Source organism: Macaca nemestrina, chromosome 3 (genome assembly GCF_043159975.1).
Source record: "Macaca nemestrina isolate mMacNem1 chromosome 3, mMacNem.hap1, whole genome shotgun sequence".
Classification (NCBI taxonomy): Eukaryota; Metazoa; Chordata; class Mammalia; order Primates; family Cercopithecidae; genus Macaca; species Macaca nemestrina.
Window position 1 is genome coordinate 13213904 of NC_092127.1, and position 72089 is coordinate 13285992.

The window sequence follows — 72089 nt, forward strand, 5'->3', positions numbered from 1 at the left end:
TTTCTTGACTATGGATCAAATTTTTCTGTCTCTTTGAATGCCTCATGATTTTTAAAATGAAAATACTGCACATTTTGAAGAATACAATGTTAAGCCTCTAGATTTTAAAAATCTTCTCTGAAAACTGTTCATTCTTGTTTTAGAAGGTAGGCTAATTACTGGCTGACCATGTTGATCTTACTTGGGTTTGAATTTCTGCTTTGCTAGTACAGATCTGGATGAAGCCCAGATACTGCTGGGGCTTGATTTTATGCTTTGCTAGGGTAGACCTACAGTAGAAATTAGAAAGGTTGGTTCTCAAACCTAATGTGAAGATTTTATGGTGTCTGGCTAATGCCGGGGATTTCTTTCTATTGAGATAGCAGAACGCCAAAGGTAAGAAGGAGGTAGATGTCAAGACATACTCCAAAGTATGTCTAGATCTGCTCTTCCCCAGCACTGCTCATTTTATAGTATTTCTATTGCACTGTTGATCTCATAGTACTTTAATCTGGTAAGCACCACGCGGTCTTTCCCTATGTGTGGACAACCCATGCCCTAACCACCCACTCGTGGCATTGTTGTGCATAAGCTTTTGGAGTCACCTCTCTGCCAATTTCCCTTCTCTTTCATGCCCTACTCTACACTGCTTAAGCTGCCCTCAACTCTGATCTCTGCCTCTTCGGTTTCTCTAAGTACCACATTCTCTCCTCAGACCGGGGTTCCTTGCACCATAGTCAGGGAACTGGCTCTCAGAAAGCTGGGCAATCATGGGAGCATATGGAGAGATTCCCTTCTGTCAGTGCGCACAGTCTTGCACTGCTGTTGGCTGCTGCCTGAAAATGTTTGCTTGACACGTTTTTCCAGTTTTAAAGTTGTTTATGGCAGGACTGCTGGTATATTACCAGTCACCCCATCTAACACATATTATTTTATTCATTTACATTTATACACTGAATTCATATAACTCATTTCATTTTTCTAGGTATGTTCATGCTAAATAACTTTTTATTTAAAAACAAACAAAATACTTTTAACAGTGTCCCATGGAGATCTTATAAGAAATTTTCAATGATTAATTATACAGTCCTAAAATAAAAATATTATAGTTTACCTCTTTTTAAAAGTCATTTTCCTTTGCATTGTGTTCTTAATAGATATATTGTTATTTCAAGGTTTATTGAAAGCCCACAATGGAAAAGATGCTACAGAGATTATGAAGAGAAATCAGATAAAGAATATTTTTAAGGAATTAATAGGCAAATAAAAATTTACTTAAAGTACCATGATACAATGTCAAAAGGAACAGGGGCATTGAGGCATCAGATAAAATGTTAGGAGTATGTGGAAGAGAGAGAATATTTCAGAGGGGAAGAATGTAAAACAAAAGTTTAAGAAGCCAACACTTGAGATAGGCCTTGAGCTAGTTGTATTTGTTTATGAATAAGTGAGGAAGGAATGAATACCTCCACATTAAGGACACAAGGATTAACAAGCAACAAGATTAGAAAACTAAGGCTATCTACAAGAAACAGTAAGAACCTCAATTTGTTTGGAGTTTAAGGTAAGCTAAGAAGAAATAAAGGAAAATTTTAAAAGTACTCTAGAGGCAAGTCTTAGATCATGAATACCAAGAAGGGGTTTGTACTTTATTCTTCAGACAGTAGAAAATCTTTGAAGATTGTGTAGGCAGAAAACGTTCTGAATGAATGAATGTTAATGTGTTATGAATGAATATATACCTTTAAATGATTCAGAATATTATCTAATCTGCCATGAAAGCTTAGCACATTTGACAGCTATTTACTCTCAGAGCAGTCTAAACTTAGTATATTTTGCAGCTATCAGTCATTAGTAGTTTTGACTTAAAATCTTAGAAGTCAAAGGAAATTCTAGCTCATTAAAAACAAAATTAAAAATTCAAAGGGGAAACCTATAAACAAAATAAATTTACTCATTTATAAACTTAACTGTTGTTCTGAAATGTGAAATAATTAGATTGATTATCATTTCTTTGCCAGAGATCAAACTTAAGAGCTGATGATATGTGCAAAGTGATTTTCCTCCGGAGGAAAGACAGCGTGGTTAAAGCAAAAAAACCTGACCTCTGATCTGGTCTCTGCTTTTAATTAGTGTGTCTCAGTACTTTTGTATGTAAATTAAATAGGCTATTTTTCAAAGTCCCTTGCAGCTCTAAAATTCTATGCAGAGAAATCTTGCTACTATCTTGGTGAAAGTTTCCAAGTCATCTTTTCTAATTACTAAAAAGTGATATGACCTAGAAAGAATTTCTCCTGTCCAAACAATATTGGTATTCTTGTCTAAAAATTTATTTGTTTGTATTGAACAAATTTTTACTGAGCACTTACTATGTGTAAAGAACCATACTGAGCTCCTGAGATGTACTGTTGACTAAGCCAGACAAGATCCTTACCTCCAAAAAAGGTGTGAGCCCAAGTCTGTATCAGAATGCAGGGGAATCATTGAAGTAGTTACACCAAACTTCATATCACAGACTTCTTTTCTGAGCAGCAGGTCAACCAGAAATGCAAATGAAAGAATGTCAGCACTGTGGACTTACTAGCACCTTCCAGCTCTGTTAGAACACTGTTTCTATCATGGGTCAGCGGTGTTGCTCTTCCTGAAAATTTGAGAAAATCAACCATAGTCTTCAAATACATGTTGTTTCCAAGAATGCCTATCTCTGTTAGCTGGAAAGAGAAGAAATTAGAAAGGAATAATTCCAACGAGTAAGCCTCTAATTTGGGCATTTATAGAGATTCAAGTTTAAAAGAGTAGGAATTTTCTTAATTAATTTCCTCTTTAGGAGCCACATTATTTTGCTCTTCCCCTACAGTATCAACCCCTACACAGACAAAGACAACAATAATGACCTATTTAGGCATTATAAAATATACAGGTAATTCAATAACAGAAATAAACAGTGGAATAATTTTGGCCAATAAAGTACAAGCAACACTTAAAAATGAAAATACTCATTTTCAACATGGATGAAGCATAAGAGATTCCATTAACATGCTATAAAAATATGACTTGATCCAAGACTTTGGGATAGCAATTTTATGAGGCTTATGAAGAAACACAAATATTCATATCTGTATTGGTTAATATGGTGGGAAGATCTAACTTTTCATTGTAGTAAAAAAATCACATAGCATGAGCTCCACCTTCTTATAAAAATGTTTAAGTATGCAGTATAATATTGTTAACTATAGCACAATGTTGTATAGCAGATCACTAGATGTTTCTTGCATCTTGCATGACTGAAACTTTATACCCATTAAACAGAAGCCTCCCATTTCCAGCTCTCTCAACCCCTAGCAAACACCATTCTATTTTCTGCTTTGATGAGTGTAAAGATACTTCATATAAGTGGAATCATGCAGTATTTGTTTTTCTTTGACATTTCATGTAGCATAATATCCCACGTTTCATCCATGTAGCATATTACAGAATTTCCTTCTTTGTTCTGGCGGAGTAATATTCATTGTATGTTTATACACATATCCTTTCATCCATTCAGCTGTTGATGGACATTTAGGTGGTTTCCACCTCTTGGCAACTGTGAATAAAATTGCAGTGAACATGGGAATGCAAATATTTCTTTGAGATCCTGATTTTAATTATTTTGAATCAATACCCAAAAGTGGAATTGCTGGATTATGTAGTAGTTCTGTATTTAATTATTTGACCACCTTCCCTACTGGTTTTCATAGTGGCTGCTCCATTTTACATTTCCTCCAACAGTGTATAAGGATTCCAATTTCTTCACATCATCACCTACACTTGTTATTTTCTGTTTTTGTTTTTATAATGGCCATCCAAACAGGTATGAGGTAATATATCATTGGGGTTTTGATTTGTATTTCCCTGATGGCTAATGATGTTGAGAATCTTTTCATATACTTGGCTATGTGTATGTCATCTTTGGAGAAATACCTGTTCAAGCCCCTTGCCATTTTTAAATTGGGTTATTAATTTTGTTTGTTATTGAGTTGTTTGAATTTCTTATATATTTTGGATATTAACTCCTCATCAGCTATATAGTGTGCAAAAATTTTACCCTATTTAGTAGGTTATCTTTTCATTCTGTTTGTTGCCTTTTTATCGCTCTGTTGTGTAGATGCTTTTTAGTTTGATGTAGCCCCACTTGCCTACTTTTGCTTTTGTTGCCTGTGCTTTTGATGTCATATTCAAAAAATTATTGCCAAGTCCAATGTCAGGAAGATGTTTCTCTGTTTTTTCCTAAAAGTTTAACAGTTATGGGTCTTATGTATAAGCCTGTAATCCATTTTGAGTTGATTTTTGTGTATGATATAAAGTTAGGGTTCAATTTCACTTTTTTGCACATGGATATCCTCTTTTCCTTACCCCATTTGTTGATAAAATTATCCTTTCTCCATCACATATTCTGTGCACCCTTACTGAAGATCAGCTGACCATATATGCATGGGTTTATTTCTGGGCTCTCGATTGTATTCCATTGATCTATATATCTGCCCTTATGCCAGCATCATATTATTTTGATTACTGTTGCTTTGTAATATAGTTTGAATTCAGCAAATTTCTAAGGCTTCCAGATTTTTTTCTTTGTCAAGATCGTTTTGGGTCTTCAAGGCCCTTGGTGCTTCCATATAAATTTTAGAATTTCTTTCTACATCTTTGGGATTTTGGTAGGGATTGTATTGAATCTGTATGTTGCTTTGGGTATTCTGGACATTTTAACAATATTGAGTTTTCCCATCCATGAACATGAAATGCCTTGCTATTTATTTGTGCCTTCTTTAATTTATTTTAGCAGTTTTATAGTTTACAATGTACAAGTCTCTCTCCTCTAGTTAATTCCTAAATATTGTGTTCTTTTAATGTTATTACAAATAAAATTATCTTATTAAATTGTTTGTTCTTAGTGTATAGATATGCAATTAATTTTTGTATGATGATTTTATGTTCTGTAACTTTACTGAATTAATTTATTAGTGGAAATATTTTTTGTATGGAATTGTCAGGGTTTTCTACATGTAAGATTATGTTATTTATGAACACAGATAATTTTACTTTTTCTTTTCCAATTTAGATGCTTCTTTTCTTTTCTTGCCTAATGACTCTGACTAGTACTTCCAGTACTATTTTGAATAGAAGTGACAAGAGTGGCCATCCTTATCTTAGAGAAAAAGCTTTCAGTTTTTCACTATTAAGTATGATGTTAGCTGTGGGCTTTTCATATGTGGTCTTTATTATGTTGAGGTAATTTCCTTTTATTCCTGGTTTGCTGAGTGCTTTTATCATGAAAGGGTATTGAATTTTGTGAAATGCTTTTCTGCATCTATTGTTATGACTATTTGATTTTTATCCTTCATTCTGTTGATGTGGTGTGTTAAATTTATTGATTCTCTGTGTTGAACCATCCTTACACGGAGATGATTCCCACTTAGTCATGGTCTATGGCCCTTTAAATGTGCTCTTGGAATCTATTTGTGAGTATTTTGTTGAGGATTTTTGAATCAAAATCTATCAGAGATATTGGCCTTTAGATTTATTTCTCCATTTCTACATGAAAGCTATTTTGAATTCCTTTTCAGATAATTTGTTTACCTCCATTTCTAAATTATCAGTTTCTGGAGATTGTTATGTGTTTTCTTTGATTGGGCCATACTTCCTATTTCTTTGTGTTTCTTATAACTTTGTGTTAGTGTCTATGCATCTGATGTATATGCTGGTGTTGTAGCAGGAGGACGGACTATTGGTAAAAGAGTTTTTGCTTAAATTTTTCATCTAGCTTTGATGCAGTTGGTTTTGTTCTTGCCTAGGGTACAAGAGCATCTTAACTGTTCCCTGGATTTTTCGCAAAGGGAATTGATCTGTGTACTGTTTTTAAATCAGTGTTTCCATGAGAGGAAAGAGGGTCTGGAGTTTCCTATTCAGCTATTTTGCTGACATCCTGAGGAGATTTCATTTTTGTTAGTCAGCATGGTTTCAAGCTTGCAATAGTATTCAAACTGAAACTAGCTTAAGCTAAAATAACTAAAAAACTAGAGCAAATACCTGAAAAGTTAGTAGCATAAAGTACATTTTAGGCAAGGCAAAGCTTAAATGATGTAGTTCAAAGCTCTTTTTGTCCATTATTCAGGCAGATTTCCTCAAACAATGAACAAAATTACCAGTTTCACAGCTTGAATGAACATTCCAGCCAAAACATCCTGGAAAAGACTGATTGTCCTGACTTGGGTCATATGCCTTTCTCTGAGCCATTGACAGTTTCCAGAAAAATGTAGTATTCTGAAGATCATGCCCATATGTGCTTCACTGCATGACTGATATTGATTTCAATAAGGTAATGGAATGCATTCCCCTCAGGAAATGGGAATCTGTTTCCATGAACTAGGAAGACATGCAGACAGCAAAAACAATAGATTTTCTCTCCCTATCCTACTCATGAAGAAAAGTTTTCGGAAACTAAGCTTAAGAAATTATTAATCATAGCTTAAACCTTAACACAAAAAATACCCAATAATAAGGGAATGGTTAATGATGATATATTCACATGATGAACTATTTTGAAACTGATAAATGTTATTTATAAATGATATATTTACATGAAAAATTTGTTATAGTGTTAAATGACAAAATAAGGACACAACTCTCTAGTACCTTATTTATTTGATCACAGCTATAAAAAGTTTGTAAAACACATAGAAACAATCTAGGAATATTACAACACAAACAGTAGATCTTTGGGGATGATAAAATAATTTTTTCCTTTTTTTGTATTTTTAAATTTTTATATAATGAGCCGAGATTTCATATTTTGAAAACAATTACAACTTTATTTGAAATAGTAACAGAAAATCTCATCTTTGCTAGCATTTATATTTGGGGGTAGGTCTTACAATGAGGACATCAGAAGCAAAGGAGAAAGTATGGGTATACTAGCTGTGTAAGAGCAGAGACTTAAATGGACAAATTGTGCTTTAACCAAGTGGATAGAGTTTTCATTTATTTTGAGGCACTTGGAACAGTTCGGATTCATGACACTGAGATGCCTTCCTTAATTTTCTCTAAAAGTCGTGCAGGGCATATTGGCACCTTGCTTAAGAATCTAAGAAGTGTTCAATGTGAAATAGCCTACAGTCAAGTTTTAATAAAGCTAGAAAAGGATGCTTTTGTTCATTAACTCAATGGGGCTCACATTTGGCCTAAAACTTCAATAAAGCCAAGAAATAAATGAGACTGTGAAACAGAACCCCATGAACACTATCTATTGGTTACGTGGTACTAAATAAAGTAGGGTTTCTTTTAACTGTACTTGTCTCTAAGAAAAGTTGGAACTGATGATTCTCAGGGTATGTGAGACCTGGAGTAATTTCAGAAAACGCTGTCCATCTGGACTCTTGTTATTTTAATTAAAAAATCTTATGTTGATCTGTTTACTTATTATAACTAGCTATTACATTTCGGATTTAATTTTTAACATTTTAATTACACCACTGCCACCGTATTGCCTCCCACATTTTCTCTGTTCTTCATAGGCAAGCTAACATGGCGAGCTGCTGTTAACAGGCCATGGGATTCCTCGCACAGTACCATCGAAGTATTAAAGAGGCAAATACTTATCAAAACATAAGCTAACTTGGTGAAGGAGTAGAATCCACAATCTTAAAACCCTAACTTAGAATGTTATTAGAGTTACAAGTTCATTTCCTTATGAGTTTTCTAATCATCGACTATGGCCATACTAGATATGGTGACTAAGTTTGAAGAATTAGATATGGTCTCTGCTTTTAGGGAGCTTAAACTGTTGTTGCAGGCATGAACATGTAAACCACTGTTATGAGGTTAAATATATAAATATTATATATATTATATATATATATGAATGTATATACACACGAGGACAGTAAGATAAAAATTTGTCAATCAAGTAGAAAAGAAAAGAATTTTTGCTCATATTTGCAGCATGAACAGCTTAGAGAATTACAGGCTGAGAGTTTTTTTGCCTTTTCTTTTCTTCTTCTTCTTTTTTTTTTTTTGTGCCAAAAGTCATGTGTTTATGAAAGTGCACTCAGGGACAGTGAAAAGTCCAGCATGCCTGCAGCCTAAGTGTGTGAGGAAGAAAGCAAGTTGTAAGCATGTTATTAAAAGCCCTGGCTACCATGCTAGGGACTGACATTATTTTGTAGACTAACAGGAGCCACTAGGGTATTAAAGCAGCCGAGTGTGGTGTGAATAGGTCTGGGCTATTGTAAGGTAAAATTTGTGACAGTACAAATGATGGATTTAAAGGGTGAGAAACTATAAACAAAGAAACTAGTCAGATGCAATAATCCACATGAGGAAAGGAAATAAATTAAGGTAATGGCAGCAGATATAAAAGAAGGGCACATAATTTAAAGACAATCCAGAGTTACAACAAACACTGTAATAACAGGTAAATATCAGATTTCTCTGCATACACCAGTGTATTAAGGACTCCATGCACATTTATCTCAGTAAATCTTCCTTAACAGTCCTGTGAGGGACATTCTGCTTACTATGTTTGTTTTAAAGATGAGGGAAGATATGAGAATTTGGTAGCTTGCTGAAGATCACATAGCTGGTCATTGTACAGCTGGGCCTGAACCTAGATCTAACTGATTCCAGAGCCTGACAAATCTCTAAGATAAGCAGTTTTCAATGTGACTATGTGATCATGCAATTCCTGGCCTCAGTGACTTAAGAATGAGCATCTGATTCTGAGTGACTGAGGAAATGAATATATAAAGGAAAGCAGGTTCTGATTAAAAAATTAGTGTTGGGTACATTTACTTTGAATATTGAAAATACATGTATGTTCCGTAGAAAGTTGAGAGTGTCATTTAGGGCCGAGTTACTCTCATGGGGATTGTTGTAGAAACCATGGCCAAAAGTACATTGCCAAGGTAGAAAGTCTACAACTAGATACCAACAGAGCTGGGGGCAGAGAATTACTTTGTTCAAGGAAGGCACAAAGGATGATGTCTTAGAGGAGGAGAAAGGAGAGGAGCTTTCAGAGGTCCAGCCAACGACCCTGGAGAATGCAGGGTTAAGGAAGCCAAAGAAGATAAGAGTTTTGAAAAAGAGACATTGAAAACGATTTCCAAAAGTATAGTTTTAGATATCAAAGAGCAATCACGTTGGAGGAGAACTGGGAAACGTTTGTTGGATTCGGCCCTCAGGAGATCACTGTTGACATTGAAGAAAGATGGTTTAGGGGAGGAAAAGGGTCTGAAGTCAGATCACTGTGAGGTGTACTGCAGAGGGCAGGCACAGAGGAAGAGCAGATTCCTCTGACAAAATTCACTCAGTCCTGGTGAACGTGTTTCTCTCTTCCCCAAATTCCACGGTGGAAATATTATAGTGTTATAGAGCGATAGCTACTCTTGCACAAGAAATACTTAACCTTCTCCTAGGGTGAAAAATGCTTTGCTCCTTTAAATCTCTATTATAAGCCTAAAAGAGCCTCTCAGTCATATAGTTAAAAGACAAAACTTTCACCTCACTCCTGATGTTTTCTTCCTATGGAGGGTATTCCATTAGTGTAACCTACTCCTACTTCTTCCTGCACTTTTCCTAAATCAAACACAACCATAGTGGACTATCTTGTCTAGTTGGTAAGTTTGGGAAGATAAATGGGGCATGTTCAGCTCAGCTGCTTTCCATTCATCTCCTTGGGGCTCAGCCTTTGGCAGAAAGAGTACAGTCACCACTGCTTTCTGCAGACAGGTCTGCCATCATTCGGGGGACCTGCAATTTTGAGGGATTACCTTAAAAGAAACAACATTTGGTGTATTTTGATGGGAATACTGCCAAATAAGATGCAATGAGCAAAGCTGAGGAGAAAAAGAAAATAACACATGGAGAGACTTTTAATTGCGGGTTTTGCAGCAGAATATTTTGAAGTCTGTCATGGCATATACTGAACCAACTTCTAAATATCATGGCAAGGGCCAGCATCTTTAAGACCCAGGGCACACGATATTCTGATCTAGATCTATGAATATAGATTATGGTGTATTTCTCTATGACAAAACATTTCTCTATGACTTATGGAGTTAAGTCTAGAAGGTCCTTGACAAAGATGCTCAAGGCAATGAAAGCCTTTCACAGGCACAGGCAGCCCAGAGCTTGTTGCTTCCTGACCTTGAAATACAGTTGCATATGTTATGCAGACAGCAAAAACCACAACAGATGTCAGTGGCTGCAGAGGTCTTAGAGCTCAAGGGCAGCAGAGGCAAGAATTAAACTATAAAGAGAACAAGTTTTTCTGTAAATTTGTAGACCTTGATATTGTTGTTTTAAAACTACAAGGCAGCTGGGTTTCGCATGTGCTCTGTGCTACTTCTACATTCTGTCTTCAAATGGTTAGTGTCAGGCTTGGGTAGGCAGCAATGGATCAGCAATTAACAGCCCCAAATTATTCCCTCTATTCGGGGCCAAGAAAATGATGGTGAATTTATGAGGCTCATTCAGAGACTAGAGTGGAAACTGCTCAAAAGAAACACTAGATGTGTTTCAAGGTGATACAGTTATCGTAGGGAGACTTTCATTGGTTTCCTTTATCATGAAGGAAACTGACCTAGAAACTTTAGAAGTCACAAGCAGTGAAGAGACAGTGCTCCCTGAGGAGCACATGGACGGGACCTTGGGCCACATCATAGCCCAAGAAACACTGGCTTCAGAAGTACCTACACTAGTTTCATCTCAGGAATATGTTGCAAATGTTTTTCTGGTTGAAATAGGTATGGAGACGAGATAAAACCATCACGAAAAGCAGATTTCTTAGGCCTAAGCAGTTCTCTAATAAGAGGCAGTGGAATTAGCCACGATGGCGCAGGAATAAAAATGCCTTTCTACAAGGTACGTGGTAGCTATGTGACCCAACAGAGCTCGTTGCCTATACAGAGCAGAAGCACCCAGAACACAGAGATCCCAGAGCAGATGGACACTACAAGCTGTGCATGGGCAGATTTTTCTCTCAGAGATGGTGGTGAACTGTACTAAACCTTTTGCTAAAGATTTCCCTCTATTAAATTTAAATGACCAAATCATAGATTCTGCTGAAATTGTACCAACCAACCAGTGGCATCCTGGTGAGAGTAAAAATTAAGATTTTTTTTTTTTTGCCATCACCTCTTTTGGAAACCAGTCCCTAAGATGGCCCCCAGGGTTCCCTGCCTCTTGGTATTTAAGCCCTCGTGTAATGCTTTCCATTGACAGTATCATGGGACTTAGTGACGCATTCCTAAGAAATAGAGGAAGGCAGAAGAAATGGTGTATGACTCAGAAACTAAGACATAAATGACAGTGTGACGTCACTGTTTTGCTTTCCTTCTTTCTCACATCACTGCTCTGAGGGAAGCCAGTTGCCATGTCATGAGGAGTCATGGAGAGTCTCATGTGGTAAGAAACTGAGGTCTTTCACCAATGGTGAAAAACTGTAGGCTGCCTACATGGGCAAGGGTGGGAATGAACCTTGCAGCTGTCAGATGATTATAGCCCTTGGTGACAGCTGGACTGCGACCCCAGGGGAGATCCTGAACCAGAACCAACCAGAAAAGAAAATGTGCTCACCAATTCCTAAAACACAGAAAATGCGAGCGAATACATGCTTATTTTTTTAAGCTGAGAAATTTTGGGGTGATGCGTCACACAGCAGTAGATAATTAATATGCCTTCTTTTACTTAGCAATATAACTGACTTTTTACTACAGTTTCAGCTAATATTAAATAATGGCTTCAAGAATTTTTACTTGGGAAAATTGTCCTAAACTCTTTTTTGTAAAGTTGGTATATGTGGAGACAGTGTGGTTATAATCACCTGTGTCCCGTTAGTTCTTTGGATTCTAAAAAGAGAGACATGTCAGATACCTTGTGTTAAAATAATAAAATGTATGAGGTTATAAAGAAATATCAGCCATTCTTATGCATCCAGATAATTGAGAAAACCTCTAGTATAGACTGAGCAGAATTTTCTAAAAGTGGGAATTTCTTTAATATCTAACTTTTAACTCATATTATCTAAAAATGAATTTTAAACATTAATTTCCTTTAAATGTTAATAGGCATAGCCTTTAATTTCTCCCTCTGAATCTGACAGCAGAAGAGGGCTTCTATGAAAGTTTTCTGGAATTTTATTATTATAGAATTTATGTATTTTATTCTATTCATTAATATCATTAAATCTTATTACAGGATCAATGACACGTTACATAGGAAAGCATGCTTGGACATAATTTGGGATGGGAAAGAGAATAGGAAGTAAATTTTGAAGCTTAAGTAAAGTGGCCCTGGTGTAATTTAATTAATGGAGTAGACTCATTTCAGAGCCTTCTTGGGGCAACACGTGTCTTTCCCATGAGAGGTTCCAAGAGAATCCTAAAGGACTAGTTTTTCATCCTTGAGAGGAGGCAAGCAACCCCCACCCCGTGAGTGTGGTAGGCAGTGTGTCCTGGACTGCTGGAGATCTAACCAGAGGCATGGAAGCTACACCCAGAAAGGTACAAGAGAATGTGAGAAAGTGAACTGCAATTTTCTTCTTCTGAAGACAGTTCTATTGCTGTAAAACCCACCCTTTCTTCACCCCTTTCCTCTGCTCTCTGGGAGTGAGGAGATTTATCTGATGAACACATTTCAAAAAAAAGAACTGGGTACCACTTTCCTTGAGACAGCTCTTGGCTTCTGGGTATAGACTTTCCCTGTTGTTCTTAGGAGCAGGCTGTTCCCAACACTGGTGGCCCCCAGTGCCTTGACTGGGTAAGTTAAGTCTGACTAATTCTGTGGTTTATTTACCCAACGTCTTTGGCCCTCATAACTTAGCCTTCATCAGTTAAAATAACAACAACAATATTTTCTATTTTCCGTATACCTTACCCTTCATCTTATTTCTCAATTTGTTTAGGACCTGCGCAAGAAGAAGTGTGTTATATCTCAGGGAAACCAACACTTCTATCAAAAATCAAGTGAATGCAAGGATTTAGTCTGAAGCGTCCAAAGGAAATAATACAGTTTTTTTTTGCTTTTAATTGTACACTTTTGTCATGATCAATTCAATATGTGATTCAAGTGTTGACAAGATGCCCCCTTGGAATATATATTTTCTTGGTTAATGGAACAACAAATAACATGAGAAAAGCTATAATTAATAAGAAATGTATCCTGGGCTCAAAATACTGAGTTTTTGTAGCCAAGCAAACATGAATTCTAAACCCAGGTCTGACAAATCACTTAACTTCACTGGGGGCTGTTCTTCATCCGTTTCTTCACCTTCATTTGTGTAATTAGGAGCAGCAGCAATGGAGGGCTAATGTATGGATCAAGTGGGATAATGAAGGCAAGGTCAAGCACAGCACTGCTATCAGTGGGCACCCAGTGTACAGAAACTGTTAATACTAGGTCCTAAAGTCTATTTTGTTTTACTATATAATAGTTCATTAGGTGTGGAATTTCACACTATGTTTTACCCAGAAGATCGCTACATCATAAAGAAATTTCCTTAAGATATTTCTATTCTCATGAACAATTTTTTCTGTCAAGCTTGCAATTAGTGAGGATATGACTTTAGGCAAGTGTCGGGTCATCTTCTCACCTGCTTTAAATTCAGAATGTGCCATTTTAAGGTAATTCAAACATCTTGTCAGCTTTCACTGCTTAATTTGTATGAATTTTGGATCTAGGGGCAAAGTGAAATCAAGCAATAAAAGTCCCTGTGGATACTGTTGTTAAAAAAAAAAAACAAACCTCAATATTCATATTAGATTTGCTTGTAGAATGTCCATGGTACAATGTAATAAATTCTGGTTTTGTTGCCTTAGAAAAAAGTTTCTTGTATCGGTCCTTAAAGAATTATTTTGGACTCTCTTTCTTGGTTAAATTATCCCATTAACTGAAGTGTCCACTGTTGAGGGACTCAGTTTTTCAAACAGAACTTCAATAACTTTAAGTGTCTGCAATGGATCTTTCTCCCAGCGTTTAGCTGTACTCCTGCCAAGCTGTAAAAGAATCCTTACCCCATATCATATGCTCCAGGGGATTATTTTAAGCTCAACTTTCTAAACTGGCTCACAGATACTCCGTAAGAAACTTTACTTGGGCTTCTGTGTGTGCCCTGTCTAATTTTATAGACTTACATTTTCAGACATTTCCTAGCTTCCACCCTATGCTCCTTTTTCCCTCAGATCTCTGTTTCTCTTTGTTCTGGGCCCCAAATCCTCAGGCAATACCAATCACTTCCAAAACTAGTTCCACAGTTCCCTGGGACCACACTCAATATGGATGGAGAACTGCTTGTAGAAACCATAAAAGCAGTTACTAATGAAAAAAAGATTGTGTTTCTATCAACATAATTTCAATATAATACACTTAAAAATGACAATAGTATTCAAACATAGATTCCATTTTAATGGAGTAGCTTGTGTTTGTATGTTTTTTAATTTCAAAAATTACTGTTATGTGGAATATCACAATAATTAAATCTATAACTTTAGGAGATGAACATTCTCTTTTCAAGAAGGAAAATCAAAAAAAGGTTAAACATTAAACAGAATGTTTAAAAGGAAGCATACCTGAGTACTATAATTTTAAGGCATTTCTTACATTCAGTTCACTATAACACAAACAAATTCAATACTTCCCTAGCAAAATTAACGAAATATGTTTGGACACTGAGAACAACTCATTGCCAGAGATAAACTTACTCATTGGTGGAAACTGGCTATGCAATTATACCTAATATTTAAAGGAAGCATTTATTAACAGAGCTGAGAATACTGAAACTTAAGTTTAAATTTCATTTAATAGCTAAAATAAGATATGGTTATAAATGTCAACATGAAGGGTATGCTAAACTTCCAAGTTCTGTTTTCTTTTTTTTTTTTTTTTCCTTTGACATACCAGGTGACCCAAACAATAGGAATAGTAGATTGCTTATAGAGTCAGGTTGGTTAAGGTGAGGAGGAGTCCTGGGTCCAGTTTATATTTCTGTTTACTAACTACGTGAACAGAAGCAAATGGCAGCTTCTCGGTTTTCTCATTACTAAAATAGAATTAAAAATAATTTCTATCTTGTTAGGTTGCTGTGAAAATTAACAAAGAAAATGTGCAACGTAATTCGCGCAATATCTGGGATAGAGAAAAAAGGCTCAGTAAACATTAGCTCTTATCATCACAGAAAGGGAATGAATACGTATTTAGTAAAAGTTTCTGATGTAGACATTCTGATCTGACTGTCTAATATACTCGTGTACTGGCTACATTAAAACAATCTTTTCTCAGTTTAATATCCATTTAACACAGTGATTCTACAAGCTCAAACATGTACAGTGAATTCTTCCTGACATTTTATTTAATGTTACATTCCTTGGGCTACACGGCAGGTTTTTAATCTCAAAGAGATTTTCTTTTCTCAATCACCTTAAAACTTGCTGAAACTAGAATAAAGAAACTAATGTAGCAACTCAAACAAGCTTTAGATTGAGGATTTCACTCCAATATGGGAAAAAATTTTTTTATCAGACCATGTTCTACCTAAGGTAAAGTTGGAAGCACATTGATTTATTTTGGAGCAGTCTGAACAGTTTCTTTGATAATAAATTCAATCTGTGCTCAACTTTTTAAACAGTAAGCAATGACACTATCATTTTTTCCCTAGTACTTTACAAATATTTTATTTCTAACTACTTTTTAGTGTTCAAGACCTTGGCCCTACAGGAAAAAAAAATTGTTTTCTGTTTTGGGGGCAGGGTGTGTGTGTGTGTGTGTGTGTGGTGTGTGTGTGTGTGTGTGGTGGTGTTATTGTTTTGTTGTTTTTCTTTGCTTTCATTTCAAACAACTACTCTCTCTTCCCTGTGAAACAGACATCTCATTTTAATTTCAGTATTTCTCTTATCTTCATTCAGGAATTCTTTAATTTCATAAACGAAGTCCTTTTATGTACTCTCCTTTTAATTTTCAAGTAATCAGAACCACCACTCTTGTCAATCTACCAGAAAATTCATTCATTAGTCTTTTCTCTCAATTCCAAGTAAATGTGAATTACCTTGTGAAGTATTGTCACTGTCACTGTAATCTATTACCACTGTAGAAATGAATCATTTCCTTTTAGGTTTTCTCTCTATGTTCCTTTTCAATCTACCAGTGGAGAATAATTACCATCACTTTATATTTCTAGAGTACTTTATTTAAATCTCTCATTAAGCTCCTAATACCTGTGATCCAGCATTATAATTATTGAATCCAAGCTCCTAGCACATGGTTTGAACATAATAAGCATTTATTTCATGTTCATTGAATTGAATTGCCTCTTTGAAATGATTATTAGTGATTCAGCCACTTACATTTCTTGGCCACATTGTGCCAACCACTCCGCCATAGAACAGTGGTGCTCCCACAGTGGACTTGCAGGCGTAAACAAAACAAGGATGTTCATTGACCTCACATAGCTGAGTGGGCTTCTACTCTATGCCTGTCTTTATTCAAAGTATTATTGCAATTTTGATAAGTCACTTAAATAATTAAAAGAATTGTATCGGGGATTATACAGTTCAATTTTGCTTCTGCCAAAAATGCTCCGCTCTCTTTCTTTCTTTTTTTTTTTTTTTTTTTTTTTTTTTGAGACAGAGTCTCACTCAATTGCCAGGCTGGAGTGCAGTGGCGTGATCTTGGCTCATTGCAACTTCCACCTCATGGGTTCAAGCAATTCTCCTGCCTCAGTCTCCAGAGTAGCTGGGATTACAGGCACCCGCCACTACGCCCAGCAAACTTTTTGTATTTTTAGTAGAGACGCGGTTTCACCATGTTGGCCACGCTGATATCAAACTCCTGACCTCGCGATTCGCCCACCTCGGCCTCCCAAAGTGCTGAGATTACAGGCATGAGCCACCACGCCCAGTCATCCCACTCTATTTCTAGTCTTTTCTTTGTAGCTAGGACTGGTCGTATGGTACAATTCTAGATAGGAAATATAAGTTGATAGATGCAGGGGAGAGTCTATACATTTCTTGGGGGGAAAAAAGCAGTTTTTTGACACCATTCCTTTACTCCATCACCAGGCTTGAACAAAGATGCAATACCTGGAGTTGTGGCAGATAATCTAGTAAAGTGGAGAAAAGGAGACAAAACTCTCAGGGCGGCTGGCCCTGTCAGCTGGAGTGCCGAACCAATGCCGAGGGTGACCAGCTCCTGACTTCTAGTTATGCTACAAAACTAAACCCTTGCATGCTTATGCTGCTCTTTCTTGAAGCTCATTCCTCTTTCACAGAAAGGCACTCTTTTCCTGTTTTCTGAAAGAAAAGAAAAGAAAAAAGTGACTCAGAGCAACTAATGTGCCCAAGGGCAAGCATTTGTTATGGTGTCAGCAAAGCTTAAGAAATGCAGTTTGACTTCTCCACAAACCTCTATTCAAGTATTCTGGATGATAAGACTGGTAATCTAAACACTGTGTATACATGTCTACCCGTTGTAATTTTTGCAGGCAATTGACATTATAATCACTCTTACTAATCAGTCTTATCTTTAAATCTTTCACTTGTAATATTATTATATTTTATTTCTTGCGAATTTTTGAAATAATGTGGCTAAGCAATGAGTATTAGAAATGAATTTCTTTCACTTTGCATACCGTTTGTCCTAGTTAAAATAAAGGCAAAGTGGAAACCTGACCCACTAATGGAAAATCATGATGCTTGTTCTGGAAACTTCCCTTTCAAATAGCAAAAACCAATGTCTTAAAACAAAGGGTGGACATAACTCTGTAGATAAGGCCTTGCTATACAAAATACTGTGCACTAATTTATCTGCAGCCAAAATGTTGGTTTTCCCTCTTGAAAATGCTGCCCCAAATTCCAATCGCCTGAAAAACAATTAACCTGTCAAGTTTAAAGCTTTTCGTTCATAATTTGGACTGTATCCTGCCATTGATATTTATTTTAATCTTCTATTGATTTCTGTGGGAATTCTTCATGTAGAATGAAGGCAGGATATAGCCCTAAAGGAATTTCTGTAAGAAGGTTCCCACTTTCATCTCTTTGTGTTTGATTTTTATTAAGTTTAGGACATGACGTTGTACATCTAAAAATAGGTCTACAGTCTAAAACCGTGACAAAGTCTTCTATTTTTTTTTTTTTTGCATTCAGGCTGAAAGGTCAATGAGAATGGTAGTCTCACAGGAAGAATTATATCATAAATGATTTTTAACCCTATGTTTTTGTTGCCTTTTCTATAAAAAGGAAAGTCATTGTATTACTGAAAAAAAAATGTCTTTTTTACTTCCCCAAATGCCTGTGTACCAGGAAATTCATTTTTTAAAAAAAATGCCCATTCAAACCATGTTTAAAGTATCTTTTAAGACACTGGATATCACATAATACAGTCATTTAAAATTATAGTAATGCTGACTATGAAATTCTGTGGATCTTGGAAACTTCTTTGGGAGGCTGTTAAGTTTAAAAAGGCAAAACTGAAAATTATGTATACACATATTTTTCTACTGGGGAAGAACTGTCCTGACTCCATTCTTAGAAACTGCGCGTCAGCCTCATCATTGTATTTCATTACCTGAATTAGTTGGGAACTTTGTGTGGCAGAGGTGGAACTCAGTCTCTCAGGTGCTTTTTCATAAAGAGTCCATTTGAGGGGCGTGGTTGATGCACAGCTCTTGAGCCAAGGCCACACTTTTTCAGGACGGCCTCAGGTGATGACTGAGCAGAGGCTGAGGTACGAAGGCTTCTCATTTCTTCCCAACTCAGAACCTCTCTGACAGGTCGACCTTGCCCTGGAGCTCCCCATTGGTCTGGCAAAGATTTTGTCCTATCTATCTCTAACAGTTCCTCCCACACAATCCAGCTTCCTTCCTTTTCCTTTCACAAAAATCTTTTTCCAGTTTTTTATCTCTGGCCCAGTATATGTTTCCCAGAGAACACAACTGACACCAATAGCAGTCCAAGAAATTAGTCAGTAAAGATGCGGCTCTAGGACTGAATTGCTGGCCGCCCCTCTAATCACGAAGACACCATTCCATGCGGTAGGTGAGTCATGAAAACTCAGTCCCTGGCACAAGGAAGCAGTGTCATTTCTAGCCATTCACTGGCAGCCACTTGGGAAACTGGTCTTATAGAAGGAAATACTTTGGTGCTTCTAAAAGTACAGAAACAATGCATAGAGAGTGGAACTCACTTGCTGTCATTAAGTCATATCAATGCCTTTCCTAATGAAAACTTAATGGCCCTTAATAAACAATTGAAATCCAAGTGTAAAGGGCAGACTGCCTCCTTTGTAGCAGAAAAGAAGTCCTTCTTCTATGTTGGGAGAGTCAAAAAAGTTTAAGACAAAACTTAGGATGTAGAATTATAGCAAGTAATCTTTAAAGACAACTGAAGGCTCAGCTGAAGCCAATTTATTCTGTCAACCTCGGGACCTTGGCTGTGGACCCTGACATGTGCGTTGTGGAAATGTTGGTAGGTGCCCCTTAAGATTTTGGTTCCCCAGGCTCTCTTTTTTTAAAAAATTAATAAACTTTATTTTTTTAGAGTTGTTTTGGACTCACAGCAAAATTGAGCAGTCACTACAAAGTTCCCATATACCAACTGTCCCCATACATGTGCAATGTCCTTCCCTATAGGGGACCCACCGTTAGGAGTGGAAGCATGTAAGGTTCAAGTAATAAATGAAGCTGCGGACAAAATCCAGGTTACAGCGGGACTGCTTGATCTCGCTTGGTATATAGATCTCCACAATGGTCTTTTTCAAAGTTCACAAATGTATGATTATGATTGACTTACTTGAAAATTGGGCTCTTGGCCTGTATGGTCATTGTCCCCCTCCAAGTACGGCAATTAAATAGAAAATATTATATGCCAGAAAGGATGACAAAGATTAATAACACTCTTAAAGATCTGAATAGGCTGGGCACAGTGGCTCATGCCTATAATCCCAGCACCTGGGGAGGCTGAGGCAGAAGGAACACTTGAGCGCAGTCTGGGTGACAGAACAACACCCTGTCTGGGAAAAAAAAAAAAAAAAAAAGTTTCTAAATAATAGAGTGTTTGTGGTGTGTCTATTTCAGCTCCATCATATTTGTGAGTCTGGCCCCTGCCAGAAGTGACTAGACTTGGAGGATGATTATAGATGACTCAACTAGCAGGCCGATCGGCTGCCATGATGGAGGTGGTATCCTTGCTAGAGCAGATAAATATGGCTGCAGGTTCATGGCATTACAGCTAGTTATTTATCTAGTTACTTCTCTTTCCCAGTCAACAAAGATAATCAGAAACCACTGGCCTTCACTTAGAAAGGAAATCAACACACATTCCCAGTTTGCCCAGGGCTTTCTTAAATATCTCGCTCTCAGTTGGGATGTAGTCTGAAGAGATCTGGACTGTCTGTGCATTCCACAAAGCATCACATTGATTCACTTTATGCGTGGCATCATGCTAATCTGGCAGAATGAGCAGGAAGGCCCTGTTAAGATTATGAAGATTCCTAGACCTGCCACTTCAGGAGGGGCTTTACAGCTCCAGTGGTCAAGGACATTCTGGAACTTTCCCTTCATAGTAGAAGGCAAATTATTGCATCTTGAGTTCCGTATCACAGAGAAGAAAGCACAATTCTTAGTAGCTCTCAAGGTTATGGAGACAACACATTGTATACAATGGGAAAACTGCTCTGTCCCATCCATGCGGTGAATGAGGACTAGGTCAGGAAGGTGTTCTGCAAGCATTGGAATAAATAACAGAAGGTACAGCTGAAGTGCCAACTCGAGGGTAATAATACTCTGTGAGGATGGGAGCCCATATCCAGGATACATTATGTAAACTGAATTAGAAAACTTTATATGGTACCATGGCCTCCAGTATGGAGAATACATCAGTTTGGGTTCAGTAGAAGCAGGAGTGAATCATCATCATTCCTAATCATCCATCAGGAGACTTTGTGTTTCCTGGCCCTGCAACTCTGGGTTCTGCAGTGTCACAGGTCCTGTTCCACAAAGGACAGAGTCTATTCTTCTAAAAAGGACGATAGCCCTAAATAAAATAAGCTTTACTAAGTGCTGGACACTACATGCACTAATCCAATTAATGCCCTAAAAACATTGAGAGATACTGATTATCATTAACCTCTAGTTAATGTGGAAACAAAAACCAGAAAGGAAACTTACTGGCTGGGTGCAGTGGCTCATGTCTGTAATCCCAGCACTTTGGGAGGCCAAGGTGGGAAGATTGCTTGAAGTCAGGAGTTCAAGACCAGCCTGGGCAACATAGTGAGATCCCATCTCTACACAAACTATTTTTTAAAAAATTAGCCAGGCATGGTAGTGCATACTTGCAGTCCTAGCTACTCAGGAGGCTAAGGTGGGAGGATCACTTGAACCCAGGAGTTCGAGGCAGCAGTGAGCTATGATTGCACCACTGCATTCCAGCTTGGGCAATAAAGCGAGACCCTGTTTCAAAAAAGGGAAGGGAAGGAAAGGGAAAGGAAGGGAAGGGAAGGGAAGGGAAGGGAAGGGAAGGGAAGGGAAGGGAAGGGAAGGGAAGGGAAGGGAAGGAAAGGGAAGGGAAGGAAAGGGAGGGGAAGGGAAGAAACTTACCCAAGTTCACATATTTACTGAACATAAAACTCAACCACTGTATATATCAAAATTTATAACACAATGAGTCAGATAATATTGAGTTGACATTGGACAGCTATGGTCTTATGTTCCTGTGAAATCTTTGACTTAAGCATTCACTATTAGTTGATTTCTATTTCTTTCAAAACTAAGGTGATCTTTTAAAAAATTCGTTTTGAAGGGGACATACTTAGACCACATGACCCTTATAAACCTTGTGGAAGTACAACTTCCTGCACCTTTGGAGCATTTGTTTTCCAGACCATGGCATCTGGGTGTCTTGTCAAGGTAACAGGGACTCTGCTGTGTTTTCTATCTACGTGGTGTCATTAGCAAAGTGGCCAGTGTGTTGTCCTGGGTGTTCACACATAGTTACTTGACCCTGATGAATGACATGCGGACACAGAACTGGAGAGTTGAAATAACCCACTGGCAAGTGAGTGAAGATGTACTACCATCTCTCTGACATGAAAAACAAGCTTCCCATGCTACTTCCTGCTTTGGGGGACAGAACAAAGAACATTTTTCAATCAATGTATGCTTACCAAGGGCTATATGATTTGCCCCAATGAAAGGACTACATCTTCTACAAAACTGCAATACTGGATCTCTACTTAATTACACTTCTGCTAATCACTTGTCATTCTCTGTGGTAACTCTGTCTTTCATCGCTAGCCAAACAGAGCAATATATTAACTCACCTAACCTCACAACAGCCCTAAGAGGTAGACGATATTATCATTCAACTTTACGTGGTCAAGGAACCGATGTGAATTTCTGTCTTTTGATGGAAACATCTACAGTCGATACTCGTTATTTGTGGTAGTTTTGTTTCATAAAGTGGCAACACTGAATTATTGGAGATTAAACAATCTCTCTTAGGGGAAAATATGCATGTACATATCTAACATAGATTATAATCTTAAATTCTAGGAACAACTCAACCTGACAGATTCCGTTTCCTTTATTTTACAAAAGCAAAAACAAGGTTTAAAACTAAGAGACTTGCCTAAGACAACAGGTTGCAGAGTTGGGATTCAAACTCTCAACTAACTGTCCCCAGAGACATAGCTTCTTGCACTACTCTGCTCTGCCCCCCACCATCTCCACCCTCTGGTCAACTCTGTATGAGCTCACATAAGGAGGCAGAACATCAACTGGTAAGACCACAGCTGGGAATGTGCATGACGGGTCACTCAAAGTTTTTTGCTTCTCTGCAAATTCTTGTGTGACCATGAAAATGCTGCCAGTATTGATTTCCAAGTTACAAATAAATTTTTGTGAGTAGAAAATTTGCAATACAAACCTTTGATTAATAAAGATTGGCTGTATTTTAATTTTGCATTCAGTAACTGAAGAAATAATTATAAACTAGATTGTCACCTCTTGTCAAAATTCTATTATCATATGATCCTCATTAACCCCACTCATGTTAGACCTGTAATCACTGGAATTCTGTATCTCGGGAATTAGTAAAAAGCAAGTATTGGGTAAACCATTGTCAAACAAGTAAAGGCGAAGGATCTAATAGCATATATACTAGGTCTTCTGAGACAGCATTTATTGGAGGAATGCACAGAGACAAAAGCAAGTGTATGATCATTTGTGGCCCTTTTAATTGTAGAATAATGCAGATGGACCTTTTAGGATGCAATATTTGACTCTGAGAGAATCACCCCAACCTTTGGCCTTCAAGACTTTTAAGCTGCATGATTGGAGAATTGCCAGCTCCTATCCTGGGATAATCAAAAATTAAAGGTCAAGTCTTGAATTTAAACTAGTAAAACGAAGCAAATCCTTGGCCTCCAAGTTTTTCCTCTAGTTTGATCAGGGACTTGGAATCAAGAACCTGTACCCTAAGTACACTCTCTCAGTATTCTACTGGCCTTGAATGTTTGTTATAAACACGTGGCTATAGCAGTTTCTACAGAGATTTGCAGTCAGCTTGCCTGCAAGGAAGAAATCTTAGGCACATTAAAACTAATCTTTTGACCATAAAGGTCTGAGTATTTCCCTTTTCCTTTGCATGGTCATTAAAAAAAATAAATAAATAACCCCAGAGTCCAGAGAACCTTATTTGGTTGCTGTTGCAATTTTTTTCCTTATATCTGGACTTTTCTTCACTCAAAAGGCTTTGGAAATTGAATGAGGGGTTACCACTATTACAGTGTCCAAAGCAGATCTGTATTCACCTGACTTGTCCTTTCCTAGTTATACAAATCAAGTAGGACATTAATGGGCTCACCATCTGTTTTCATCTTAGAGATCCCGAATTGTCTATCCACCATAAAAGGTCTTGCAGATGAGAACAGACCTCTCTGATTATGACACAGTGCCTGATGTCAATGACAACAATCACATCCATCTTGCTTTTGGTGATAGAGTGTAATCACTTGGCTTCTGTCACCCCAGGAACTTCCCTTATCCATTGAAATCAGGGAGTCATTTCAACTGCAACATCTCCTCCAGCAGCTCTAGCCCATAAACAGCCAGGAAAGATCTCTGACATGCTGGCACTGCTCTCAGCCGGATAGTTATCATGGCATTGATGAATGTTCTGTCTTCAGAGCCCTCTCTGGGTCAGAGTGAGGGTTAGGGGGAGAAGTCAACCACATATGCTAAATTTACTCCCTCACATTTTATCTCCAGTATCTTTGGATTCCTTTACTGGTATCATGCCAAAAAGCTTTTGCCTTCTCAGTTTGACTTAGCAAGAGCCACCTGAGACCATATTTTAGTCACTGAACCAAACAATTATCATTACTTCCAGCTGTTGAAGTCACATTGAACCCAGAATTCTGGCTCTCATCTAGATAAATTCAGCAAAATTTAAAATTATGTGTTTTTTTTTCCTTTTTGTTCTAGAAAGAACAGCTATATTCCCCAGATTTTTGCTGATATGAATTAGAAAATTATTCCAATTCTTTTGGTGGGTAAGTCATATCCTACTAGTCTTGATTTTGTAATTTCTCTCCCCTACCCTCTCCCCGAGAGTACTATTAGATCTAATTTAGTTGCAGATTTGGATACAAAACACTATGATGGGGTTAACAGGTTTCCCACTGAAATGTAATTCCCTCCAGCCAGTGATACTCTGAGTCTGTAAGCAAGGCAAGAACAGCTCCTTAGAAAGTGGAAAGGGGTTACTTTAGTTGACACAGAAAGTTCACTGGAGTTAAATAACTGGGTTACTTTTACTCCTCTATGTCATCCTAAGTAACTCCATTCCAATTCTGGGAGTTCCGTTATTACCAACCATTGCCCTAACTTTTTCTTAAGTTTTCTGCTGAGGTTATAAAGTCATTTGATGTGGAAATCCACACTCCACAGCAGCATAAAGTACACTTGCTTTTCAGCTATTTCAATTCTGCAATTGAAAAGATGAGGATTCATTTAACAGTCATAGGAAGCTCTTAATGTTCAGTCTGTCCAAGCTCATTGTGAAGAGAAGCAGCTATCCATCCCATGAACTTTAGGCTGTTCCTTGGCAGTGGCTACTCAGTCCCTTCAACCCTTGCTGTTGGATGATATTTGATTTAGCTGTTTCCTGTGACATGCCATGACAGCTATACCCCCATACGTCAGTACTATGTGAACGCTACTGCCTCAAGCCCAGATGACCAAATCATCTATCTCAAATACCTTCCAGTTTCCTGGGAGCTTTGACTGCACCTACTGTTAATATCAATTTCTGTTCCATTAACATATTTGTATCTAAAAGAAACAGGAATCCTTATAATATTGGTTCATGGTATCTCAAATACAAGCAAACCCATGGGGAGTATAGGCTTCAGAATCATTTAATCTTACAAAACAAGGATGTCTGTAAGGTCTGAGATGATTTGTGTTTCTTCTGCTTTACACTGTGTTAGATTCATCCTAATGTGATTTCACCTCAAGGCTCTAGGAAGGATAACTGTAGCAATAAACGCAGGTCAAGTGGGAGAAACAGGGTTGCTTTCCATGACTGTGTCATGAGATAGGAATAGCTCCTGGAAGCCTCCAGCAGATTTACTTATGTCTTTTCACCATGTGAATGACTTTAAGCCTTTAATGTACATTCACAATTGTGGGTTCTGCTTAAAAATAATATTTTATATTTGAAACAACATCCCGGAGTAGGAATTTCTATCTCTTTTCTTTCTCGATTCTTTTCTTTGTTATTACCATGCAGCCAGGTTAGAGTAAGCCTCATTCAGGCAGGCACTTGACTTTCTAATTTTTTCCATTGTGATATTTCTAGTGTTCAGTAGGTACTCAGTAAGTACACATGGTATGGATGACAAAAACTACTGCTTGAGAATCTGGCCCTTTTATCACCCAGAAATCCCCAAGGGTGGACCATTCGAGCTGATATCTGCTATCCTCTTGATTTTAGAGTATAAAACGCTCTCATTCTCTTGGCGTAATTTTCATTAGGTTTATGTCCTTTGCCTCTTGTCATCTGAGTGGGTTGTCAGTGGCCAAGGTTTGAATGTGAATGAAAAAGGAGTAAATAGAGACTACTTTTAGTCTACACCTTCTTATTTTGCCTCATCTGCACAAATGATTTACCTTGGCTCTCGTGTTTTTAGCAAGTGAAAAGTCAATCCTATATGGGAGGGCTATTAAGAGAAAGACTCCAAGATGTCCCAAATCCCCTGGTTCCTGCCTTGCCTGGCAATACTTCCTCCTCAAAAGGCCCTGTATACACAATTGTGGCAGAGTACGAAATATAGTATTTTTCTGTTAGCCGGGTTTTGTGCCAAAGCAGAACTCCAATGAGCTAGGTTGCATCATGTGGAAGTATTTTATTTTTTCGATGGTGGTTAGATCTAAATATTCCTCAATCAGGGAAGCTGTAATGCCTGCTCTTTTTCTCCCAAAGCTCAAACCAGAGTCTTGGAATTCGCCGTAGAATGAAATGTGAAGTCTCACCTGCCCGGATCAAAAACGGAGAATGTTTCTTCACATATGAGTCACTACCCCTAGCAAAAGTGAGTTCAATTAGTACTCCGGAATCCGAACAATCCCAACACTTGCCTTTCTTCCTTAGGGAAAAGATGAGAGTGAAGAAAATAACAGGGTTTCTGTCTATCAGAAGCCAGCATAGTTCAGCTAACAAGATCCAAGAACTCCACACAGGATTTGAGGCTGAAGACCTAAGACAATTAACACAATTTTTTTTTGTATTGTTTCCTCCTTATATTTTTGTGCACTCAGAACAACTTTGGGCAGCCGATAGAGAGTTTAGAGGTTCAGGATGCCAGTCATATCTATTCCCTTTCTTTTTGGAGTCACATCTAATAGAAGATATACATTCCCATTAAAATGAGTGTAAAAACACATGGTCATATATGTGGAAATAGAATTAAATAGCTTAAGATAACATTTAAATGCCATGTAGTTTATCTATCTCCCTGCTTCCGAGAGAACGCCCCTCAAATCACTTTAAAAGCATTTTTACATATAATTTTTGCTACAGCTCTTCAGAAGAAGAGAGTGTTTTAGTTTAGGGTTCGGCCAGAAACAGACACTGAGAAAAGGATGAAAAGGGAAAGTTGTGGATTTGGGAGGTGATCTCAGGAAAGAACTGTAAAGCATAGAGGAATGAAACAGAAAATGCAAAGATGTTAATATAGGGTGTGCTAATAAGAAGGTTACTTCTTCAGACCTCTGGGAGACAGCATTACAATGTGGAGCAAAGGGAATGCTTACACACTCTTGGTAGATTGTAAATTATTAAGTCACTATAGAGAACTGTATGGAGGTTCCTCAAAAAATTAAAAGTAGACCCTCAATATAATCCAGCAATCCTACTGTTGGGTATACACCCACAGGAAGTGAAATCAGTATGTTGAAAAAATATTTGTACTTTCATATTTATTGCTTCACTATTCACAATAGCCAAGATATGGAATCAACCAAACAGTCTAACAATTAAAACATGAATAAAGAAAATGTGGCATATATACACAGCGGAACACTATTCAGCCACAGTAAACTGAAATCATAATGAAATACTGTCATCTGTGACAACATAGATAGAACTGAAATAAACCAGGCACTATCATACCACTTTATCGCACTTGTACATGGACTGTGAAAAAAAAATTAGTATCATAGAAACTGAGAGTAGAACAGTGGTTACCAGAGAGGTTAGGTAGGGAAGGATGAAGAGAGGTTGATCAATGGGTATAAAGTTTCAATTAGATAGAATCTGGCATTCTATTGCACAGTTGGGTAAAGATGATTAACAGTGAGGTATATTGCAACATTGCTAGAAAAGGGGCTTTTTGAATGTTCTGACCACAAAGAAATGATACATTTGATTTGATCGTTATATAACATACATGTCAAAACATCAAATTGCACCCTATAAACATGTACATTATAATACAATCATTTCTAAAATAAATTAATTTTTTAAAAGAAATGAACATAAATGATTTTATGCTAGAGATGAGAAAGCTGGATTATTTACTCCAATCTCCTATCCATCATCACCTAGGGTCTGCTCCAGTGGCATCAGCTATCCAGACCTAGACATGCCAGAAAAAGCCTTTGGGCAGAGATTCTCATGAGACCATGGTAGGAAGGCTCCCAGATGTAGGTAGGAACTCCAATAGCTCCTGCTGCAGTATATAAACCACCTTTTGGTAAAGTTATCTCGGATTAACACTCTACCAGAAGACATCCCCCTAAGATCTAACTTAAGTCCTTTTTGATAACTTTATGAGAACATCTCCCTAAGATCTAACTTAAGTCCTTTTTGATAACTTTATAAGACTCTTAAAATGAAAGTGATGTTTTTCAGTTCCATCAATAGATATAGTAACATTTCTTTATATACAGTTCTTGAAGAATATTATAAAGTCTGTTATCCTTGAAACATATATAAACTATGTAATAAGGACCATGTTTTTCTTGCACCTATATTATTTTAAAACAGTTTTTGATAATATGCCACGTTTCTATCCCCTTTCTTGGAAAAAAAGTATTAGATAATATAAATGGAAACTTTACTATGTTTTTAGGTACTAAGTGTATCGATCATTTTAATCACTAAATCATCAGAATAATCTTGTCAAGTAGGTGCTATTACTATGCCTAGTTTACTGATGAGGAAAACAAGGAAATGAGGGGCTAATTCACTTGGCCTTGGCCACAGAGCAAGTAAAGCAGAGAACCCACCCAGAGAGGCTGGCTTCAGAGCCTACAATCTTATTCCCCAGGCTATACTGCCAATAGATGGATAGTGCTACACAGTTTGCAGCCTATTCTTTGTATCAAGCGTTCCAGTAGGAGTATTCTTTTTGTTACTCCCCAAAACTGCAAATTAGCCTTTCTGTGAATGTGGACCAAAGAGACCCATATCTTCCGCTGACCGTGAAGCTTCAGCCCTGACACCGATTGTATTTGTGCAGCTTGGTGCTCAGTCATTGACCTTTTACTTGTTCCTTTTGATCTGTATTCTGTTTATATTTGCTAAGGTCGTCACCACCCAATCTCTTTCAGCTGACTTAAAAAAAAAAAAAATGTTACACATTAGGTCTTTCTGTTCTGTGATAAAAAATTAGCAAAAGGATTAGAGTCTTCTCTCACTATATTAAGTGCTCTTAGAATGCATAGTGCTGATATGTTGGCCCATTTCCTTTAGATGATAAGAGGGGTGGAATATTTACCAAATTGCTATTTCGTTCTTATGGAGAAGTCCCAGGATTACAAATGGTTTAGGAGATTCACGGGAAATAAAAAGCATTATAAATCCCCACATTCAAAGGAAGATAATTGATACAAGACACAATAACATGATCTAAAAAGTTTTGGAACTTGCATATGAAAAACAGGGATTGCATATAAAAAAAGTGTCAGCAATAATATATAGAGAGTTCCTCATCAGGGATCATGTGCTCGTTATATTTCATAAAATTTATTTACTTTTTTCTTGATCATAGTACTCATACTATATCAAAAAACAAAATTGAATGTTTGGAGTTTAATTTAAAATGTATATGATCCTATCCACTAATCTATTTCTGCATTCTAATAATAAAATTTGTAAACCTTATGGGAAGTACCAGAAGTTTCAAATTTCAAATCTTTTCACAGCATGCCTTCGAAGCATTCTAAAATACTAAACACTGTCAATATCCTTTTGTTTCCAAATGCTTTTGTTTGGCCTCCCTTTTAGACCAAAGAAGTTTATTAAAACTGATCACTTTTACTTTTTTAAAAAAATGAGAAAAGTTTGAAAGCTTTCATGGCTATGGAACAGAGTAGTAGTACAGTATTTTTCCTTTTTTGACCATTTTTTAAGCATAACTGGAATCAAATTTCTGTTCATTATAGAAAAGAAAATGTATCAAACCAATTGCAGTTTGTCTTGGGGAGAAAATCAAGTAAAATTCTGAAAATTATGGCAGCAACTGCATTTTCAAAATGAACCGTCAAATATCTAGTCAATTTCATTCACAATCTTCTGAGAAACTTTGTAATACTACATACTGCTTGATGGAGCAAGTACACGAAAGCTAGCTTTATATACTATGGTGATTGATTCTCCAAGTTGCAACCTACTGGCAGATCAATTTACACCCCAGGTTTGGTTTTGACACAATTGTCTTCGGTGTAGTTCAAGTCTTCTAAATTACCAGCAATTCTTCAGCTGTTCATTAGCTATGATTCGTATAATTCATGTTATCATAATTTTCCTTTGTTCTATTTCTAGTAAATATTTTCACTGTTTTCCATCTTAATTTTGCCACTCGTTTGAACAATTTGTTGTATTTAAAATGACAAGACCCTTAACGATGTTAGCACTGATAATTATTTCTCTAAGGTCGGCAAAGTCTGGAAGACAGTTTCACCCTCCCGAGTAACTCTTCAAATCCCAAGAAGGTCAGCAAGCCAAAGAGCATTCATCGGTACATCTGGAAGGGAACAGGAACCTCCACCCACTAGTGTTTGACAGCCATGAATGAAATAATGGGCAATAAGACAAAGGAGAAACTTGCGCGGTCATCCTCGTTACAAACCCGTGAAATCTGATAACATGATAGATTTTATAACCCTGACAAGCAAAGAACTTGAGAAGTCAGTAGAAGGAAGGCAAATGGGAACAAGGATTTACTCCCTCCTCCACTTGGAGCATCCTGTAAATATTTTGGTGTAATTTTCATACAGTGTTTAGTTTCTTTCTATACCCTGGGGGCAAGAAGATATTTGACAATATTAGATCTTGTTCATAGCAAATATCAAAACCTCAGTAATTGATTTAGAATCTAATGACATATAGAGAAAAGGCTTTTATTTCCTCTTGATAATTCTTCTCAATAAAAATAAATTGACTCATCTATCTACCTGTCTGCATTGTTTAGCACTTTATTGCCACATTTTTATTAAGATTTGTTCCAACCAACCAACATTTTTTTCAGTTGGTTTTAGGTTTTCTGGCAGTGGGAGATAGCTTTCTTTACTTTTTTTTCCAATTTTATTTTCTAAGACATTGCATAGTTCCAAGTCAAATTAAAAAATAAACATATTTAGAGAATTCTAGCTGCCATCCCTGCCTCTTACTCCCTGTTTTCTTCCTCCCCACATAGGTGAATATTTTTATTAGCTTTTGGATTGACTGTCTATTGTTTCTTTCTGACAATATAAGCAAAGTATACACATGCAAATATATATACACACAGATACACATAAATTGATTACATCATAAATGCTATTCTGAACTCTGCTTTTTCTCACTAACAATGCATCTTTCAATTCCACATGGCAGTATATAAAGATATCCTTTATTCCATTTTATAACTGTTTAGTATACCACTGTGTGGATGCATCATAATTTATTCAGCCATTCTCGTAATATAGATATTTGGGTTGTTTCTTGTATTTTGCCATTATAATTTATACTGCAAAGAATAGCCTGTGCATATTATATTTTTCATTAATTTTCTGCCAGTTCTGACTTCTTTTAAAGAGATAAACACCAATTCACATGAAAACCATGTGCAATTCATCTATCAGAATGACCTCCACAAACCTAATGGAAACATTTCAGGATTGGAGGCAGGAATTTCGTGTGAAGCCACAGAAGGCCCGTCCCACATGAGAAAAGTGCAAACAATGAACCAAGTGTAGAAAAGTAACCAAACTCTGCTTGGTTTTCCTCGCTGGATAATAAACCCTGTGAAAAATGCATCATTGATAGCAAGCGGAACACTCTGAAGATCAAATAAGCAGTAAAAATAAGTATGCCAACACAGATGCTGAAAAGCTGTATTGTAATATGAGTTTTTTTAATTCACCTCACAGCAACAATTGGGAAGTCAAACTGTGGTTTCTCTGATGTAATGAAAACTAGATCGAGAGTATGGATTTAGGGAAGAGTGGTGATTTTCAGGACAGACTTTTAGTAGACCCATTTCATCATCATGTTTCATTTTTACTCAGTACCACACAAAATAGTCTTTCAAAGAAAATAACATGAACCTAGATGGTGCTACTGGCTCTGTGTTTGGAACTCTCTAAAGCTTTTGCTTTAATTTCAGGCCTTATGCATATTAAAGGATGGCGATTTTAAAATGTTAAACGATATCTAATAACTCAGTTTTAAAAGCTTTGGAAAATGCTATAAATTGTTCTCTCCACTCCATTTCTCTGCTTTATTTTTAATGTCATGTGTTTGTCATTCACGAGAATATACTCTTGTAAAATTGCAATAGATTACACAAGCAGGAGAACTGTGAAAAGCAGTGTAGTAATTAAACACAATTTATAGATGAGCCAATGTACCCCATAATTTCTGTGAGTCAGTACAGTGGAAAAAGTATGAACGTGGGCTCTGGAGCAGTAGTTACTGAGGTCTCAAGGTGAAGACCTGCAATCGCAATTTGAGTGACCTTTACCAAGTTACTTAACATTTTCGGTATCTCAGTTTCCTCATCTATAAAACGAAAATAATAGTAGCGCCTACCTCATGTTTGTTTTGGCAGTTAAATGAGCTAATAATTAAAGCATTTGTTCTTGGCACATAACAAGTGCTCAATAGATTTTAGCTACTGGGATGTCTACATTATTATTATGCTTAGGCTCACATAGGAACAGAAATTGGTGGGTTCAGTTGTGATCTTTACAGCTTCCCACCTTTCAGCATTTCCTGGTGGAAACAATGGTCCCCAATAACAAGGTAGGCATGTAGATGGCTAAAGACATAATAAAAAATTTCCTCAGAAAATAGTGCCAGAACATAACAATGCATTTTTAAAAAGAAAAAAGGTGCTACCGACTCTTTTAAATTGTCCAACACATAAGATAGCCAAAATTACTTTGGGCTAGAAAATTATAAAACAGTGGTTTTGAATAACAAAGAAATCAAATGGAGCTGCCATAATAAATTAACAACAACAAAAAATAGATTAAATATCCTGTGGTAATATTTTTTCTGCTATTTCCCTCTACACCCCCTCCCACAAACCTAACTTAAATTGTTCTATTACATAATTCAGCATCAATGCACTTATAATATTATTTTATCAATGCTCTAGTGATACTATTTTTATTTCTCATTCTTCTTTTCTGGATTAAAAGATCAATGAAAATGAAAATATTTATTTAGCTCACCAGTATTTTCTTCATTTTCTATTATCTACAGCAGTTATCAAATAAATGGCTTGATATCAACCAGTGTAATTTTGGAGAATGTTTACGACAAAGGCGCTTGGAGTTATAAAATAATTATTATTCAACTATTTTGGCTGACAATATTTAGATACTAGGATCGATTTTATTTTGTGACCCACCTGGATTTGTGATGATAAAATTATATTATCAAAATAATAGACAATCTAATTACCTGTTCTTTGGATATACATGTGGAAAATATAAAAAAAAGTCTCTAATAATTAATATAACTTCATAAAATACAGGAATCAGAAAATGTTTTTTAAAAAAACAAATCAAATCTGTTGTCAAATTATTAAGGGAATTTCTCTTGTCAACCATGACTCTTACTGATATTAAGTAAAGAATTCTTGTTGAGCTCTGGGGTTGTTACATTACATAATTTACAGAATAAAAGGAACAATTATAGAAAATTCAAATTAAGCTGTAAATGTCCTTTTGCTGATAAATACAATTAGACAGTATTCTATAATGTTAATTTCTACACAAAATTATAGTTTAGCAGTGTTTAATAATGTGGCTATTCTTGAAGCATGTCTGCTTTTAGTGTAAAATATTAGACTAAGAAAATAAGACCTACAATATATTATTACACATTAATGTATAGGGTATTAAATGAGACTTTTCCTATCTTAGAATTGCATCTGAGGATAACACACGTTCAAGCACAAACACAGTCTTACGAAGATTGCTAAACGTATCCGCGAGATTTTCTTAAAAAGAGCAAAAAGTTACATAATCTATACCCTACCTCTAGGATAGGTACCATTAGCTACTTTTAGTTTCTATGCAAGAAATGGATCTGATGTGAGGAAGAGAGTTGTCGATTGACTGTATACAGCTGTGTGTTTGTCCCCCTTCCCCGTGTTAGGGGAGCTTGAACGAAATCATTCAGCTAGTGGATTTGCTACCTCAGAATTTGTCACATCCCTGGGTGGATACTGGCTGAACTACAGGAACTAGCAAGGAGGGCTTGTGCTGTTGCTGAAGCAGAGTGAGCTGTGAGTTCATTTTTCTTTTTCTTTTGTGGTTACAGTTTTATTGAGTTGTAATTCACATATCATAAAATTCACCTATTTAGACAGTACCGTTTAATGATTTTTTTAGAGTTGCGCAACTGTCACCACAAAATTTTAGAACATTTTATCACCTCAAAAAAGAGTCACACACCCTTTCCCTCTCACACACCAAGCTCCCCATATTCCCAGGCTTAAGCAACTACAAATCTACTTCTGTATCTATGTATTTGTCTATTCTGGACATTTCATACAAATGGCATTATATGTGGCTTTTTAAAGACTCGCTTCTTTCATTTCGCTTACTGTTTTCAAAATTCATTCGTACTGTAGTATGTGCTAGCACTTCATTCCTTTTTACGGTTGAATAATATTCCATTGAAGGGATACAACACATTTTGCTTCTCCATTCATTGTTGATGGACACTTGGGTTCTTTGCATCTCTTGGCTATTGTGAAATATGCTGCAATGAACATTGGTGCACAAGTGTCTATATGGATACCTGTTTCCATTATTCGGGATATATACCTAGGAGTGGAATTTCTAGGTTATTAGTGGCTCTGTTTAACTTTTTTCCAAAGTGGCTGCACTGTTTTACATTCCCACAAGCACAGTATAAGGGTTCTGATTTCTTCACATCCTCACTAACACTTGCAATTCTCTGAATTTTTTATTATGACCACCAAAGTGGGTGGGCAGTGGTATCTAATTACCTTGATTTGCATTTCCTTGAATACTAACGATGTTGAACATCTTTTCATAACCTTCATGACTGCACCAGTTCTCAGTTTTCCGTGCCCACAAATCCCATAGGGGTGATGAAGAGCCAAGGAACCCAGAGCTTTTAAAATAGAGTCTTTTCTAATGGGGTGCAGGCAAATAGGCCCACCCTTTCCCTCTAGGAAGGTATCTATATTACACTGGCCGGCAGACAAATTTCTCCTCTGCTCTGGTGGGAGACACCATCCCTACCTTTCAGCGCTGTTCACCGTACAAACATCCTCGGAAAGATAGTCTGAGGCAAAGATCGTTAGAGCCTCTCCTCAAAGAAGTGCGGGAACACAAGAGACTCGAGGACAGTTGTCTCCCAGCAGCTGAATAGTGATGTCCCTCATGCAGGAGGAGGTGTTGAAAGCTGAGAAGTCAAAAAATGTTTAATTTTGATTGTCAGGATCAAGACAAAGCGGACATTGAATATGTTTAGCATGAAGCTGATTTTCCTAAGTGGTAGGAGTTGTATCATTTCTAATTCCTGCAATAAAGATACAAAGCCTCCCAAGGGTGGCCTGTGCCCCAGCTTCCAAGAGGAGATATGGGAAAATGGAAGATTGTGGCAGTGGTTTTATTTTCAAGCCAAAGTAAAAGGATCCTTTTCTACCAAAATATTTCCTTGATAAACAATTTAAAGCTTCATTCTATAAGATTTGAAACGTCAGCAGGCAACTCTCTTAGTTGAGTTTTTTGGATGTGAGATATCTCTCTGAGAGACAGAAAGGAAATATTATTATTATTATTATTATTATTATTATTATTATTATACTTTAAGTTCTAGGGTACATGTACACAACATGCAGGTTTGTTACATATGTATACATGTGCCATGTTGGTGTGCTGCACCCATTAACTTGTCATTTACATCAGGTATATCTCCTAACGCTTCCCTCCTCCCCACTCCCCACAACAGGACCCAGTGTGTGATGATCCCCTTCCTGTGTCCAAGTGATCTCATTGTTCAATTCCCACCTATTAGTGAGAACATGCGGTATTTTTATTATTTTTAGAGACAGGGTCTCACTCTGTCACCCAGGCTGGAGTGCAATTATAGCTCACTGCTCCCTCGAACTCCCGGGCTCAAGTGATCCTCCCACCCCTGAATCCAAAGTAACTAGTACTGCAGGTGCACGCCACCACACCCAGCTAATTTTTAAAATTTTTTTGTAGACACAGGGCCTTGCTATATTGCCCAAGCTGGTCTCAAACTCCTCGCTTCGAACAATTCTCCTGCCTTAATCTCTCAAAGTGCTGGGACTACAGGCCTGAGCCACTGGGGAAATCTCTGAAAGAAGGATAATGAGATGGAAACCCATTTTGAAATGCAGAACAGCTCGAGAGACAGCCATGGGTGATATGAGGGCCCTGGGCACTAAAGGGCCAAGGGAAGAGAGGAAACAGGGAGAGGCCCATTGCAAACCAGGCAAGGTGTTTTCCGTTTTCTCGCTACCTCTTGGCCTTTCCTTTTCTTCTTCCAAAGACTACAATGAGCAATTCCATCCCAAGCAAGAGCAGTTACTCAGTTTTATTTTCAGGTCCTTACCGAAAAGCGAGGAAAGTGAAATGTTTAGTCCAAATAGACTTTGTGGCGTCCGTCCTTCATCTACACCCATAAGGTGGCTTGTTAGTGATGCTAAACTGGGGTTCCCTGAACCTGAAAAAGAAGCATTATCACTGGAGTTTATAGAAAACTTTTCGGAATTAACTGTGTCATAGCAGACCTCTGTCTGAGGCTAATTTATAGTATATCCAAGTGTGCACACACACACACACGCACGCACACACATTGGAAGACCCTAAACTCCTTTCATCTGGCCCCCGTGAAAAGTGTTGTCTCTTTCAGATGTGATTCCTTCATCAGCACCCCCTATTTTTTTGAAACAAAACAGCTTTTTACTTGTTACAGTTCATGCCTTTCTTGTCATGTGGACTAAGGCTAGGATAATCCTGCTTGCTGTCTCTTTCCCTGTCTTGCATGAGGACAATTGCTGCGAATGTGAGGTGTAGCCTCAGGTCTCACACTTGGACAAACACCAGGACTCCAGGAACAAGTAAGATGAAGGACGGAATTCCTCAAATGCTTCCTTCTGAAAAAGAGAAGGCAGAAAGAAAAGGAGAATAGAAAAAAAGTAAAGGAAAATGTATGGTGTTTTAATGAGGGAAGGAGGAATATGTGTTAATGGCAGAAGGAAAATTGCTAGTGATTGAGGAATTGTATTTCACATTTTATATTTGTATATAGAGTTCATGATAGATGCAACTGAAAAATTTAATAAAAGAGGTAACTTGATTCATGCACTCAGAGTTCCTAATCTAGTTGAAAAGTCAGCTTTATTTTTATTTATTTATTTATTTATTTATTTATTTATTTATTTATTTTAGAAAAGGGATCTCACTATGTCCCCTTGACTGGTGTATATATATATATCTACATATATTATATAGATATAAATCATCATATGCTTGACTCAAGCAATCCTCCCGCCTCAGCCTCAAGTAGATGGGACTACAGGAATGAGCCACTATGCCCAGCTGAAAGGCAAACTTTCGATACACGAAATTTCCATAAATAGACTCAATCACAGAGAATCAAACCCACAAGCTCTGTTGAAACAAAATAGGGTCAGATCCTTTTAATCAAATACATATTTTTGAAAAAGATTCACTTCACATGGTTCCAGAAAAGCATGAAATCGGAATCTGAATTTAGAAATGAATTGGAAACAATTTCAAGTGGTAGGAAATTCCTAAGTGTAGAAAAGCTCTGACTTAGAGTACTCCTCTGACTTTGATCATCTCTCTTTCCCTCTAATTGTTCCCTAAACAGCTGTGCATACCTGACAATAACACCTGGCTATTCAGGGATTACAAGCAAAATGCAATCATTTCCTCCTTTTCTTCTCTGAGAAATTTATGAGTGTATTCACAGAATTTTAGATAATTTTTGCTTAGTATGTTATATGTCTCACCTTCCACTTCTGCTTTTTCTCATATGGTCTTCTGAAGACAATTTGTCTTTTAGGTGAACCTAATGGAAGGATTACAGCACAGGGCTGGGCTGATAGGAACTGTGTCTCAGAAGGCAGGATGGAGTACATCTCCCACCTCACCTCTTCTACCTGTGTGTGGTCAACCTCTGAGGTTATGATTGTACATAAAAGGGATCAAGCAATTATAACAACATGTGTTTACTGAAAACCAAAGCCAACCATTAAGTAAATATTAATAGAAATATTAACAAATCATTCTATGAAAAATGGAGAAAACAAACAGTCAAAATTTAGATGATCTCACCTTTTTTCCGACATGTTTAAAATATATCTTGTTGGAATATTATAGTTTAAATTGTAACAGGCATGAATATTATATAACAATGACCATTTTTCTTGGGACACTTAGGGTGTCCTCTGTTATCACTCTCATGTTAACAAAAGTATAATTTCAACTTCCATCATGATGAAAAAACAAAGCTAAGACAACCCTAGCTCCCAGATCAATAATGGACCTTTGAATTAATAATCAACTCACAAAAATTTACCCTTATAGAAAACCAAGTCTTCTTACTACTACAATTCAATTTTGGCTACTTCATTCTTCATTTCCGTGGAGTTTACTTTTCGACATTTTATCCTCAAAACTTTCTTCAGGGGAATTGTTTTGCTGATATCATACACACTGTTATTGTCACTACAGGAATATACTATATAGATATAAATCATCATCCTGTGCAAACATTACTTAAACTCAGCTCTGTCAAGAGAAGAGTTCCCAAGTCAAATACATCAATAGTAGCAGGTAAGAGTTGATTAAACGTGTAGTAGAAATACTAAGTTTGTACCTGTCCACCTGATGTAACCTCACTGGTTAAACTCATCTCACTGATGAGATAGGGAGAATCACAACTCCCAGTGGACACATTCTCTGAGCGTCAAATATCCATTCTGATTTGGAATCTTGTTTTCAAGCAATGTATATTAGAAAAAAACATTCACTACATTTGCATGATATCCATACCTAGATTAGTTTTTTTTCCACTATATTGTACAATCAAAATCAAAATCAAACTAGGATTCAATCTATTTTTAATTAAAGGTGTTTACAATATGTTCATGAAGATAATGGTCTTTCTATTGTTATGTCTTGATCGGGTTTTAATATTAGAGTTATGATGGGCTCCATGGAGTCAATTGGTAAATGTTCTCTTTTCCTCTGTTTTCTCAAAAAGTTTATGCAGATGGGTATCGTTTTCTTCTAGCATGTTTGATAGAATTCACCAGTGAAGCTATCATGGCCTGAAGTTCATAGTGGAAATGTTTTTATTTATGAATTCAATTGATTTCATATATATAGGCTTTCTCTGATTTTTCATTTCTTTATGTCATAATTTTGTCTTTCAAAGAATTTGTCAATTTTTTGTAAGTCATCATATTTATTGATATAAAGTTGCTTATAATATTTTTTGTTTTCTTTCTGTAGGAATGGTATTATCTATTGCTGCATAAACAAAACCTTAGATGTTGAACAAATACTTAAAAGCTCACTGAGTCAATGTGTCAGGAACTGAAGAGTAGATTACACGAGTGGTCTGGCTCAGGATTGCTCATGAAGTTGTTGTCAAGATGTCAGCGAGGGCTGCAGTCATCTGAAGCACTGACTGCAAGGAGGGTCTGCTTCCAGGTGGCTCAACCACAGGTCTGACAATTTAGTGCTGGTTGTTGGTAGGAGGCCTTAGAGCCTTGCTGCAAAGACCTCACCACTAGGCTTCTTGTTTGTGGTAAGGACATGACAGTTGGCTTCTCCCAGAGTGAGTGATCCAGTGGAAAACATTTAAGGCCTAATGTTGGAAGTGACACTTGGTTATTTCCACAGTATCTTTTTGGTTATATGTCTTCTCTCTCTCAATGTGGAATGGAGTACACAAAGGCATGCATACCAAGAAGTGGGAATCACTGGGGTCATCTTAGCTACCACAGAATTTAGAGTGATGTCCACTTCTCTCATTCCTGATATTTGTAATTTGTGCTGTGTATGTGTGTGTGTGTGTGTGTGCGTGCGCGCGTCGTGCGCTTAACTGGTCTGGTTAAAAGTATTTCTAATTTTATTGATGTTTGGAATGAACCATATTTTAGCTTTATTAATTTTCTGTATGGCTTATCTGTTTTCTATTTTACTGATTTCTTTTCTTTATGATTTTTATGTTTATTTCAACTGCTTTGTCTAACTTCTTTAGATGGCAATGTGCATCGTTGATTTTAGAACTTTCTTATTTTCTAATATACACATTCAAAATTCTAAACTGTTTTAAGGATGCTTTAGCTGCATCTCCCAAATTTTGTCATGCTGTGTCTTTATGCTCATTCACTTCAAAATATATTCTGATTTTCCTTATTATTAGTTAGCTGACTTATTGGTTATTTAAAAATGTGTTACTTAATATCCACATATTTGGAGATTTGTGCAGAGATCTTTTTATTATTTATTTCCAATTTAATTTCATTGTAATAAGAAAACAGTCTGTAATATATAAGCCATTAGCTTTCTGGAGACTTGGTGAATTTACCATGTATACCTGAAAAGAATACATACTCTACTGTTGTTGAGTAACTTCTTCTATAAACATCACATGTGAAGTTGTTTGATAATATTGTTTAGGTCTTCTATATTCTTCCTGATATATTTGGCCACTTGTATCATTTACTAAAAGAGGATTGTTGAAATCTCCAGTTATAATTGTTGATTTTCTATATTTTCAGTTGATGTATTCTGAAGCTCTGTTATTTAGCACATACTTATTTAGGAGTGTTACTGCTTCTTAATGAATTGACTCATTTATCATTATGAAATATCCCTCTTCATGTCTGGCAATATTGCTTGTCCTGGGCCTACATTTTCTGGATACTAATATAGCCACTCCTATTTCTTCATGAATAGTCCTTGCCTGCTACATCTTTTTCTATCTTTTAAATATGTCTTTATATTTAAGTAAGTTTCTTATGGACAGAAATAGTGAGTTCTTTTTTTCCAGTCTGACAACCTCTGGATTTTATTCAGGTAGTGTCATGTCTTTATTAAAGAAAGACAGAGGCCAGGTGCAGTGACTCACACCTGTAATCTCAGCACTAAGGCTAAGGTGGGTGGATCACTTGAGGCCAAGAGTTCAAGGTCAGTGTAGGCAACATGGCAAAATCCCATCTCTACTGAAAATACAAAAATTAGCCGGGTGTGGTGGTGCGACCTGTAATTCCAGCTACTTGGGAGGCTGAGGCAGGAGGTTCACTTGCACCCAGGAGGTGGAGGTTACAGTGAGCCGAGATCATACTGTGATTTCAGCTACTCAGGATGCTGAGGCAGGAGGATCACTTGCACCCCGGAGGTGAAAGTTGCAGCGAGCCGAGATCATACCACTACACTCCAGCCTGGGTGACAGAGCAAGACTCTATCTTAAAGAGAAAGAGAGAGAGAGAAAGAGAGAGAGAGAGAGAGACAGAGACCGAGACAGAAAGGGACAGGAGCCAAACTTGCAAACTTGGCAAACAAGAAGCAAAATGCTGCCCACATGGGGCTCTGCCTTAAGGGATTTAGGAGCAGGCTGATGGTCCAAGAGAAGTCAAGGAGGTCAGGACCTTGGCCTTGCAACATCTCAGAAGGGTTTAATGTGAGATTTCAGGCCCTCAGTCACCAGCAGACTGGCAAAGGGTGCAGCAAGTGTGGAGCTGCCCCAGGGTTCCCTTGAGGCCATTTTTTTTCCTTCCCTCTATACCAGGAAGCTGCAAATTTTTCTGTAAAGGGCCAGATAGTAAACATCTTAGATTTTATGGGCTGGATTGGGCCCATGGAACCTAGTTACTGACACTTGTTCTAGATTATTCCCTGGTCCTGGCCGTTATTGGGCTTCCATGTCTACTTTATTATCTTCTCCATCATCAAGAGATTCATTGTAATTGTCCATCTTATGCATATCCTGCATATTGCAAATCCTCCTCCTCCTCTTTTCAATCCTTGTTACCTTCACCATCCATTTCCTCTCTATCACTGTGGTACTGGTGGTACTGGTGGTACTAGTGATGCTTGTGATGCAGTAGAGAACTTGTAAGTCCTGCAGATCTCCCTTCACAATGGGCTTTTTGTTAGACATGACATAACTGTCTATTTCTACAGATCTCTAAAGCCAGGTTGGTGGCTGCAATTCCTCCTACTGTAACTCTGTCTCATGCACATAAATTTGATTCAGATTAAACCACAGCATATCAGTGACATGAGGGAAAAGTGGGGAAAACAAAGTTAATATGACTCCTGGAGCTCTGGGAGATAATATAGTCTTTGGCAATTACCCATCTGCCTTTTAACTATAGTGTTTAGGCCATTTATATTTAATTGATTATCAGTATGGTTGGACTTCAATCTATTATCTTGCTATTTATTTTCTATTTGTCATGCTTTTCATTTGTTTCTTGTGCTCCTGCCTTTTTTGCGTTCAGCATATTTCCATGTTGTATTATACTTTTTCTCCATCGTTGAATTATTAGTTGTTCTATTACTAATTTTTGTAGTGATTGCTTTAGAGTTTATGATAAGCATCTTTAACTTATAACTGCCTGCATTCAAATAATATTAGAACACATTTTGTGTAATAAAAAAGCTTTACAACAAAATGCTTTCATTTTTCATCTTCTATCCTTGTGTTAGTGCTTCTAGTACATACTTTAACTTCTACATGTGTTATAAATTTCAACATACTTTTTAAAATTTAGACATTTAATTACATATTTTTTAAATGTCAATATCTACCCACATATTTACTATTTGTGGTGGCCTTCCAAGTTTCTGTTTGTTCTTATTTTGCTTCTACCTGGGAAAAACTTTAATATGTCTTACAGTACACATTACTGACAGTAAATTCTCTCAGCTTTCTTTGTCTGAAAATATTTATTTCTCCTTTATTCCTAAAAAATATTTTTTATTAGATGTAGAATTTCACATTGAATTTTTTTATTTCAGAACTTTAGAATTATTACTTCACTAGCTTCCATTGTTTTCTTAAAAGTTTTGGTTAATTTTAACTTTACTTGCCTGTAGGTAATATGTCCATCTTTTTTACTCTGCTTCTTTAAGATTGTCTCTTATCTCTAGTTTTTAGCCTTTTGATTGTGATATGACTCAGTGTTATTTTTATTTCTTTATTATATTTGGAATTATTTAGCTTCATGGGACTATAAGTTTGTAGTTATTATTTCTTCAATTTTTTTTTCAATTCCACTTTACTTCTGGATCTCTGTTTTTTTGTTTGTTTTTGTTTTTGTTTTTGTTTTTGAGACAGAGTCTCACTCTGTTGCCCAAGTTGGAGTGCAGTGGTGCAATCTCGGCTCACTTCAACCTCCACCTTCTGGGTTTAAGTGATTCTCCTGCCTCAGCCTCTGGAGTAGCTGGGACTACCAGTGCATGCCACCACACCTGGCTAATTTTTTGTATTTTCAGTAGAGACAGGGTTTCCCCATGTTGGCCAGGCTGGTACAAACTCCACACCGCAAGTGATCCACCTGCCTCGGCCTCCCAAAGTGCTGGGATTACAGGCGTGAGCCACTGCGCCTGGCCTATGGGTCTCCATGTTATACCACCTGATGTCACAGGTCATCAAGTCACGTTTTTGTTTTTTTTGTATCTGTTTCTCTCTGTCTTCATTTCAGAATTCTTCTCTTGTCATATCTTCGGTTTTACTGTGTTTTACTTTTCCAATGTCTAATCTTCTATGAAGCCAATCCAATTAATTTCTCATTTCAAACATTGTGTTTTACTTTTCTAGAAATTCCACTGATTTAAAACTATGTCTTTCATTTCTCTTCTTATCTGTATTTCTTTTTTCTGGAAATCCTTAACCATATTGTAATATTGTGATTATACACACACACACACACACACACACACACACCATATATATATATATGTTTGGTTTCTGTCCCCAGTTCCTGACATAGAGCTTCAAAAACCCTTGACGATAGGGGTGCTAGGAGAATCTTCTGTTTTAATATTTGGTCTTTGATTCCAGTTCCTGATGCAGAGCTCCTAAATCCCTTGAAGTTTGCTGGGTGGTAGAAGCATCTTTTATTCTAATGAGGTGACTTTTGGCAGGCTCCAGGATAGCTCAGGATAGGGCCTGACATCTGGGGAAGAGAGAATGGCTGAAGGTTAGGTTGATAACTCACAGTTAGTGATATAACCAATTACATCTATGTAACTAAGCCGTCATAAAAACCCAAAAGGGGCTGGGTGCGGTGGCTCACACCTGTAATCCCAGCACTTTGGGAAGCCAAGGCGGGCGGATCACGAGGTCAGGAGACAGGGATCGTCCTGGCTAACACGGTGAAACCCGTCTCTACTAAAAACACAAAAAAATTAGCCAGGCGTGGTGGTGGCTCCTGTAGTCCCCGCTACTCGGGAGGCTGAGGCAGGAGAATGGCGTGAACCCGAGAGGCGGAGCTTGCAGTGAGCCGAAATCGCACCACTGCACTCCAGCCTGGGCGACAGAGCGAGACTCTGCCTCAAAAAAAAAAAAAAAAAATATATATATATATATATATATATATATATTTTTTTTTTTATATATATATATAAATATATATATATATATATATATATACACACACACACACACACACACACACACACACACATATATGGTGGGATTCAGGGAGCTTCTGGACAGCCGAACACGTGGAGGTGTCTGGAGGGTGGTGCACCTAGAGAGGGCTTGTAAGTTCTGGATCCCTCCCCACATGTCTTGTCCTATGGATCTTCTCCCTCTAGCTGTTCTTCTGTATCCTTTGTAACATCCAATGTAATAAATCATAAGTGAAGTCTTTCCCTAAATTTTGTGAGGCACTCTGGCAAATTAATTGAACCCAAGAAGGGGTTTCTGGGAATCCAAAGATTATGGATGGCTTGTGATTGGCATCTGAAGTAGGGACGGTTTTGTGGAACCGACACCTTCACCTGTGGAATCTGACACAGTCTCCAGGTAGATAGTATAAGAATTGAATTAAATTATAGGACATCCAGTTAGTGTCTGCTGGAGAATTGCTTGGTGAGTAGGGAGAACTCCCCACACATATTCTGATGACCAGAGGCAAGGTATTGTATTGAGTGGTGCACGACATTTGATTTCCTTCTTTTACTTGTGCACAATAGCTCTTGTAAAGTCCCTGTCTTCCTCTTCCTGTGTCTCTGTTATCTCGGGACCTGTTTTTGTGGAATTTTTCTCCTGATTATGGTTCATATTTTCCTTCTTCTGTACATGTCTAGACAATTTTGATTGAATTATATGTATAATTAGTAAAATAATAGTGGGAATATAATTTTTTTGGTCTTTTTTTAAAGTGTGATGAATTTCGTATCGCAGGCCAATGAATGCTTTTGAGCAGAAAGCAGGAGGAATTATTGAGCATAACTCATTTGTCCTTTTCTCAGATCACAGATGCTATCCATTGTTGAATATCTAAAAGCAGCTCTTTTTTTTCTATATTTTTTCCAGTTTTCTAGTTGCTTATGGTAGGAGGTCAAGTCCTATACAAAAGTCCAAAGCAAAAGTCCTAAATCCATGACTGAATTACGATCTGAGAAAATAAAACCAATTCAGAAGTCTGGCTTAATATTTATATATTTTATATATATATACATATTTACATATATATACTCACACTCGGAAGTTTAAAGATACTGCTTCATAATTTTTTGAAATCTGTGATACAATGAGAATTAAAAGTTCCATTTGTGTTTACTTGTAAGTTTCCATTTAGTCAGCTATATGGCAAAAATGGCATAATGGTTGAACATATACTCTTTGAGCAAGGGCATCTTGGTTAAAGACCCATTTCTGGCACTTATTACCTGCATGACCTTGTGTAAATTACTTAATTTCTCTATGCTCTAGTTTTCCATCTGTTAGCCTGGAATAATCATAGCGCATATTTTAAAGAATCGTTTTGAGAATTAATGTCATGAAGATGAGTGTTAACATATAAAGTGTCTAGGAAGATTAAAAGCTTCATATATTAGTTACCCATCTGTGAAATTGTGATATCATATTTCCCATATCATAGGGGTACATTGAGGGTTAAATTTTACTTCTTAAAAGTATTCATATTTTTTGGAACTTTGTGAGTCTTTTCAATTTGCGAATTTATTTATTTGATTCTGAGATGAATTTTTCTCTCTTCTGGTATTTCTGATAGTACAACTTTGGGGTCTATTTTTACACTTCATTAACCTTTATCCTACTGTCTTCTTTTAAATTTTTTTACATAATTGGTTTTCTAAAAACGTACGCTTAGTCTTCTCGCTCATTAACTAACTCTTCAGTGGGACCCATCCTGCTTTTCCAGTTCTTTGGTGCTTTTGCATACTTTAACTCCCCACTTACATATTTCTAAGCTCCAATTTGGAGGGGTCATGATGCTCAGGGTTCATATTGGATGATCTGCTTCTCAGAAGATTAAATAAGGAAGTGATGATAACAGAGAACCAGACCGACATACTCTACTACTCTCTGCCCAGTGTCTCTATGTTACACATTCCCCTGTACCCATTGCCTATTACCAAAATAACATTGCATAGCAAATAACCATAAGCTTTCCATGGGATACAATGATAATCATCTATTGTTTACTTTTTTCTGGACTTTTTTTACTTGTCTTGAAATCAGCTGGCTGTGAGTTGAACACTGGAGGTGACTTGGCTCTGTTTCACATGTTTCTTATTTTCTACTGTTTCTACTGCCATGAGAATACAGATGAGTAGTAGAGGAAGAAGAGAGGATAAGCCCAGTCTCTTGAGGACTTTCTATTTCTTTCTATCATGTCTGCTAATATCCCACTGATCAAAAAAGTCACAGAGCTGTGTCCAGAGGAGAAATACACCCCATCACAGTCGGAAATACACTGTAAAGATATATGGTAGAGGGCAAGGATATAGAAAGGGTGAAGAGTTAGAACCATGGTTATCAATCTACCATAGCCTTGAGAACAATTATTAAACTATCAAATAAAGAAGAGGAAAAACTTTGAATTGGCTCTTTTTCTAAAACTAAACAGGATTCTGCAAGCTGGAAAAAGAAAATACAAGGGAAAATTTAATTCAGTTATAGAAAGAAAAGAAAATTAATTATTGAACACCTGATATGAAAATTGATGCTGGGTGCCATGGCTCACGCCTGTAATCTCAGCACTTTGGGAGGCCGAGGCGGGTGGATCACGAGGTCAGGGGATCGAGACCAGCCTGACCAACATGGTGAAACCCCATCTCTACTAAAAATACAAAAATTAGCTGGGCGTGGTAGCAGGCACCTGTAATCCCAGCTACTCAGGAGGCTGAGGCAGGAGAACTGCTTGAACCCAGGAGGCAGAGGTTGCAGTGAGCAGAGATCGCGCCACTACACTCCAGCCTGAGCAACAAAGCGAGACTCCGTTTCAAAAAAAAAAAAAAAAAGAAGAAAGTTGACAAAGACATATCTGTTCCTATTGAATATGTACAGCTCTTGTCTACAGAGTGTATCAGTTAAGAGCATGGGCTGTAAAAATCAAAATGTGTGGTATCAAATCCAAGATCAGCCATTTATTGCTCATGTGACATTGAGAACTTAAAGCATTTAATGTCTTAAGCTACATTTTTTAATCTGCAAAATGTGGGTAATATGGCAGTTACCACAATGCACGTTGGTACACTAACGACAGTAGTGCTCATAAAGTGTTTATTTCCATGTATGTGACATTAATGTAGGCTACATACCTACTGTCCTAGCTACAGGGACATTTATGTAAAGTACCAAATATTAAATATTTCAGACTTTGGAAGCCGTAGGGTCTCAGTCTCTGTTGTAACTCTGTAACGCTGCTGTTGAAATGTAAAAGCAGGCACAGACAACATATAAATGAATGGGTATAGCTATGCTCCAATCAAACTTTATTCACAAAAACAGGCAGTGGGCCAGATTTGGCTCATGGGCCATAATTTGACAACACATTCTTAACAATAAATTAGTGTATCTATCACCTCCAATTCCATTTTAAATTCCTGGAGTTCAGAAACCATGTCCTTACTTTCCTTGTATTTTGTATCTCCTAACCAGTGCTTAGCATATATTAGGTCCTTACTAAGTGATTTTTTAAAAAATAAAATTACGTATTGAACCCCTACCAAGCACTAAAGCACCAGTATAACGCCTTGCTTATCTACTGAAGTCATTTCTGCCCACTCTTGCTTTTCTGCTCAAAGAGTCAAAAGGAAATGCTACCTACGAGTTAGAAAAGAAATGAGCCTGTTATTATAATATAAATAATCCTCCTGCTACTAAGCTGTATTTTCTTCTAGGGTTTGGATCATTCATGTTTCCTTTGCACCTTGCAGAAGTACTTTAACCTCTTCACAGTGCCACCAGGCCAGTTTTTAATCTTCATTATCCAGCTACATTATCTATCTAGACAGGACATTACAAGTTTCCTTGTATAATCATTTTCCTTTGAACCTAATGGAAGGGTGGGTTCAGTTTATGGTCCTCTAAGTGTTTAGGCCAGGACAATTTGTGTGACTCTGCTACGATAATGATGAGAAAAGCAATGTATAATGTTGATGAAGAGGATATCCTGCCCAGCCCTGTCCCCTTCTCTGCCTTCACACACCCAGCACGCAACTCTGCTTACCTCAATGCATGCACCCAAACAGCACTATGTTCCCAGGGCCCAATCTTTATCACAGGCTTCTTCACCAGGACACTTTAGAGGGCATAGTAGAATGTTATCCTCATGTTTAATTCTCCTTACAGATCAAATAAGGTAATTATCATCTTATATAATGATCTTTGTATACAAGTCAGGAGAAAGACGGTGTCAACGCAAAACACCAAATTAGTTCCATTACTATCCTTGCCAATAAAGCAAAGGCTTTTTAACTCACATACATTTTTCTGTGCATGTTCCTTAGGGGAAAAAATATAGATGCCTACATCACAAACACTAAAGGCCCAGGGTCTACAAGTGTGTGTGTTTATGTGTGTGTGCTTGTGCATGAAAGGGAGGGAAGCTAGAATATAAACACACTTAAAAACCAATCATTTTAATTGAGGCAGGGCAGGCACCCTTTTACTGATTTGGACCACGTGGTAAAAATGACTGCTTGCCTTGTTTAAAATCAGCGCTTCCGATGCTGGCTGTCAACGCAGATTCCACCCCAAAAAGCCAAAACAATGACCTGACGGCTGAGACATTAGGGATGGGTGTTGATGAGAAGATTTCCTTGTATTATTTTCATTAGGTTTCCTGCTTGCCTCATCAATGCTTGACAGATTTGGATGCCAAAAAGTAGAGATTACTTTTATGGAGCATCTCGTAGATTTATTTCCTCTAAAACTTGATGAGGTTTCACCTCAGTGACGTAACAGAGCCTGGTCTGTATTGCAATTAGCAACAGATGGGTCCGGATGTGCGTAATCACAAAATGCCCTGGGGAAGGTAGTTTGAGGCAAGCTGAGATAAGCTCCTGATCGTCTGTGGTCATTGTCTTCCAAGTTCACACATGATGCCACCCACCACTATGTTGATATTCCTGTTATCCATGTTCCGAAGATAGCAATCTTTGTTCCAGGATGTGAATAGGACTTTTTTCTCTTTCATATGGGTGGCCCATGTCTTCAAGTTCTCTCTGTTTGAGCTGTGCTTTTTACTCTTGCCCTCATCCTAACACTTGTGCAGCTCTATTTGCTATATACTATTATTTCTCAACCTCAGCATTTTTGATATTTGAGCCAGACAATTTTTCGTTGTGGGGGTGGTGATCCTACGCACCGTAGAATGTTTAGCAGCATCCCATCCCCAGCCTATCCCCAGTAGATGCCAGTAGCACCTCTGAACCTCTGAGCTATTTCTACCAAAAATGTCTCAAGACATTGTCAAAGGTTCCTTGGTAGGAGGACAGGGCACAAAACCACACCTGGCTGAGAACTTACTACTATATCCCAAGTTGGTTTTTCTACCGATAGTGTCCATAGCCATATCAATTCTACCAAATTTTACAATGTATCATGTTCTTGAATAAGTATTTCTTTCAATACATGATTTTACAGATAAGGAAATGGAGAGTCAAGGTGATGAATGCAATTATTCAAGATGATATAGCTCACAGACGACACAGCCAGAGCAAGACCTTATTTCCTGACCTGCCCCTGTTCCCGTGTGCTCAATCACAGGAAGTAGTCAGAGATACCTGCCACAGCTGCTTTGTGCTACACGAGATACCTATCAAGTAGCTAAGCAATTTGTTTATGCATTTATCCCTACGTTCAACAAATATTTGAGGGGTTTCTTTATGCCAGATACTATTGTGGATTCACAAAGATATAGTAATGAACAAATCAGACTAGGTTTCTGCCATCCTTAAGGACATGTAAAACAGGCCAGGTGGTCAGTGCTATAGAGAAATTTCAATCCTCAAAGGGAGATTGGGAATCAAGAAGGGGTTGTGACTCTATAGGAGGTGGTCAGGAAAGACCTCACTTATAAGGTAACGTTTGACCAGAGAAATCAAAATGCAGTGCACCTAGATATTGAGAGAAGAGCATTCTAGGCAGAGGGAGCAGCATGTACCAAGGCCCGAGGAGGGGATGTGCTCAGCAAATGTAAGAATGAGCAAGGAGATCTTTACAGCTGGAACACAGTGATCCAGAAGAGGAATGATAGATGGTGAGGTTAGAAAGTGGCGAGATGGCAAGACATAGAGACAGGCAGTGATATTGATTTACCCTGAGATTTACTTTCCAGTGGAAAAGCAGATCGTCAGGTTCAAATCCCAGCTCTACCTATTCTGGTTGTACACCTTCAGGAAGTTACGCTAAGCAATTCTCTGTGCTTCAGTTTACTCATCTGTAATGTAAAGACCTTTAATAACACTACTGGATAGGGTAGTATGAGGTTTGAAAACATTAATATGGCCAGGCGCGGTGACTCACGCCTGTAATCCCAGCATTTTGGAAGGCCAAGGTGGGCGGATCACCTGAGGTCAGGAGTTCGAGATCAGCCTGACCAACATGGAGAAACCCCATCGCTACTAAAAATACAAAATTAGTCGGGCGTGGTGGTTCATGCCTGTAATCCCAGCTACTCAGGAGGGAGGCTGAGGCAGGAGAATCACTTGAACCCAGGAGGCGGAGGTTGCAGTGAGCCGAGATCACGCCATTGCACTCCAGCTTCAACAACAAGAGCAAAACTCCGTATCAAAAATGAAACAAAACAAAGCAAAACAAAACAAAACAAAACAAAGCAAAGGAAAGCAAAACAAAACAAAACGTTAACATATTTAAAGCACTAAGAATAGTTCCTACAATCACTACAAGATGTTATTAGTTAGGTTATTGACTTAAAATGATCATTCTTACTGCTGAGTATGGAATAGAGTGGCGGAGGGGATGCAATAATAGAAACAGAAAAAATAAGAATCTGTTACAATAATGCAGGATCTTGGGCCACGATGTTATAAAAGAGGTTTGGAGAAAGAGCCTGAGTATTCTGGATATACTTTAAAGACAACATCAATACAATTACAGATTGCTTGGGTGTGGGGTTTAAGAGAAAAATGAAAAGTCAAGGATGACACCAAGTTCTTTAACCCAAATACTAGAAAAACGGAATCACCAATAACTAAATTAGGAAAGACTAGGAAAGTAACTAGTTTGAGGTATTAAGGATGAATGTTTGAAATCCAGATAACAATGTTGAATAATCAGTTTGGTTTGTAAACCAGCGTTTGGAGGTCAGAAGAGAAAACTGAGCTGGACACAAACATTTGGAAGTTATCAGCACACAAAAGCTCTTTTAAACCATGAAACAAGGTATAATGAGTGTGGATAGAAGACGAGGGTGGGGAATGAGCCTAATAAATCAGCATTTATAAGTTAGTAAGATAAGGAGAAGCAGCAAAGGAGAGAGAGAGAGTCGGGGTAAGGTAAGAGCTTTGAAAAAGTGGAAGTGCTTCTCTAGAACTCAACAGAAGAAAGTGTCGCAAGGCCTGCTAGGACTTCGAATTCTAATGGTAGACTACATATGTAAATGAGACAAATCTTACTTCTGAGAAAAACTCGAAGTTCCACAAAAGATTAAAAAACAAAACAAAACAAAACAACTGTCTTCTTGAAGGCATCAAAAAGCTAAAATGAAAAGGATAATTGCTTGATCTGAATAGATCCTTGGAGTCTCATTGTATTCTTCTCTTTCATTTTGAATGTTGGAATCGTTTTTTTTTTTTTTTTTAATTACTGAGCCATAGTCTGGGAAGAGATAAAAACCCTAAATAATGAGCCTAGAAGCTGAGACTTCTTTTATCCTGGGAATATGTGCAGATTCTGGCGAAGGTGGCTGAGAGGTTAAAAAGCTGAATCGAATAGAATTATTGGAAATGTACATGCCTAGTAACACAAAAGCTGGAGTTCAGAGCTATACATATGGGAATGAGGATGCAGAGAGAGTCTCCGTGTTTAGACTGGCATCCAATGAGCTACATTCTAAAAGTTAGTATGAACCCCCACAAGGAATTTTCTCAATTTCTAAGACAACTCTCAATTTATTGTTATATTTTTAAAAATACCATATTTGGCACACAGTGAAAAATAACCTAGTTCCTGAGAGTATAACATTTTATCAAGAGCAGAATTAAATGACAATAGAAACAGACCCATGGTGGTTGTGATATCAAATTTAAAATAATTATGCTTCTTATGTTCCAGTAAACAAAAGATAGGAATGAGAGAATAGACCGATAATGGAAACATATTAAAAAGAGAAGGCAGAGGCTGGGCGCGGTGGCTCACGCCTGTAATCCCAGCACTTTGGGAGGCCGAGGCAGGCAGATCACAAGGTCAGGAGATCGAGACCATCCTGGTTAACACGGTGAAACCCCATCTCTACTAAAAATACAAAAAAATTAGCCGCACGTGGTGGCGGGCGCCTGTAGTCCCAGTCACTGGGGAGGCTGAGGCAGGAGAACCACGGGAACCCGGGAGGTGGAACTTGCAGTGAGCCAGATGGTGCCACTGCACTCCAGCCTGCAAGACAGAGCAAGACTCCCTCTTAAAAAAAAAAAAAAAAAAAGAAGAGAAAGAAGAGAAGGCAGAATGAAAAAGAAAAAGAAACATAATAGCATTACTAAGAAACTAATAGATGATTTAATAGCAGATTAGACAGAACTAGAATTAGTGAATCAAAGGATAGTTTAGAAGAAACTATCCAGGAGGAAACACAAAGACACAGAAGGTTGAAAGTATAGAAGAGAAGGTAGCAGACATAGAGAATACAGTGAATGGGTCTAATGAATAGATATGGTAATTTCAGTGGGGAAGGAGAGAGAGAATAAAGCAGAAGAAATTTTGAAAATAAAATGGCTAAAAATTCCAGACAGATGAAACACATAAAATAGATTCAAGCAGGATCTATTATCCTATTTTTATTGTATGTATTAAAATATTAAAAGAAGCATGAGAAAAAAATTGCCTTTTTTATTTTATCATTTTGAAAAAGGATAAAATCTTCAAGGCAGCATGAGAAAAAAAGACAATTTACCTTCAAATGAGCAAAAGGTAAACTGAGAGCTGACTCTTCAAGAGACAAAATAAAAGCCAGAGAAAGAAGTAATGCTGAAATTAAATGACTGACAACTCATAACTTTTCAGTGAAGAAATCCTTCAAGAATAAGGATAAAAGTAAATACACACAGAGAATTTATCACCAATGAAGGAAGTACACTAAAGGAACACTAAAATGAATTAATCAAGAGAAAAAGAAAATATAAGAAGGAATACAGAACAAGTCAAAGAATAATTATGTGGTAAATAACAATATTAATTGTAGAAAACATTCATTGTAATATGTTATAGAGTTTTACACATGTATATTTAAAATACTCTTTGAAATGTGTACAATTTGGAAGCAGTAAATGAAATCAAAGACATTAAAGGTCCTACCTTTTCCCCAAAGAGGTAAAAGTACTAGTGGAATTTCACTTTGATTAGTCAGGAATGTATCCTGTAGTCTCTAGGTGGCCCTAAGAAATAATAAAATATTATATACCTGAGATTTTTATCTAATGAAAAATTTTAAAACGAAACTATTCCCCCACTTCCCCAATCCTCCATTTCCTAGCCAATTCTCACTCAACCTTTCCACTAATAAAAGTGTTTCCAAAGGAAAGTTGTGATCAACTGTTCCAAATTAGGCAACTGTTTGAGTAGATAAAGATCAAGAAATGACCATTGGATCTGATAAGTTAGAATTCACTGACAGGAGCTGTTTTAATGGCGTAGTGAGTGCTGAAATTTTAAATGGAGTGTATTCAAGAGAGAATGGAAGGAAAGAAAAAGTATACAGCAAAGGCAGACAACTTTTGAGGGGCAATTTCTCAGAAAAGGGGAACAACATGAAAATATAGCTAGAGTTGAATGCCAGATCAATGAAATTATTTCTTTATTTTTTGCTGTGGGGGACACTGTAGTTTTTGTATTGATGAAAATGCTTCCAGAGAGAAAACTTAATTAGGTGGAGAAGGTGGGAGGGGCAATTTCTGCGCAATGACTTTGATTATGAGTAGTGATGTAATGGGGTTCACAAGGAAAAGGCTCAGCCTCGGATAGAAAGAGACAACTCATCCATCAAAACTGGAGTGAAGACAGATGGCTAAAGAGACAAGCAAGTTAGCAGAAGTGGGTGGAACCTTGGATGTTCTTTTCTGACTGTTTTTATTTTTGTGGTAAAATAGAAAGGAAACAAGTAGAATTGTTAGCTAGCACTAAAGGTTCATCAATATAGAGTTAGGCAAGCCAACAATATTGCATGTTTTCCAACAACCTGAATGCAAGTGTAGCAGAGAGGTGGCATTAAGCAGGTTTGGAATTAATTCTGATAGAAGGGAAAAAAGGGAGTGGCCATATCATGTAATATAAGGTAGGCAAGAAGAGAAGTGAGAACATCAGCGTGGTGATGGATGATAAAAAGCTGGTAGAATCAATAGATTATTGATCCTGATGAAATCAAAGAATCACTGGGGTGCAGGTACTTAAAGTAATTACCCAGAAACATATGAAGTGATGCTGGGATAGTAGGACACTTGATAGGAAACTATAGCAAGAATGTAGCTAATCCTAATGCTAGAGGTGGAGTATGGGAATCAGTGGGTGGCAAATCAATCAATCACTCTCAGAATTACTCAACTCATATTCATTTAACAGGTTTCAAATCACTGTAAAATTCAAAACTGATCATGCCATTATTGAAAAATCCTTTAAAGCCTCCTCCAAATCCCAGCACTAATTTTCAACATAAAACTCAACCACAAGAAAACGGCATGAACATTCTTTTATTATCTGCTTTGTTATTACTTCTCTAGCATCAGAAATAACTTTGTCACCCACACACCCTTTGAGTATTAACTCTTAACAAACTGTATTTCAGAAGCTGCTTTTACTAAAACAAAAACCTGACAATCATACCCCATTAAATTGGGGTTAGAAAGAAGATCTGAGTTTGAATATTTATATCTATCATTGCACTTATGTTGAATTTCATTATTTAGTAGCTTCCCAAAATGTGGAAACTCTTTGAAGATGTGTAATTATTAATTTGTAACCCCAGATCTCTTTGTTAAAAAAATACTATTTCTTTGTTTCTTCAAGAAAAATGGAGAAAAAGAGAAATGCAGACTCCACTATCACTTTTGTATATATGTAGAAAAATTGAATTATTACATGAATGATTGAACAAATGAATTAATAAATATGCCTTGGACCTGAGGCAGAAACCAAGCTAACAACTCAGCCTTGAGGCTGCAGTTAGAGACATAGATTATATGGTGAGGAGGTGTCTATGAGGGAAAAATAATCACAGTTGTAGGAAGAAAATAACTTATCAGTGAATCCTTTTTCTTAAGGACAAATTTATTTTGGTGGCATGTTCTTAATTTCTGGAGCTGCCATGCCATTTTCTTGACTACTTTCATTTTGGTTTTGATATCTCATCTCTTATAATTTTGAACAATAGAGAATTTTATTTTATGGTTTATATTTGTCATAATCATAACTCTCTTTTCTTCGGTTAACAACTCCCCCAGGTTTAAATTAATTTAAACTAAATAACATGTTAGCAACCCAATACCAGCGAATACAATTGAAAATTTATGGGTTAATTTCAAACAAATTATACCTTTCAAGTGAAAGAAGAGCTAGAAGATGGTTTCAGGATGGAGATTCTGTACAAACGCCAGTCACCTCTGATAGCTGTGCCAACAACTGGATGATTTAACACTTCTGTTAATTTTTTCCTCAATCTTAAAATGGCTGTATTATAATCTCAGTTGTTTATATAAAAAAGGTCATTAATACTTGACAAGTAGCTGGAAACAATGACGCTCCATTGTAGCTTCACTTAAGTTCTGCTAAACAACTTTGGTTTCTATGTTCAGTTGTTTATTGGTATCTAGGTACTTATTTAATTAGCTACTTGTTTAATGAAGTCATTTATTACTGTCAAGATAGCCATAATCAAGAGTATAATACAAATAAAGTATGAAAAAGATTAAAACAGATTCATCAGCCAAATACGAGCTCCTATACAATAGAGACACATAATTGTTTCAGGTCTGGTACTGAGATTAGCCTGATTGACTTTCTGGCTTTGATTCAATAATCTATTATCTCATGTTGAAATGAAATAAGTCTGGTAGTAAATAGTCATTGTATCATGTGTTGTGCAGGCACAATCAAATAAAGGTATGTTCATTTACCTACCGCAGCACCTGGAAAACCAAATACTGAAGCAAGATAGATTATACTATTGTTTTTACTCATTAAGCTTGATTCTATACTAAGTGTCTGTGCATCGAGTTTTTAGGAAGCCCAGACTTTGTCTGAGAATGTTACTTACGTACGAGGTGATTTCCTTTACATTATGGAACACCCTAATAAACCATGATTCTTTGGAAAATGCTTACCTATAAGTTTCAGGAGTAAGATTTACTCTTTTTTTTTTTTTTTTTGAAAAAATAAAGAGAGAAATACAGTGAAATAAATTAAAATATTACAGTTTTTTTGCCTTTTACAAGACTCAAACCATATATAGCACACGAACGATCATGATGCCTGTATTTAAATAACGGATACTTTAGCAAATAATTTTAAAGTTAAAGCAAAGTTGTTTCTATATCTCTGGCTTCCAGTTGCCTACAAGATAAAGTCAGACCTCCTTCCTATGACATCTGTGCTTGTGTTTCTTCTTAACAACCCTTCTCAATATTTTTGCCCCTCTGTGGGTATGCAAAGCACTCCAAGCCCTCCATACCGTGTCAGGCAACTTCTACTACAGGACTGGCTTCTACTACCCCCACTCAGAATCTAAGTTAGTTTTTAAGAAGAAAATGCCTTTCCCAAGGAAGAAAAGAGTGTGAGTGGAAGCAGAAGTAATTAAGAAATAGAAGTACTTGTGGTGAAAGGATTCGCATATGCTTCAGTTGGTAACTAAATGGCAAAATTCAAAGGCATTTAATTTGATTTTAGAAAATTTTATTTTATGTCATTTTGTTAATCAGAAGAATTTGATACCTGGGTATATAGTGGTATAAAAAATCAAATTATGTAGCATGACTTAAGGCTTGATGAACTCAGAGTGACTATTTTTCACATATATACAAAACTGTTGTCTTTTTATTAATTGCAAATGTAGGTAGACAATTAAGTGTTCACACCATATATAGTTAGATTCGTTTGCTAAATTTAGTGTAAATAATGTCACTTATTTGGAGATGATTGGGTTTTCCTGGTGGTAATTTTCAGTAAACTGTTAGACTGAGGTATAAGTCTAACCAGATGATGGGGTTGACAGCGTTGAATCTCAGGCTTTTATTTTCTGGTAATGGTCTTGGAAATGAAGAATATTCCACAAATTCTGTCAGGAAAATTTGTGGCAGATTGATACCTTTACATGGCATGTTTTTATAATCATAGTCTCACATAGCTGCTATAAAAGTGAGGCAGCTCAACGTTTTATGTCTTTCTAGCCCATTTAAGCCAGTTTCTAAGCTCAAGTAACTGAATTTCATTCAAAATATACAATGTGTTACCAGAAAAATCTCATTTATTCAGATATATTGTTGTATGACAACTTAGTAGTTAAGGATAGGCAAGCCTATATTTTCCATAAAAACCATTGAACAAAATAGGAAAGTAATTGATTTTTATATTTGACTTTTAAATTTAAGATAATTTCTTTCACAGTCATTTAAGCTTTCACTGATACTTACCAGCTGAGAAAGCTGCCCCAAAGTAAGTGCTGCAAAGTTTTGCTACAGAAGTACTTCAAATCCAACTAGACTTTACGGAGCAACTGCTTTGTGCTGAGCCAAGCGCAGGATGCTCTGGAACAATACTAGAAAATTACAAGCCTGGCTCCCACCCTCAAAGATTTGTTATCTAATTGGAAAGACAAAAACATATATATGTAGCTGGGCATGGTCGCTCACACCTATAATCTCAGCTCTTTGGGAGGCCGAGGTGGGCAGATCATCTGAGATCAGGAGTTTAAGACCAGCCTGGTCAACATGGTGAAACCCCGTCTCTACTAAAAATACAAAAATTAGCTGGGCTTGGTGGTGGGTGCCTGTAATCCCAGCTACTCGAGTGGCTGAGGCAGGAGAATCGCTTGAACCTGGATGGCAGAGGCTGCAGTGAGCCATGATAGCCCCAGTACAGTCCAGCCTAGGTGAAAATAAAATAAATTTATATATATATATATATATGTATGCATGTGTGTATTATTATATTTTACATGTTTTATGTATTCGGCACCATGTATGGTGCTGTAACATAAATTCATGTAATGCTACGCTTCAATGGAGGGTAAATGGACAGGAATTAATTTAAACCCATGGGAATTGTTAACCTAAAAAAAGAGAGTTATGATTATTAAAAATATAAACCATAAAATAAAATGCTCTATTGTTCAAAATTATAAGAGATGAGATATCAAAACCAAAATGAAAGAAGTCAAGAAAATGGCATGGCAGCTCCAGAAATTAAGAACATGCCACCAAAATAAATTTGTATATGCCAGCACGTGAGGGTAAAATTATGGGTGTAATAAAATCATGTATAACTGATCTTGAGATGGGTAAATCTGAAAAATATATTCGATCTTAACTATTAGGAGAAAGTTAGTTTATTGTGGAAAATGAAACATGGAGGATTGTATTATTTTACTATGCTATGATTTACACTCATAAAACATGCAGAAAAAGTGTTGCTTCTCTTAAAAATCCCGTTGTTTCCACCCACTAATTAAGAATGTCTTATTTCAGTGACTTTATTTGATAAGTCAGAATGAGATGTTCTATAAATGATTGTTTTTAGGGGAAAAAAAGGTAAAAGAGCACTCAGAGATCCTAGTTGTTTGGAGAATTGAAAAGATGTTATAGAAGGGAAAGAAATATATGGCCAAATACAGACTTATTAAATAAGAAAATTCAGAATTGTTAATTTAGACTCATGGGTATAATAATGTCTATTATTATTCTTTTTTTTTTTTTTTTTTTTTTTTGAGACGGAGTCTCGCTCTGTCGCCCAGGCTGGAGTGCAGTGGCCGGATCTCAGCTCACTGCAAGCTCCGCCTCTCGGGTTCACGCCATTCTCCTGCCTCAGCCTCCTGAGTAGCTGGAACTACAGGCGCCCGTCACCTCGCCCGGCTAGTTTTTTGTATTTTTTAGTAGAGACGGGGTTTCACCGTGTTCGCCAGGATGGTCTTGATCTCCTGACCTCGTGATCCGCCCGTCTCGGCCTCCCAAAGTGCTGGGATTACAGTATTATTATTCTTATATATGTGTACATATGATTCTAATATTCTATTACATATTTACTATATTTTTTCTATAATATATTATTTATAAGATTTATGTCAGGAAATAATTTTAATGAATAATGAATTAATGGATTTAATCCTAAATATTATTATATTAACATCGTATATTAATCTGGTTAATCAGTAATATATTATTTTATCATTATGAATATATACTATCCACACTGTAACTTTCTGAGGTAGGTCTTACACTTACCCCATTTACAGTGAAGAAATGAAGCCTAGAGATGAAAAGCAGAAGTCCAAGATCACACAGCTGGTGAGTAGTGGAGCTGGGATTGGAATCCAGGCAATATGGCTCCAGAGAATGTGCTTTTAACACGTGCAGTGTCTCTCTCTGCATAGCAAACAAGTCTCTGATAAAATGATCATTCTCGCCAGCTTGCATCATGGAGTCAATGATACTCATGCCCTTCCTCTTACCCGAACTGTGCGCCCTACCCCGTGTATCACCAATCAACATCGACTTGTTTTTCAGATCTCAGGTCAAGTTTCATGTCAGGCATTCCCCAAACCCCAGTCTAAGTCTCTTTCCTCTGTTATATCTTACATAGTCAATTGTTTTCCCTCATATCAGCTCATAGGTCAGCTCATAGTAAGGCATGGGATCATTTGAATAATGTCTGTTTTCAACTCCAGATTGTATGATCCATTCGTGTAGCTCCTACCAACGTAACTGGTACCTAGTAGGAATCCCAAAGTATTTGTTCAATAAATCAATGGAAGAATAAATACATAGTAAATATATTAAACAGAGTAATTGAGCATACTTAAGTCCACTCATTCTTAAAAGTTCTGTAACTTTTCCAGGATGCTCTCTTTGGTTTCTCCAGTTGGAATCGATCGTATAGTGTCTCCTGAGCCCTCATTGCCCTTCTTTCTACCTGTATTTCCGTTGTTCTCAGAGTCTGCTTTCTATGACCTCTAACTCATCTACGTCCACCTCCTTCACGATAATGTAAACTTCTGGAAGTCATGAGTGATGTCTCACTTGCCTTTCCATTTTCCACAATGTCTACTTGGTATACTGAACACCAAAGTTACTGAGAGTTTTACTGAACTGAATCAGGTAAGACTGAATTAGCATTACGTGGTACCCTTCCTGTTTAGCCTTTTTTGGAGCCCAAACGTGGAAAGAGCCATGCTGGAGGGCCTAGAAAGAACTGTGTGCCTTGTTACAGCTAATTCAAAACAATGAAGTGCTTTGCTACACATGCTGTTCTACCATGTCAAACGTCCCATTTAACAGGGAAAATCTCTAAGGAAAAAGTGTTCAAATATACAGACTAAATACACTGTCTTACGTCTTTAAAACACAAACCACATGCTTTTTATGTTCTAACAGACTCTGGACTCCATCAGCAACTTTCAATACAGTGAACTTACAGTACCCTCAGTTTTGGAATTTAAAATTAGTTGTTGCTCATATATGTGTCTTGACCCATACTAGGAATTCTGACTGCTTTCCCAGGAGTGATGAAGGGATTTCATGATTAGTCTACACCTTCTCACCTCATCCCTTTGTGGGTAAAAGCATCCGGGAGATAACCATTTAGTTGTGCCTATAGCCTGTGGCCATGGAACAAAAGCACCATCTACTGCTCCACTTACAGGCAGAGGCCAAACCCACCACCTGGGTCTCATTAGCACCATGTCCTTACCAATCGGACCAACCCACCCGCACCTAGTTTATTCGGCTATCAACATAAAATACCATATTAGAAGATAAGCTCCTTGAAATCCCAAAAGGAGACTGGAAATTACTGGCAGACCCTAATTTAAAACTACAATTTGAAATTATGGAATTAAGATAGCAAATGGTATGCCATATGCTGTTAAAAGTAGTGTTTTCAAAAGATAATTTCTTTTTCATTTTAATATCTAATTGCACAATATCAAAAATGAAAGAGGCTTGGTCATTGAATGCCTACTGTTTTAGGGAGCCAAGGACCACAGCCTGCACTAGGTCCCTGGTGGTTTCAGAGCCTTTTGGGTGGAATCCACTGATGGATTCATCCTCAAGTGCTATGACTGAGAGAATTTCATCCCATTCATTTTATTGTGATCTGTGATCCCATATTCTATTTTTTTAGATTTTTTAAATTTTTCTTCTCTATTACGTTTTTGTTTTCTTTTGTTTTGTTTTTTATTATACTTTAAGTTTTGGGATACATGTGCAGAACGTGCAGGTTTGTTACATAGGTATACACGTGCCATGGTGGTTTGCTGCACCTATCAACTCGTCATCTACATTAGGTATTTCTCCTAACGCTATCCCTTCCCTAGACCCCACCTCCTGACAGGCCCTGGTGTGTGATGTTCACCTCTCTGTGTCCATGTGTTCTCATTGTTCAACTCTCACTTATGAGTGACAAAATGCAGCGTTTAGTTTTCTGTTCCTGTGTTAGTTTGCTGAGAATGATGGTTTCCAGTTTCATCCATGTCCCTGCAAGGGAAATAAATTCATCCATTTTTATGGCTGCATAGTATTCTGTGGTATATATGTGCCACATTTTCTTTATCCAGTCCATCATTGATGTGCATTTGGGTTGTTTCCAAGTCTTTGCTATTGTGAACAGTGCTGCAATAAACATATGTGTGCATGTGTCTTTATAGTAGAATGATTTTTCATCCTTTGGGTATATACCCAGAAATGAGATTGCTGGGTCAAATGGTATTTATGGTTCTAGATCCTTGAGGAATCACCACAGTGTCTGCCACAATGGTTGAACAAATTTATACTCCCACCAACAGTGCAAAAAGATTCATATTTCTCCACATCCCCTCCAGCACCTGTTGTTTCCTGACTTTTTGATGATTGCCCTTCTAACTGGAGTGAGATGGTATCTCATTGTGGTTTTGATTTGCATTTCTCTAATGACCAGTGATGATGACATTTTTTTCATATGTTTGTTGGCTGAATAAATGTCTTCTTTTGAGAAGTGCCTGTTCATATCATTTGCCCACTTTTTGATGGTGTTGTTTGACTTTTTTCTTGTAAATTTGTTTAAATTCCTTGTAGATTCTGGATGTTAGCCCTTTGTCAGATGAATAGATTGCAAAATTTTTCTCCCATTCTGCAGGCTGCCTTTTCACTCTGATGATCGTTTCTTTTGCTGTGCAGAACCTCTTTACTTTAATTAGATCCCATTTGCCAATTTTGGCTTTTGTTGCCATTGCTGTTGGTGTTTTAGCCATGAAGCCTTTGCACATGCCTATGTCTTGAATGGTATTGCCTAGGTTTTCTTCTAGGGTTTTTATGGTTTTAGGTCTTACATTTAAGTCTATAATCCATCTTGAGTTAATTTTTATATAAGGTGTAAGGAAGGGGTCCAGTTTCAGCTTTCTGTGTATGGCTAGACAGTTTTCCCAACACCATTTATTAAATAGATCCTTTCCTCGTGGCTTGTTTTTGTCAGGTTTGTCAAAGATCAGATGGTTGTAGATGTGTGGCATTATTTCTGAGGCCTCTGTTCTGTTCCATTGGTCTATATATCTGTTTTGGTACCAGTACCATGCTGTTTTGGTTACTGTAGGCTTCTAGTATAGTTTGAAGTCAGGTAACATAATGCCTCCAGCTTTGTTCTTTTTGCTTAGGATTGTCTTGGCTATATAGGCTCTTTTTTGGTTCCATATGAAATTTAAATTAGTTTATTTTTCTAATTCTGTGAAGAAAGTCAATGGTAGCTTGATGGGGATAGCATTGAATCTGTAAATTACTTTGGGCACTATGGGCATTTTCATGATATTTATTCTTCCTATCCATGAGCATGGAATGTTTTTCCATTTGTTTGTGTCCTCTCTCACTTCCTTGAGCAGTCGTTTGTAGTTCTCCTTGAAGAGGTCTCTCACATCCCTTGTAAGTTGTATTCCTAGGTATATTTATTCTCTTTGTAGTAATTGTGAATGAGAGTTCACTCATGATTTCACTCTCTGTTTGTCTATTATTGATGTATAAGAATGTTTGTGATTTTTGCACATTGATTTTGTATCCTGAGACTTTGCTGAAGTTACTTATCAGCTTAAGGGAATTTGGGACTGAGATGACGCGGTTTTCTAAATACACAATCATGTCATTTGCAAATAGAGACAATTTGACTTCCTCTCTTCCTATTTGAATACACTTCATTTCTTTCTCTTGCCTGAGTTCTAATTTCATTGCACTGTGGTCTGAGAGACTGTTATGATTTTCGTTCTTTTGCATTTGCTGAGGAGTGTTTTAATTCCAATTATGTTGTCAATTTCAGAATAAGTGTGATGTGGTGCTGAGAAGAATGTATATTCTGTTGATTTGGGTTGGAGAGTTCTGTAGATGTCTATTAGGTCCACTTGGTCCAGAGCTGAGTTAAGGTCCTGAATATCCTCATTAATTTTCTGTCTTGTTGATCTGTCTAATATTGACAGTGGGGTGTTAAAGTCTCCCACTATTATTGTGTGGGAGTCTAAGTCTCTTTGTAGGTCTCTAAGAACTTGCTTTATGAATTCGGGTGCTCCTGTATTGGGTGCATTAGGACAGTTAGTTCTTCTCATTGTATTGATCCCTTTACCATTGATCCCTTTACCATTATGTAATGCACTTGTCTTTTTTGATCTTTGTTGGTTTAAAGTCTATTTTATCAGAGACTAGGATTGCAACCCCTGTTGTTGTTTTTTTTTTTTTTTTTTTCTTTCCATTTGCTCGGTAAATATTCCTCCCCCATCCCTTCGTTTTGAGCGTATGTCTGTCTTTGCTTGTTGAGATGGGTCTCCTGAATACAGCACACTGACGGGTCTTGACTCTTTATACAATTTGCCAATCTGTGTCTTTTAATTGGGGCATTTGCCCATTTGCATTTAAGGTTAATATTGTTATGTGTGAAATTGATCCTGTCATTATGATGCTAGCTGGTTATTTTGCCCATTAATTGATGCAGTTTCTTCATAGTGTCGATGGTCTTTACGATTTGCTATCTTTTTGCAGTGGCTGGCACCAGTTTTTCCTTTCCACATTTAGTGCTTCCTTTGGGAGCTCTTGTAAGGCAGGCCTGGTTGTGACAAAATCTCTCAGACTTTGCTTGTCTGTAAAAGATTTTATTTCTTCTTCGCTTGTGAAGCTTAGTGTGACTGGATATGAAATTCTGGGTTGAAAATTCTTTTCTGTGTAAGAATGTTGAATATCGGCCCCCACTCTCTCCTGGCTTTCAGGGTTTCTGCAGAGAGACCCACTGTTAGCCTGATGGGCTTCCCTTTGTGAGTAACTCTTCCTGTCTCTCTGACTGCCCTTAACATTTTTGCCTTCATTTCAACTTTGGCGAATCTGACAATTATGTGTTTTGGGGTTGCTCTTCTCTAGGAGTATCTTTGTGGTGTTCTCTGTATTTCCTGAATTTGAATGTTGGCCTGTCTTGCTAGATTGGAGAAGTTCTCCTGGGTAATATTCTGAAGAGTGTTTTCCAACTTGGTTTCATTCTCCTTGTCATTTTCAAGTACACCAATCAAACATAGGTTTGGTCTTTTCACATAGTCCCATATTTCTTGGAGGCTTTGTTCTTTTTTTTTCTCATTCTTTTTTCCCTATTCCTATTGTCATGCTTCATTTCATTATCCCTGCTTTGCACCTCAAATTGTAAGTCCTTTGTAGCAATCTAATAGTATTGTAGGATAAAAGAAATTTTGTAATATGTTTATAATAAGTGACGAGTAGCAGTATCTGGAGTATCTTCTCTTCCCAACCAATACAAGAACCTTGTTTTTCAACATTAATAATATCCAAAACCCAAACCGAATTGAATTGCTTCATTTGCTGATCCTGAGAGAACTGATAGAGATTACTGACTATATTACACTTTGATTTATCTATGTTTGGTGCCATAAACAGGTTTTCTCTAGATAAAAGAATAATTCTGCATAATGGCAATATCTCCCATGCTACAAATGCTTAATTTATGATAAATATTTTACGAGCAATTTCAGAGACTATTTGCAAGGAAAAAAAGTAAAAAATTTAAAGGATGCTTTATATTTTCTCCTTTGGCAGACAGTGAAAAGCATTTTAAACTTAAAAAAAATTGCATAGATTTCAGTATTATAAAATGAGTACTTGAAATTCTCTTAGTTCAAGAAGCAAAGTATGTAATGGTATAAATACAATGTTACATAAGAATCCTCCATAGTATACACATAACTATAAATATTTTACTTTTGAATTGTTCATTGTTACATTTGAATACTGTTGACCCTGTAACACATTTTTCCTAATATTTCTGATATAGTTAATCCCAAGTAATGTGCATAATTTTAATCTGTCCACTTGCAAAATAACAAGTTTGAAAATAATTAGTAGCTATTGCATTGTAGGTGTTTCTTATATGATTTTATAAATTAACCCTTTATGAGATACATGGTTTGCAAATATTTTCTCCCATCTTGCCTTATCATTCTGTTATTTCTGTTGTTGTGCACAAGCTTTTAGATTGATGTAGTCTCTCTTGTCTATTTTTGCTTTTGTTGCCTGTGCTATTGGTGTCATATCCAAAAAATCATTGCTAAGACTAATGTAAAGAAGCTTTTTCTCTATGTTTTCTCCTATTAGTTTTACAGTTTCAGATTTTACACTCAAGTCTTTCATTTATTTTGAGTTGATTTTTGTGTATAATATAAGGTAAAGGTACGACTTCATTTTTTGCACGACAAAGGACTTGAATAAACATTTCTCCAAAAAAGGCATACAAAGGACCAACAAGTACATGAAAATAATTTAATATCACTCATCATCAGGGAAATGCAAATCAAAACTACAATGAGATATCACCTCACATCTTTTAGGATGGCCATAAAAAAGATAACAAGTGTAGGTGGGAACGTGGAGAAATTGGGACACTTGTACCCTGTTGGTGGGAATATAAATAATACAGCAGCTATGGAAAACAGTGTGAAGGTTTCTCAAAAAAAATTAGAAAAATATGATCCAACAATCCCACCTCTGAGTGTATGCAAAAGAGTTGAAATTAGTATCTCAAAAAGTTGTCTGCACACCCATGCTCATTGTAGCATTATTTACAATAGCCACAATCTGGAATCAACATAAATGTCTGTCCATGGATGAATGAATAAAGAAAATATGGTGTGTATATACTTAGGAATTTATTTCATAGATACAAAGGAATTTCATTCATCCTTTAAAAAGAAGGACATCTTACTATCTGCAAAATGGATGAACCTGGAAAGTAGTATGAAGATATTATGCCAACTGAGATAAGCCAGACACAGAGGATAAACATTACATGATTCTACTTATATGAAATATCTTAATAGTCAAAATCATAGAAGAAGATAATACAGTAGTGGTTACTGGGGGTAGGCAGTGAAGAAATAAGGAGTTGCTGTTCAGTGGGTATGAAGTTTCAGTTATGCTGAATGGATTAGTTCTAGAGATCTGCTGTACAACATAGTGCCTATAGTTAACAATACAGTTTTGTGCACTTCAGAATTGGTTGAGAGAGTAAATTTCATGTTAATTGTTCTTGCACACACACACACAAAGAGGGAGACACCAGGGCTGGTTGGGAGGTGTTGGATATGTGTATTGCCTCAACGGTGGTGATGGCATGAGTTTTGCACATGTTCAACTCGTTAGATGTACACATTAAATATGTGTAGCTCTGTGTATTTCAATTGTACTTCAATAAAGCAACTAAAGTTAAAAATAAAATTACTAATGGCATCAGTTTTCTTGAGTAAGGTTTATCTTTAGGTTTAAAAGTCTTTAGATTTCAATGTTACTAGGATTCAGATAAACTGGATACAATTTTCTGATACGGCTTGTAGGAGCAAAAAACGTGTGGCGAATACATCTTCTTTTAAAGTTTAAAAGTGCTCATAGTATTTGAATAATTTTACTTTGCATTAGCTATATTTATATTACTTGCAATGAAGCATTGCCTTTAGTAAGTCCTGGTTGGCAAACAAAAGATATTCAAGTTACATTTTTAAATTCTCACCAACTATGTACAAGGGTCTCAATCTCTAGCAGATACCAAGTGGGAGAATAGGGCTCAGAACTCGGATTTTTCTCCTTCTTGGACTCCCTATTAAAACTGTGCTACTTTTTGTAACATGTTTACATAAGTAACTGCCTAGTAAATAAAAATCAAGTGAACTTCTGAGCACTTACTAATAATATTGAAAGATATACTATTTCAGCCAACTTTATAGTTGAGGAAAAACAAAATTCCACGAGGCACAAACCTATCACCTTATTCCCGTGGGCAGCATTCCTAACTCTCTTTGCAAAAGGAAACATGAGACAGGCCTCCATTTTTCCCCTCTTTTCTTTTCCTTATGGAAGTTGTAAAGCAATAAAGAGAGAGCAAAGAGATTTGATAATAGAAAAACTTCAGCCAAATTAAATTCAAAGGTGTCTAATTGAGCAACGAACTATTTGTAGATCAGTCAGCCCCCAGAATCACAGCAGATTCAGAGAGACTCCAGTGCAGCCACATGGTGGAAGAAGATTTACGGACAGCAAAAGGAAAGCAAGGTACAGAAACAGCTGGATTGGTTACAGCTCAACATTTGCCTTGTTTGAACACGGTTCTAAGGGTTGGCTACATGTGGTTGGCCAAAACTCAGTGACTGGCACAGGTGTAGGCTACAGTTGGTTACATCTCCACTTGCTATAGTTCACCATGTACAGAATAACCTTTAGGTTGAACTCAAATATGTAAGGAGACAGCTTTAGGCTAAACTTGATTTAACAAATTTGTAGGAAAATTTGGTAATTTAGGAAATCCTTCTTAAGGATTATGTTTTACTTTCTGGTTCTCCTCTCCTCTTTCTTCTATGGTTCTAAGGCACACCTAAATTTTCCTCTTCTTTTGATAATACTCATGAAATAGGGAAACAAAAAAAAAAAAACAAAGAAAAAAGATGTAAAGGAGGAGAGGGAAATAGAATATAATACATAAATATTTCTGTGCTCATTTTCTTTTTTAATCAAGCATAAGCACAAGAGGTAGTCTGTGTTTTCATAATATTAGCACTCGTTCAAAGTGAAAATTTCAATCACATCATTCACATAACACACACAAGTGGTCTGGTTGGTTTTTGTTCTGTGTTTTTAGTTTATTTGTTTGTTTGTTTTACTCTGTCACCCAAGCTAGAGTGCGGTGGTGTGATCTCAGCTCACTTCAATCTCCATCTCCCAGGCTCAAGCAATCGCTCATTCTCCCAAGTTGCTGAGACTACAGGTGTGCACCACCATGCCTGGCTGGTTTTTGTGTTTTTTGTAGAGATGGCATTTTGCCATCATATTTTAAATCTACCTAACCAGTGGATTTTCTTGTGTTCCACATATATTTTTCTACAGGGATACATAATAAGCTGTCACTATTAATAATTTACAGTGTTGAATTACTTTTTTCATTATGTTACTTTTCCTGGAATTCACTTTGTCTTTACTTGGCTACATTTTTTTTTCTCTATTTCTGTGTTAAATTTCTCACCACAAATGTAACCCTACTTATAACAATAGATAGAGTTTATTCTATTTGACAAATTTCACCACGATCAAATCAGGCAAAACTATTTTTGTTTATTTATAAATATGCCAATAATTGATGTTGGCCTATGATTCATTTTGAAAAAAAAAAAATCATGTTACTTAAAAAAAATTGTTAGGTGCTATCGCTTTGGCATAAAACTCACCCAACTGGGAAATTGCTTATCATGTCATAGATTCTTTAATCTATTAATTCAGCAAGAACAATTCCTACTTGTTACGCATCCAACATTTGAACACACTTCTTTTTGAATCTTGAGAAAGATAAAAGGAATCAAACTTCTTTGAGTTTAGAAAAAAGGAAAACCATGTCAGTACATTTAGATAGTGAAAGCAATTAGTCACAAATTGTAGCTCTGCAATGGAGCATGAAGATGAAACTGAAAACAGCCTTTATAAACACTCTATGGACACATTGCTGAGAACTTTTCAAGCTTTGCTGGTCACATTGCTATTTAAAATAAATCTGCCTCTCAAACACCTAAAAAAAAGAGAGATAATTCTTCATAACATCACATCATCCTGATTTTTAAAACAAAAGTTGCCATTGTCATTTCTCCTTAAGCAATGGAGTAGAGATAACACTGAAAATCTTTTCCAAATAAATGAGATTTCCTCTTATTGTGAAGATGAAACACTCCCTCTTAGTCACAGTGAGTGGAGGAAAAAAAATCAGCCATTTGATTGTTTCTTGGTTTTAGGTGTGCCTTCTAAATTGGATGACGTTCACAGACACGCAGGATGCAAGACAAGGATTTTCCCTAAACAGTTCCTAAATACTAAGCTAATGTAGATCTCAGAACCCACATTGGGTCCTAGTGAGTTAAAAGATGTATGGTAAAGAGTAATGGCATTTTAAGTGGCTCCTGATTGTTCGTAAGATAAATCAGCTAATAGAACTAGTCCCAAATGACCAAACTGAATTTTAGTATTTTAAGGAAGTAAGCTAAGTGACAGTACCAGTAAACTAGCATTTTAGTTTTAAAATAAGGTACCAGATGTAGAAAGGGACTTGCTTTCAGAATACAAATAAATGCTCCAATGGCAGAGGAGAAATATCTCAATTTTAAAGAATAAATGTTACAAGTATCATTTCCTAAGCATAAAACTCCAGATTTGCTTTCTGAAGAATCACAAAATATGCTTTAGAAGTGTTTAATCTTAGAGATCTGTTCATTTGATGAAGCGCTGAGATGAAATGGCAAAATATGCTGTTTCAAACTTTAAAAAACTGGAACACCTGAGAAAGTTCAAGTATATATTTTGTTTTTCTAAAATAACAATTTTTTTCCTCACAAAATTAAGCAGTATAGACTTGTTAAAAATAGGGAACATTGACTACCAGCAGCTTAGTGATCCTTTTTAAGTGGTAACATTTATTTCACCTATTACATGACTTGAAATAATCAGATTCTCTCCAGTTTTTGAAAGGCAGCCGAGTGTCATTGAGAGAACATCAATTTATGTGGCAGAAGCCCTGAGTCCTGGATGTGGCTCTCCTGCTTATTAGCTGTGTGACCTTGAGCGAGTTCGTAACAACTAGGTGTCAATCTACTGAGTTACGCAATGAATCTAACTACACATGCCTGACTCGTTCTGAGGAGCAAATGGCATATATGTGGAGACATGTTTAAGCTAGTCCAACTTCACAGGCTCCTCCAGGTTCAAAGACTGCTAAAAATAATAACTTGAATTTGTCTAAGGTTACTTTCCTTTTGCTTTACAAAGAAGCCACAAACCAAAAGACCTAGATGACAAGAACGAGATCAAGAATGCACAGTGGTGTGACTGGATAAGGCAGGATCTTGGTAGCCTTCCTGGAATGAATGATTCACCACGTCAGAGAATTGCAGAGCTGTGGCCTGGAACCAGAGGATGGCGGAGGTAAAAAGGGACCTACCAACATTCAGGGCTCTACCTCAAAACCATTAAAAAAATTTACTGTTCTCTTACTAACATATAAACATATCATGTTTCACTTCTCCCTGTATAATTAGGCCCACTCAATGTTTCAATGATGACTACTCCAACATTGAAAATTATAACGTGATCACACAATATTTACCAATAGTTGGAAACAAGAGTTACTAAGTGATTCTCACTTTATTTAATTCTATCATTTTCAAGAAATTGTGTATACTTGTTTTTCAATCTATGGGATTTTCTAACAATTAGCACTTTTCCCAACACTGCTAGAGGTTGCCATATAATGTATTAATTATATTTTTCTTACTTTTAATATAATGAAGAAAGACACATGAAGGAATTCAATGATCTATCTATCCATCTGTCCATCTATTCATTCAGAAACTATATAGAGTAACTACATATATTAGATACTCTATATTATATATTATTGCCTCTGCCTGTGTTAAAGAAAAAACATTTGTGCCTAAACTCCTTTGAAGAAATGTTAACATGAAAGATAATTTTCTTCCACAATGTTAGGGATAAAAAATAAATCAGAATCTGACTAAGAGGAAATGACTGTCCCAGCCATGCTTGAGCCTTGGTTACACAAAAATAGGGATATAAATTTTGCATTAGACTTATTCTT

General features: G+C 36.9%; 1 long non-coding RNA gene across 1 annotated transcript; it reads left to right on the top strand.

The window, feature by feature from the left end:
* The first annotated feature begins 20612 nt into the window (after window positions 1-20612).
* LOC139362147 (uncharacterized) lies at window positions 20613-30945 on the top strand. The gene is made up of 4 exons (XR_011620481.1): window positions 20613-20746; window positions 24482-24549; window positions 26484-26592; window positions 30438-30945. It is a non-coding gene; the product is annotated as an uncharacterized lncRNA (long non-coding RNA).
* Window positions 30946-72089: the final 41144 nt, after the last annotated feature.